Source organism: Sorex araneus, chromosome 5 (genome assembly GCF_027595985.1).
Source record: "Sorex araneus isolate mSorAra2 chromosome 5, mSorAra2.pri, whole genome shotgun sequence".
Taxonomy (NCBI): domain Eukaryota; kingdom Metazoa; phylum Chordata; class Mammalia; order Eulipotyphla; family Soricidae; genus Sorex; species Sorex araneus.
Genome location: NC_073306.1, coordinates 196,103,736 through 196,175,824, shown reverse-complemented (window position 1 = coordinate 196,175,824; position 72,089 = coordinate 196,103,736). Strand labels below are relative to the sequence as shown.

The window sequence follows — 72,089 nt, the reverse complement described above, 5'->3', positions numbered from 1 at the left end:
TTTTATTGAAAATATTCAGGGCCTTCATGATCCTGCTCAAGATTACTGAAGCTAATTACTGAAGAAAATGTTCTCTCAGTGGAGTGTCTCAATACAAAATAATCCATTAGATCCCTTTGTTTTACCAAGAGAACATGAGAAAATTAATACAACGAGCTCTGAATGGTAATCTTAAAATAATATCTGTATATAAACATCAAGAAACCAAGAAAGTAATCATTTCCCTTAAGTACTACTGTAGTACTGTAGCACTATCGTCCCGTTGTTCATGGATTTTTTCAAGCGAGCACCAATAACATCTCCATTGTGAAATTTGTTGCTACTGTTTTTGACATATCGAATACGCTACAGGTAGCTAAGTAAATGGTAAATTATAGCAATTCTAAGAACTGTTAGGTAGGGTAAAAAGAGTAACTGAACTATGAACTTTGAATTCCTGCTTTCCTTGAAAATTTCAATTCCCCATGCCATATCCATATATAACCTTAAAATAAGTTTAATTTCTCCAGGTCATTGTTTTTTTGGGGGGGAAAGGTGGGTCTGGGAGTGCCTGGCAGGATTTACTCAGGATTTACTCATGGCTCTGTGCCTAGGGGTCACTCCTAATGGTGCTCAGTAGTTGAACTGGGGTTGGCAGCATGTAACCTTGCTATCTCTCCAGCCCCCTTCCAGGTAATTTGAGTGAGTTCCATGCTCTGAAACAAAATAAACTTTTACTAAATATACACTGACACATAAATACCATACTAGCTAATTAATACCATTTTTAAAAAAAATGTTAATTTGGAAATAAAATTAAAACTTGAAATACTTTACTAAAACTTTGACTTCATAAAATACTGCTCTATCTTCTTAATAAGTTAAATAAAAAAAATAAGTTGAATAAATCCCTAACACCGCACGGTCTCCCAGCCTAGTAGTGAGCTGTGACTCCTGAACTTAGTTAATTAGAGTATTTCTGATCAGTCTCCATTTCAGAGGAGAGGAGAGGAGAGGAGAGGAGAGGTGAGAGGTGAGGGTTAATCCCGGGCTGGTGAAGGAAAAGCTGTAGAAAGTTTGAACTTTTTTTTTACTATGATAGGAATTATTGTAGAATTTTGAGCTGGAGAGAGCTGTGATCAGATTTGTTCCTTGATAAAGACATGAAGATATGAGCATTCTGCCTACATCCTGGTTGGGCAGGGCATGAATGAATGAATCAATTTCTAGTGTTTTGAGAAGTATCCATATTGTTTTTCAAAAAGGCTCAACAGACATTCCCACCAGGATTAACAAATTGTGAATGATGAATGAATGATGGCTGCTTCTGCACCAGAGGGCCAGGGACTCAAGGGATATTTGGGAAGTGACAGAAGTAGGACTTGGTGGATGAAAGATGATTTTCAGAAATGAAATAATGAAATCTGCATATAAGTGGATCAACATGGAGAGTATCATGCTAAGTGAAATGAGTCAGTGAGAGAGAGGGAGAGATATAAAATGACTGCACTCATTTGTGGAATATAAAGTAACAGAGGGACTGGCGTGACAGCACAGCGGGTAGGGCATTTGCCTTATACGAGGCCGACCTAGGTTCGATTCCTCCACCCCTCTCAGAGAGCCTGGCAAGCTACCAAGAGTATCCCTTCCGCACGGCAGAGCCTGGCAAGCTACCTGTGGTGTATATTCAAGATGCCAAGAACAGTTTCAAAAGTCTCACAATGGAGATGTTACTGGTGCCCACTCGAGCAAATAAATGAACAATGGGATAACAGTGACACAGTGATACTTTATGCATAAATTATGTCTATATACAAAAGTGAGATTGAAATCTGATTATAAATATACTATTTTAAATAATTCAAATGTTTTAAATTTTTGTTATTATTTTTATCATTTTTTTAATTGAATCATCATGAGATACAGTTACAAAGCTTTCGTGCTTGAGTTTCAACCATATAATGATCAAATATGCATCCATCCACCAGTGCACATTCCCTACCACTAATGTCCCCAGCATACCCCTCCTTTCTAGACCTCCCCCTGCCCCCATGGCATACAATTTCTCCACACTCTCTCTCTAATTTTGGGTATTATGGTTTGCACTACAGATACTGAGAGGTTATAATTCTCGGTCCATGGGATGGGAGATGTTTTGAAATTTTAGATCATTTGTATTGTATTTTCTGGCAAAGAATTTATGTCAGCCATAATAAAAGAATAATTTTCAAAAAAGATAAAATTCCCCAAGGTATATTCCTCTGAACATTTAATATTGCAGACATCTCTGATATATTACATAGTTTATTAAGAAAGACTTTTATTTTCTCTTGAAATTTTTATTTTAGTAAATAGCCAAGGAAAACTTACAGGACAATATTTTCCTCACAATGAGTTTTCAATATCTCTTTGTTGAAAGATCAAATTCAAAGTGATGATATTTGTAAGATAGCTCTTATTTTGACCCTAAAAATATTATATGTTCTGGAGCTTATTATTTTTTAAAATTTTAGATATAAGAGCTCTTGATGTGATGTTTGTAATAAACATAGACTGTAGCACTGTCTTCCCATTGTTCATCTATTTGCTCGAGGGGGCACCAATAATGTCTCCATTGTGAGATTTGTTGTTACTGTTTTTGGCATATCGAATACACCACAGGGAGCTTGCCAGGCTCTGCCGGGTGGGCGTGATACTGTCGGCAGCTTGCCGGGCTCTTTGCGAGGGATGGAGGGATCAAACCCAGATTGGCCGCGTACAAGGCAAACGCCCTACCTGCTGTGCTATCGCTCCTCTCCTACTTGGATAAACATAGACTAGACCTGATAAATTTTAGGTATTCATCAAAACAGTTTTATTCAGCTTTTTGGGGAGATGTGTGCTGAAGATAGATAATAGACAAACTTGATGGCCACTTAATGCCTGTACTGCACACCACAACATCCAAAAGGATAGAGAGTAAAAGGCAATGTGCCTCCCACAGAGGCTAGGGGAGGGGTTGGGGGGAAAGGACACTGGTGGAGGGATGGGTACTCCTTCATTGTATGACTGAAACATCAGCACAAATGTTTGTAAGTCTGTAACTGTACGTCATGGTATTTCGTTAAATAAATAAATAAATAATAAAAGAAAATTGAGAAAGGGGGTGGGGGGATCTAGGGAGATGGTAGCGTGGTTAAGGCACACCCGGTTCCATTCTAGGCACTAGGTACAGACCAGGATGTAGTACCCTATGAAGTAGCCTTGGGGGGCTGGAGGTCCCCAGGTGCTGCTGGAAGTTTCTGAGCAAAGCTGGGGAAGTCCTGAGAGTCCCCAGAATGTGTCTCCATGAACACACACTTCGGTCCTGGCATTCAGCTACAGTACAGTACTATTTTTAGTATTATATTCTTTGATGCCTAGTGATAATTCTAACAGATTATAAGAAAATGCATTTCTCCTCACCCAAAGTTAACTGCCATTTAAAAAAATTATAGTCAGGTAAAGAAAAACCATCATTGCTAAAATCTACATGTAGTATATTGAATATAGGTGTTTAAAATATATCCCATAATTAATTTATATAATGCATGTGAGTATGTGGAGTGATCTTTGACATATCACAAATTGTTTATGGTTGTATAAGACCTATTTATAATAATATACGTTAGTCAGAGTATTACATGATTTTTAAAACATAGAATATTACTCATCCACTTTTATTTCCTTTATGCGCTCACAATGTTATGTGAATGTTTAATTACTAAGTGAATTAAAGGGTGCTTTAACTTCTCTTTAAAACAATGTAATATACTTCATCTATTTACTCCATGACCTGTGTTTTATGCGGATAAAATCATAACAGTTTAAATGAAAAATTGCTTTAAATATGAAAGCAACGTAATAATTGGCAAGACAAGTATGTGAGTGTTGTTGGGGAGAATTAGCACTTCATCTTCCCAAGGTAGTGAGGAAACACTAAAAGATGACAGTTCCTAGAATACTTCACATTGAATAACTCCAAGTAATTTTTAAAAATTTCTTTCTGTCTACCTAGCTCAACGTTAACCCACTTGACCACTCAATGGCAAATTGGGAGTTGCATGGAGAAGGATGTTCTGATTGAGCCACACAGCATCATTTTCAGAACGCTAATAACATTTGCATTTATTAGAAATAATTTCCACCACATTTTTTAAAATATAAACTTTAAGTAAACGGTTTCTTAATTTAATGGTGTATTTGAAAAGATGAAAACTAATTATATATGCTTTATTTAATTTGTGAACAATTTCACATATTAAATTCACCTTCTTGCTTTTCTAAAGCCACTATAATGATTTTTAGCAATATAGCTGTAATTTGAGATATTCTCCAGGGTAAATGATTTCATAAAAATAATTCCGAAATTGCCCAAATTGATCCTGAAAATTTTTGACATAGTAAAAGTCATCTATTCTTTGAATAAGAAAAAGGGTTCAGTTTATCCAAAATATCTGCAATATAAGAGCTGGAGAGATAGTAAAGTGGGTAGGGTGCTTGTTTTGTGCATAGCTGACCAGGGATTGATCCCCAGCAACCCATGTGGTCTCCCAAGCCTGCTAGAAGTGATCCTTGAGCACAGATCTAGGAGTGAGCCCTAAGCACAACTGATTGTGGCCCCCAAATTAAATGAAAACATATAAATAAGTAGATATAAAATAACATTATAAAAAGAGTAAACACTATTTACAACTTAATATTTTTTCAGTTTTAAATGGTAACAAAGCAATACACAATCAATACAAATTATATTTAGAATGTATATGGGGTTTTTTTTGGTTTTTTTTTTGCTTTTTGGGTCACACCTGGCGATGCCCAGGGGTTACTCCTGGCTTTGCACTCAGGAATTACCCCTGGCCATGCTTGGGGGACCATATGGGATGCTGGCATTTGAACCCGGGTCGGCCGCGTGCAAGGCAAATGCCCTACCCGCTGTGCTATCTCTCCAGCCCCTAGAATGTATATGTTTTTATATTTCATATTAGCCAACTTATTGTGAAAAATTAATAATACACCAACCCATGTAAGCCAAATGCTTTTTATGCAACAGTATGGAAATTTTGCATGTATTAGAAAAATATATTCAAACTGTAATCCTTTGCCAGACCAGAAACCTCTCCAAATATACAGAAGAGAAAGCAAGCAAGCAATGCTGTTATTACATAAGCATTAAATCAGGAAACTATGTGAATTACAAATACTTAAATAAAGATATTACAGTTAAGAAGAAATCTCATTCCTATACAGAACTTAGCAGATGATGAATTCCATTGCAAATATATCCTCAAGATGAACCTAATTATTTATGTCATATAAGAGGACTAGACCACTGTTTGTTACAGATACATTTTCCTATTATCCACTTGGTAATTAAAGAAGTAACTGTGTTGACTTTATCCAAAGGAATAAATATGCATTCCATTTCTTTATGGTATGAATTTTTGCTTTTTTTGAGGGGGTCACACCCAGCAATGCTCAGGGGTTATTCCTGGCTCTGCACTCAGGAATTACTCCTGGTAGCACTTGGGGGACCATATAGGATGCTGGGGATTGAACCCTGTTCGGCAGCATGCAAGGCAAATGCCCTCCCCACTATACTATCATTCTGGCCCTATGGTATGAATTTTTGGATCTTGACCGGATCTTGACCTTTCCTATCCCACTGATAGGTCATGCGTGATACGTGGTGAAGGATCTTAGACAATTTGGTGGTGTTGAAAGTGCAGTAAATTCATATATCAAAGCCATAAACATTATTACTAATCTGGCTCTTCGCTTCTCTATCAAGTCCCGGTAATGCACTTTTAATTCTGCTACTCTATAGCTTAGTTATCTGATATATGATTGAGATTTTTCTTCAAATTCCCTTCTAGTCGATGACCACAATTCAGGGATCACCATTCTGACAATTCACTGAAGTCTTCTTTTGCTATTTTAATTATTTGTATTAGACATTTTCCTAGGGTTTCATGTTGTTCCACAAGTTAAGAATTCCTGTTTCTTCACTCTATTTTTTGTATTTTGCATTTATATCTAAGGAATATATGAGATAAATTTCCATCCCAGCTTAAATCAACAAGTCTTATATTAAAGCTAATGGTTGCTGTTTAAATGATGAGGTTATTAGTCTCGGGTGCTAAGCTTTTTTGTTTTGCACTTCCTGAATCCTCATTCCCATAGAGGATGGCTAGAACCTAAAACCAGCACAATAAAGCAAGAGCTTCCCCTAAAGGTCCAAAGAGCCCTGCCTAGCATAAAGGGCTGAGGCTCTGGGAAAGGAAGATGCTTGATAATCCGTGGAACAGAGCTTTCTTGAACTGGGGAGTGGATCTCTTTTGACTGTCTTCTCCAGGCAGAATCTATCCCTTTACTACTTATGTCTGACATTTTGTTAAACTCACAGTTTCAACCTATTTCTATATTCAGTATGTTTTGTAGGTATAATTGCTGACCTGTGGTTTAGGTAGCCCCTAAACACTCTGATTTATGCCAGTTGTGAAATTACTATTGGAAGCATTTCTTGAGCTAGCTAAAAATTTACCCTAGGTCAAAGTCCTTGTCTTTGCTCACTCTATTAATTTTTCTATTCCTGATGTTCTTCCATATTGTCCATTGGGGTAATCAGGAGGCCAGCAGCGATATGCAAGTATGGAAAGAGCTAGGTTTTCACAGACCCAGAAAGTATTCATTGTGGAGATCCACTTGGCTTTTACTGTGGAAATAGCAATCAGGGAGGCCAGTAATACCCAGCACCCACAAATTTGGCTCAGATGATACGTAGGCTGGTAAATTCAAGTTTTCCAGGGTGAGAAGGCAGGCTGGAGACTTGGGTACAGCCAATATTATATTCTGAAGGCAAAGTTTCCTGGTAGTAAAGGAGAGCATTGCTTGTGGAAGTCAGTATTTTTTTCAGTTGAGGCCTTCACTGGCTGAATGAGGTCCATCCATATTTTTGAGGGTAATCTACTCAAAGTCCAACAAGCATCTATTTGGGTAACTCTCATCTAGAATTCCCTCTCATAAATATTCAAAATAATGCTTGAGCACATGTCTAATCACTGTAATCAGTAAACACAGAAAAATAGTTATTAAACTTTTGTAGTGCCCCTGTTACAGTCTTATTTGGATAGTTTCATCTCTTCTTTAAATCTTATTTTGCGCCTTTCTTTATTTTTATAATTATCTAACATGCTAAGCAAATATTTTGAAACCAATTAGAGTTCTCTGAAATGATTTTCCTAAAGAGAGTAGTCACATTAGATTTTTGTGATTAGAATGCTTCCCCAAAACTTCTGAAATAGTACGCAGGGATAAAGTTCACCAGACAAAAGATGAGAAGAAGGGTCTGTTTTTGATGAATCATATTGAACTTTAGCTGCATAATCAGAGAAATGAGGGACGCTGATGTGCTGCAGCCATGGAACAGAATCCAGCCAAGCTCTACCTAATTAGCATTCATTGATAAGAAGATCAACAGCCCCTTTTCTGTTATGATAAGTTTAAGTCTTACATCTTTTTTTTAACCTATAATACATCATGAAATGATTTTGGTATTCTTCTTAATTCAGTTTTCTTAATGATTTATACAGGATAGTTGCTATGATGCATTCTTGAAAGGCAAAATATTCTCTAAACAGGCAACCTCGAGGTGATGAATCTTACAGAAGTTAGCCTTATAAGACATAAACTTTTTGTTATCCAGAACCGGAGGGATAAGACAGTGGGTAGTAGGGTGCTTGCCTTGCACATGACTGGCCCAGGTTTGATTTCTGGCATCCCATATGGTCCCCTGAGTAATTCCTGAGTGCAAAATTAGGAGTGACTCTAGAACATTGTCAGCTATGGTCCAAAAACAAACCCAAAGTTTTTCTTTTGTCATTCTTTATAGGTGGCTAGGAGCACATGCATTTACTTTCATAGTCTGTGATCTAAATATAAATGATGAAAACTATCTTACCCAAATCTTTAATTTTTGTAGTTAACTTTATTTTAACCTCTTTCTCCACAAGACTTGGTCATCAGTCAGATGAATCTTGGCAGCTTCATTTACTCTCAAGTTGCCAGCACACATTCCTTTGAGGCTTATCAGATTTCTGTTAAGTAGACATGCATGGATTTCACTATCTTAGTCATTAATCACAACATAATGGTCTTCCCTTGGGCTGCTGATTGAAATACACTTTCTCTTAGGATATTACTGTGATGTTTTCATACTTTTCATCAGTATTCAAGAGTATTATTACACTGTTTATTTAAAATGACATTTTCACTACTCTAGAAAGCTATCAATGTTTAATTATAGAAAAATTAGAAGAGAAGATTTAGGGATGGGATCCATGGATTTTATACACATTTAGAGATTGTAAACCAATGAAGCTTGGTGTTATATAGTTTAGTTGTAATGTTATAAAGTTTAAATTATTTTTTAAAAGAGAAATACTTATCCAGGTGATTCTAGCAAGTGGCAGGAACAGGATCATATTCCTCTGGTGTTTCATTGATTCTTAAATACTAAAATAAAATGAATGATTTATGCATTAAATATTGTATGTGTGGCAGGACCCGAGAAGTACTTCTACTAGATGATCCTGTTTTGTGGATCAAGCTGTGAAGAAAGGCTTCCAAAGGCCCTGATCCTCCGTGGTTTTTACCCTCAGATCGGAGATCTGTTCTAATCTGTTGCCTTTGGTAATGAATACTTATCAAGCACCAGTTTTGTTAGTCTGATTTCTCTATCCCTCTCCTACCTTCCATTAGTAAAATATTCCCTTGTCAGCAACAGCATTAAAATCTCTACAGATGTCATATTCCATATAAACCTGAGGTAGGATCTGTTCTGTTGGTTTTAGATGAGCTTCACACAGCTGTGATGCCTGGAGCACATACTTGGAAGATATGGAGGAAATTTGGGTCATATTGAAATCTGCCTCCATCTAATGGGAATATTTTACGTTGGCTGTTTATTTTATGCTTCAAAATGGTTTTTAAATTAATTTTTCAGTAAAAATAACAGGAAAATCACTTCATTTGCTGTTTCATAGATCAAAACATGAGGCAAAGTGGCATTTTATATACCAAAATTCAGTAGATGTTCAATAACAAATATATAAAGTTTCAGTGAATGAAAAACAATCACCAAGAACACTAAATTATAGCAAGCACTAATTTTATAGTGTTAAAATGTGAACAGATAGTCTCATTGAGAGTTTCTCTTTGACTGTTCATTAATATGCATGCCTCATTGGCATTTATGTACAGGCAGTCATCAAAGATATAATGAAAATGATTCATAATGATACTTGTATTGCTCCAAGTATATAACAGATCATGTAATAAACTAGGAAATGAAAAAATGAAATTATCTGCAGAAACCCAACAGCTAAGCAAATTAGAAAAAAAACAAAGTACATATTATTGTTGCTACCCTTTATTTGTTCCAGCCATTTTAAGAACTTTTATACTAGTTTGAAGTTACTATATGTGGCATTTCCCCCTATATTTATAATCATTCTTTATTCTCTCTTCTTTATTATAGGATTGGGAAAAAATTAGATAGAACCATACAATATGCCAAAAATGTATCCTTGTCTTGATGTAGTTAGTAACCGTAGAGGTTGAGAATATCATGCAGGATGCCTGTCTCCAAGAAATACATACTCAGGGAAATACCATAAACAGAGAAACCTTACCAAAAAATTAGTAAGAAAAGAGTTGTTATGTGAGTTTCTTTTTTTATGCCAAGGGTAGATGTTCATAATGTCCATCTTTGGAGAAAGGGGTAAAAAAGTGTAACTACTGACACCTAGAAAAATTGAAGTCATGGCTTCAGAAAGTGTATGAGACTTTCTAAGTAGTAGCAAGTTCAGGACAGAGTAGAAATAGTCTTTCATTTGTGGTCCAAGATGTGTCATCAGTGAGTTTGCTGTTAGGCCTCAGTCTCTCAATTTTATGTTTTTTTTTTAAATTCTAATTTAATGTTTAGAGTTATAGAGTATCTTATTTCAGCACTTCAAACTAGCATCTAAACTAGCATTTAAACTAAGACACCTATATGTCTATTTTAATACACAGAATATATAAGGGAAATATGTAGTTTATAGGCAAATGCCTCTGTATTGGATATAAAATAAGATACATAAAAAATGAGAGTGAATTGACAGGGCTAGTAAATCTGCTTTTAAGGAAAACATTTGTCAGATCTGCAAGCTTCTTCTATGTGTATTTAGTGTTCTTATGTGTCTTATCCATTAAGACGATCATATACATGTGCCATCATGCATAAATTTGCAAAAAGCAATATGATCATTACCCTCTTGTCTTCAATACTATTATGTCTGCATTGTGTTTGCATATTTTGACGTTATAATTGCAATGTGATTGTGAGAGATATGAGAGACCACCAGAATAGTGTTCCTAAACCTCTTTTGTTTCGTTTTTGGGTCAGGGCTTACTCCCAATTCTGTGCTCAGTGATCACAGTATATATGTATATGTATGCATAAATATGTGCATGTCTATATATATATGCATGCATTTATATGCATTTACAAATATATGTCCTATACAATTTTTACTTTAAAAACATGTAGCACAGAACTAGAGTTCATGGTACATATTATATCAACTATCCAAAAGTAATAGAAAAGTAATTACAAAATCACTTCTAGATTAATTTTATGTTGGAATTAAGGGAAATAACTGTAGACATAAGGGCATCAGTTCATAAAATCATAAGCCACTGGTGTTTCTTTGGTATAGTTCTTATGGTATTCAAGGTGAAAGTTGAAGTTCTTTAATTTTAATAGTAATAGTATAGAACTGGAGTGATAGCACAGCGGGTAGGGTGTTTGCCTTGCACATAGCTGACCCAGGTTCGATTCCTCTGTCCCTCTCTGGGGGCCAGCAAGCTATTGAGAATATCTCATCTGCATGGCAGAGCCTGGCAAGCTACCCGTGGTATATTCAATATGCCAAAAACAGTAATAATAAGTCTCACAATGGAGACATTACTGGTGCCCGCTCAAGCAAATCGATGAACAATGGGACGACAGTGCTACAGTGCTACAGATATAGTATAGTGATGAGCAGCTTACATATATTACTATCCTGTTCATTTTGAACTTCGGGGTGGATTTGTAAGCTTAAGTAACAACTTACTATTTTTCATTTATCTTTGTATATTTAATCTTCCTTAGCATAGAAATTTTAAAATTCTGGCCTTAATCACAGTTATGGCTGCATATTCTTTATTGTTCCATTATGCTTGTTTATGCCTCACACTAAATTTTATTTTTAAGCTTTGTCTTGGGACGCTCTGAGCGACCTTTAATTTTGCTACCTTGAGTTCTTAATTTGAAGTTTATTATATGAAATCAGAGTCCTTGTGAATTTCTGTTGTTATAAGATATTTAACATAACCTGGAAAAACTGAAAATTTCATTCCATAAAAATCTAATTGTCCTTTCCCCTCTTTCAGAAGAGTGGTTATTAAGAAGCTATGAAGAAAACATCTGGAAGATGATATGCACGGATAAGTTTGCAATTCTAAGATTTTACTCAATTTTGTTCTGAAGTCAGTTGCTATGTATAATTCATTTTAGCACTTGCCAATTCCCTGCTGTATACTCAGCACTAAGAGGAAGAACCATGGCTGTACAAGCTGTGTAAATCATAATCATTAAGTCAGCAAACCAACAATTTCCTCAAGAAAAGGCATCAGAGAAACAAACAAAGAAAGAAAAACCCATGTAATAGCTAGGAAACAATATTCGAAATATAGAACAATTAAATATAGCTGATATACATAACATAGTCTATAAGAATGCGTTAACCAGAAGGTTAATGTACTTCTCGTTTTTCAGATTAAACTAAAATTTGAGAGGAGGTGATTAGCCTGCTATGGAAAGAAGAAAAACCATGTGTCCCTTGTATATTCATTTCAACAGGAAGTGATTACTTTCCGTGTTCCGTGCTACTGCTTGCCTATTATCACTAGTTAGCTCAAAGTGTCAAGAAAAGTAAAGAGACTATGAGCAAGGACAGAAGTAGATCTAATGGGAATTCACTGTATAAAAGCAGCATGAAGGAAAGATAGTTCGACACCCACTGTCTCTGGAAATAGTGGAGACTGCTAAAATGCTATCATGTTTATCATCTAACTTGGACTTGGAGATCAAAATAGATGACAGAGTCAATATACTTTGTATATGCAGTAAAACAAACAAGTGTCAATCTGAGAAAACACCCAAATTTTCATACTAGCCTACTTCAACACTTATACACACAGTGCATTCTAGACTGAAGGTTACAGGTGTTGTTTTTTTTTTTTTTCTACAATGACCCTCAAGCTAATTTGTTTTCTTGGCCAAGGAAACAAATTAAGACAATAACACAATTAGCAAAATAACACACTATGTCAGAATAAGTTCTTTCAATATTCACTTCAGTGGTCTAATTTTTGGATGCAAGGTATTTTTTGTTGAATGAAACTTAAAAAAATGGGACAAGAGAGAAAGAGCAGTGCACTTCATAAGAGAACATGGGCTTCTCCAGATTGGAAAAAGCAAGCAACGTGACAGAGAGGAAGCCAGGTACGTGTTCAAGACAGAACACGGGCTTGAGAGGGCAATCCTTCACTTCAATTTTAAAAACTGGTGTAAGGTAGCGTAGAATTAATTTCCCACAGAAAATGTCTTTTCAAAATAGTATTTCAGGGTGCTTCGGATAGATGCCAAGAAGTGAATTCATTCAGTTATATTCTGAAAGTTCAATTCTTATCTTTTTGAGAAGTCTCTATACTGTTTTCCATTCTACAGGATGATACTGTCTCAATTCTCAAAATACTTAAGAAAACTTGTGTCAACATAGAAAAGAACAGCTACTGCCCAAGGCTCATTAAAGCTACATAGTGTGACAACACTGTGTAAGTTTTAGGCATGCATCATATTAAATCAACCTCTTATAAACTACATCAGACTCACCACTAACATTTTAATTCTCTTTCACAATAAAATTGATCTCTTTTACCTGATTGATTTATTCTTTCTCCTACTCTCTGGTAACCAGTCATCTTTATTTTGTTCATTCATTTTTTTTAGCTGCATAACTATAATGGGCAATTTCAGGTTGTTTTTGTCTTTCTTCTTCTAACTTCACTAAACATAGCACTAACTAGTTTCATCCATATTGCTGCAGATGGCAGAATTTCATCTTTTTTTTAATGGTTGTGTATTTAATGGTCTTCTACTATTTATCAATACCACACCTTTATTTTCTTGTCCTGAAGCTCTCTCAAGTGTTTGGGATGACTAACATAATATATTCACACAGTAGTGAATATAATTTTAACCTATGAAAATTTCAATTAAAACTATATTATTATATTAAATCATAACCTATTAAGTATGATTTATTATGATAATTATTATATCAATTGTATCACTCATATTTATTATTATAATCATAAAATGATAGAACAACAATACCAAGTATGAGTTTTAAAATTGAAAGAATTTTTTAAAGTATAAAAGGATGTTTTTATTTTTTCAGTACAATTTGTTAGTGGTGTCATCTATATTTGGAGGTGGGAACAGGTTCGCGTCATATCTGAAGGTGCTCAGTGGCTATTCCTAACTGTGCTCAGAAGTGACCCCTGACAGTGATTGGGGAAGCTTTTGAGGTGCTGACTTGGAACTGGAATTAGAAAATGGGTGGGAATTGCCACTCTTTTGCTATGTTTTTTATATGAGAGATCATTCTGTATCTTTCCTCTCCCTGAGATCAACATAATTGAGTATGACATACTTCTAGTTCAGTGTTGTTCAACCTTGCTATACCTTGTAGGGAGCCATTTTACCTTACTGATCTTATCCTGTCACTATTTGTTTATCACTAGCTAACCCCATGCCACACCTAGCAAAGGTTGCCACTCCTAATCTTACTGATTTTATCTTATCAGCATTTGTTTATCACTAGCTAACGCCAATGCCACACCCTGCACTTCTATTTGGGGTCCCGGCATGCATACTATACCATCTCCTCCCAGCAGGGAGGTATAAATACTGTATCTGCTATAGAATAAACACCTTTTCTCCCTCCTCCGGGCTCTGCGTCTGTCCATTTGGCTGCGTCCCCTTCTCAGCCCCATGAAGGGTTCTCTCTGCTGAACAGAACGAGACCTCCACATCGACTTTCACAATATCTGAAGATAGGCATCTTCCTGCATACCAGTCCATGAATTAGTAGCTGAAGACCGCCACCCTTCTCCCATTCATGTTGCAGCAAATTGCATGATTTCACCATTTTTTAATTAGTTGCATAGCATTTTCTTGTGTATCTTTATTCAGTCATCTGTCCCTGGGCAGTGGATTGTTTCCAGACCTTGGTTATTGTGAAAAGCACTGAATGAAAATATGCATGCAAGTAGTATCTTGGGGTACTTTGGATAGATGCCAAGAAGTGAACTTATTCAGAAAGATGAAAGTTCAATTCTTATTTTTTTGAGAAGTCTCTATACTGTTTTCCATTCCATAGGAATGATGCTATCTCATTTCTCAAAATACTTAAGAAAACTTGTGTCAACATAGAAAAATAAGATTAGATTGTATAAAAATTAAAAATTGTTCTATCTACAATGGTAGTTCAATTTTGCTTTTATACAGAAATTCAATCAAAGTCTACATTTCCAATATTCCCTTTGAAATAAAGGGTGGCTACTTGAGCACATTTAGCCTTTCAATGTAAGTGAGACTGTGTACTTTCCACAGGGTCTCTCATATGAAAATAAGTTGCCTGACTGGTCCTTCTGTTTTCTCCTCCCAATATTCAGTTTGGTTTACTACGAATCTACCTTGACAATGGCGATAAAGAGCATGTTCTAAGGCAAATACTATCAGATTTTCCAGAATTGCTCAGGTAGAAATGGCTTGTGGTCAGTACTTCTATTGTAGGACAAAAGTAGTCATTGTAATAAGTGCAAATTGAGTGGCAAGATGTTTCATATTTTAAATTTAATATAACAGATGGTGACAAGATTTGGTTGTGATTTGCTATCTCCTGCTTTACAGGATGGAGGAACAGTCAAGATAGAAACTTGGATTCCTAAATGAAGTTTTCATTAAACTGGATCTTTGACATCAGTACAAGTTCCAAGTTTATTAGATGAAATTAACAATTATATCCTTTAAGCAAAAGAAAAAAATTGACCCTGTCATGGTGGTTTCACCTCTTTTCTCTATTTGTGAACACACACACACACACACACACACACAGAGGCACGCGCACATGCATGCACAACTAAATGTTGTAATGTGGAAACCTGTCTAATAGTTAAGGATTAATAGCTTGAATTAGAAAGTGCTTTTACAAGTCAGAAAAAAAATCTAATGGAAAAGTGGGCAAAGGACATAAGAAAGAATTGACTAAGAAGGAAGTTCAAGAGAATACAATGAAGACAAGTGACTGCAAATGAGTCAAACTAAATAAAGATTCTTTTAATGTTCAGCCATATAACAATGAATTTGACTTAAATAGAAGAATACATATTTTCTCAACTGACAAGAAAAAGCATTTTATGGAATGTGTAATATTTGGAGTGTATGAATGAACAAAACCCTAATGCCACTAAGGGAACTTAGTATTTATTAAGTCTTCAACAATATGCACTAAAATAATAAGAATTGTGCATGCATTGGGTCAAGTAATTTAATTTCTTGCAGACTATTTTAAAATAATCATAAATATTCCCTTTGTATAATACAAAGTAGGATATAATTGCATAATTTTACATATTCAAGAAAAAGATTACATTTAATTACAAAGAACACCAATAAGTTACAAGGCAGCATTACCACAGAAACTGGATAAAAATTACAATGTGTTTATGCCAGAATCATAATTTTAGTAGAGAAATCACGTACATACATCCCAAGTAATAGACAGAATCATCAACACTAGATGACCAAACAAGAAATTATTTTACTTAATGTACTTTTTAATTATCATACAATGTTTTAACTCAATTGTAAAATTTCAGTATCTGAAAGTAAAATATTGATCAATAATAAATAGGATGAAAATTTAAATATAGAATATATTCATAAATAATTTGTTCAATAATTATTTACTGTTTCTTTGGTGCACTTCAAACATTCCTTTAGGTAGTGGATACAATATAATAAATAAGACAAAAGTCCCTATCCTTCTGGAATTTACTCTGTGGAAGGACGTATGGATATTAACCAAGTAAAAATATGTGCTTTGGACATGATTAAATTTTTATATGATAAAAATTTTTATGTTGAAAATAGCAGAAAAAACACTGAAAATGAGAAAGAGCCAGAATGTGAAGGCATTGAGAAGAACATTGGAAGAAAGAAGATGGACAGAGAAAAAATAGCACAAACCCCCAGAGCTTGTGTATTTGTAAGACGACAAGAATATTTTTCATATTTTGGTTGGTTCAAGATATTGGTTCAAGATGTTGTTTCAAGATGAAGGTGTGAGGCAGATAGAAAGCAAAAAAGTAAAAGTAGGTAAATCTGCAAAAAAAAATCACCCTCCCATAATTTGAAAAGGTTATGTTGGGAAGTGGTAGCTAATATGTTCCTTTAAAAAAAAAACATTTTGCCAATTACGGAGGGCCAGTGTGCTCATAATTTAAAAAGTGCATTATAGTAAATTTAAAATAGTATAAAATATATTTTTAAATGTCCAAAGAATAAGGAAACAAATACAAACTAGTAAGAAACATAGAATACTCCTCAATTACAGAAGCAGTCAGAGCAATAAATCACTTCATCACTTTCATCCCATTGATCAGTCATTTGCTCGAGCGGGCACCAGTAACATCTCCATTCGTCCTAGCCCTGAGATTTTAGCAGCCTCTCTTTACTCATCTTTTCCAACAGTGCCACATTGGAGGCTCTTCCAGAATCAGGGGAATGAGATCCATCATTGTTATTGTATTTGGGATATTGAGTACACCACGGAGAGCTTGCCAGGCTCTGCCATGTGGAAAGGATGTTCTCAGTACCTTGCCAGGTTCTCTGAGAGGGAGAACTAGGCTATAAGAAGTCGAGAAGCTGCGAATGCGGCCTCACACTTCTGGGAGCTTTGTTTTATAGTCTCTGGATCTTGGCCATTGATGGGATGAAACAAAATAAAGGTTAGTATCATCTGAATGGAAAATATATTAAATCTAGCAACAATTTAATAAAAGCATATTGGTTAACCATTCTTTTCCTAGCCATTTACCATCTGAGCAGAAAATAGCTTCATGCCAAAAACTAATAGCTAATATGCCAAAAACATTTACAAAGCAATAAATGTGAATGACTTTTCACAATTAAAGTACTGAAATTAAAAAAAATAAATTTAACTTCAAGAATACTGTGAGATAGGTGGTAATAAGATAGATACTATACACTAATGTATTAAAATAATCTAAAAATTGTGACACTTATTGAGACTTGAATCTCTAAAGTGCTAACTTCCACCATTAAGGGAACATATTTCAATTCATGACTTAGACCAATCGCATGTCGTCAAAATAGTATTCAACTGGGAAAGTCTCTACTTTTCAACAATGTTAGCATGCTATTAAATTATCAATTAACGGGGAGAAGGGAGTGGTTCAAATTACTAAACATAAAAATTCAGCATGCTTGATATCACATAAACAGCCACTAGAGGTCCAAAGAGTTCTTTTATAGGTCACCTTTTTAGGAAAGATGTGACACATTCAAGTGAGTGAGTGTGGGGACTTTGAAGGATGTTTTAGGAGTGTAGGATCCAGAAAGGATCTCAAATATGACATAAATTAACACTCAAATGTATACCACATTTCAGAAATATAAGGAACACCTATTAACTTAAATTTGCTAGCAGATAAAGGTCTTTACCTTTTCTTACCTTCGGCATGCCTGCTTTTCAGCATTTTCAGAGAGAAGTGGAGCTTTTGATTAATAACATGAGTCGCTCTATTGCCCTCATCTTTGCATTAGTGAGGGGGCCACTCTTGCTGGCACCAATATTTTTACCAGCAAGTATAATTGCAACATCAATGCGAGTAACACTTCAATCTCTCAGGATCAGTATAATATCAACACAAATAACAAGAGATAGAAACTTACTAGGGGTTACTTAGTAGTGTTATTTCAAATATATACTGATAAAGACATATATAGTGTTATTTCAAATAATTATTTTCAATGACTTTTTTCCTGTGGCTGAGCTCCAGTGATCTTCAGCTGCTGGGGCTCTGCTCGGGGCCAGAAGAAAAACTGAAGCCCACCCCCTCCGAGGGGCCCCGGTGAAGACAGCCAGTCTAGGGGGACAAGCCTCACTCATGAAGGAACCGTCAGAGGAACCCAGGTGTGTGGGAACCCAGGTGTGCCTGAGACATCCAAGTCTGCTCAGATCAGGACTGGGCCTCTTGCACCCAGATTCCCTATTCTCCAGTAGCTAGGCAGTCACACCCAGGGACTGCCCCCAACGCCATGTAAGCCCACCAACTGCCAACATCCAGAGACTAAGCTCCTGGAAACAACATCTTAGAACCTAGTTCTCCCTCTGGGAGAATAAATGCTGTCTTGACAGTGAGCTTTGGTTTAGAAGGGTAGACAACAGACCGGAATCTGCAGTTGAAGGCAAATATCAGTGAGCTACTGCCCATAACTTCTGATTAGGCTGTGAATTAAATTTTTTTATGTCTCATTCCCCTGACCTTGAAAGAGACTCCAATGTGACACCATTGGAAAGGACAAGTAAAGAGAGGCTTCTAAAATCCCAGGGCTAGGATGAACGGAGACGTTACTGAGACTGCTGGAGAAATTCGATGATCAACGGGATGATGATGATGATGATGATGATGATGATGATGATGATGAGCTTTTTTCTATAAAGTACTGATGTATTATTTTTGCATAATGGAAAAAAATCACTGTCACTGTCACTGTCATCCCGTTGTACATTGATTTGCTCAAGCAGGCACCAGTAACTTCTCCATTGTGAGACTGGGCTGGAGCCATAGCACAGTGGATAGGACATTTGCCTTGCACGTGGCTGACCTGGGTTTGATTCCACCGCCCCTCTTGGAGAGCTACTGAGAGTATCTCACCCGTATGGCAGAGCCTGGCAAGCTACCCCTGGCGTATTCAATATGCCAAAAACAGTAACAACAAGTCTACTGGAAAAATATGGAATATAATCCCACATTTTTCAAAAACTATAAAAATAGATGTTATTCTATAATACTATTTTTTGAATTTTCATATATATAATTTTGTAAGTTTTGTAACAATAAATGCTGACTAACAAAGTCCAAATAAGTTCATTATAAAAGTTAAATCTGATATAAATAAACTTTTGAGAGATGTAGTTTAATGGATCTTAGGCAAATGGTAGACAGACAAGGGAATAAAGCAGAAAATAAATCACAATTTAAAAGATACAATAATCTAGGCTGACCATCTATGTTTAAATGGAGTTTAAAAAATAGTGAGAGAAAATAGCTTGTGAGAGATATAACCAAAGAGACAGGATATGGTGTTATTTGACTGTGATTTTTTAAAGAGAGAAAGGTATTTTTACTAACAATTAAAATCTCTACTTCAGAAAGATGACTGCAAACTAGAAGAACTGAAAAATATATGACTTGGGGCTGAGCAATAGCACATTGGGTAGGGCATTTGCCTTACATGCGGCCTACCAGAGTTCAATTCCCAGCATCCCATATGGTCCCCCGAGCATGCCAGGAGTAATTCCTGAGTGCAAAACCAGGAGTAACCCCTGAGCATCACTGAGTGTGACCCCCCCCCCAAAAATAGATGACTCAAAGTGAAGGTGAATTCAGTAAGAAATATTCTTCAACAGTTAGGGAAAAGGTAATGAAGAATCAAAATTGATAAAAGATAGAACAGGCATAACGTTTAGTTGTGAAGAGTTTCAGGCTCTGTAGAATGTGGTGATGCCCGCTAGAGAGTAATCACCTGGAGCCAAATCATCTTCAATGTCTAATTAGTATATCAGCAAATTGGGGCAGAGGAATATATAACAAAATCTCAAAAAGTTGTCTCCCTGATTGCAAGAAATGGAACTTACATGTTCAACTTCCACATAATTCAGTTGTAAGCTCAACAATAATTTTTCAAGTCCTATTTTACTGAAAAAAATTTAACTTGAATATATAAATGACTGGAAAGGCAGAATGGTTTAATATCTAGATTTATTTTTATTTGCCAAACTATTATTTTGTAATTCCTAATTTTATGTAATTTCTAATCTTATAGTTAAAGCTAGCATTTGTAGCCATTTATTGTCATTACATGATTGTAATAGTGGTCCAATTTTTTGAACAGTAGAACTAATTTACTAATTTACATGCTGTCCTAGAAGAAAATCTAGAGAGCTAGTCTTCCTCTGCACCAACTTATAGAAGTTGTATAACTGTTCAACATCTGACTAAGCACTTCAAATGAGATCTTCCAACCTGCCAATAACTGCATCATAAGATTTGCTGGTTTTGGTGTCAGATACTCTATTTAAAAGGGGATCAAAGTAGAGTCTTACATCAATGCAGTAAACAAATGGCATAAACTTTATTTATAAAAGTACTTAGGATGCAACAACTCTTATGGAATAGTGTTATGATTTTACTAACTTTAATTGTTATTTCTAAACAAAATAAAATTTTAAATATAAAGAAATACCATGCCCTTTATTTGCTATTGCAGACGTATATGAAAGAAAATTGAGTACATTTTAAAAGCACAAATAAATAATTATATATTCTAAAATTCCAAATAATAAGGCAAAATTAATGAATTGTGCTCTCATACAAAGAACTGACCATTTGCCATCATTTGAAGAAAGTAGAGGATGCGAGTATATATATATATATAGATGCAAAATAAGCATTTGATTCATACACAAATGGCAAAGTTCAGGCTTTGGAAAAATTCCGGCTTTGAAACTGTGCCTTGAGATGTATTTATTCAGGTAAAATTGTATGAGTCACATATTTACTTATTTTATACAAAATTTACATATTTCATACAGCATAATTTTATTCATAAATGCAAGAACATTCTGCTTACTTTCAGAGAGGGTCTTTAGTATCCGGTTCCTTTAAAAAGAACTGAAGTACAAAGCCACAAGAAACAACCAATGGTTTTTACTTATGTTAACCTACAGTAGTGAAAATTATCACCCTTTCTTTAAATATTAGTATTAGTCGTATCACCTAATTCTTCCATCACTAATTCCTGTTTTGCTTTCTTGCCACATTTCCTATAAAAGAAACTTTCCTCGTGTAGGTTTTGAATTGTAGATTCCTGGGGTAACTGATGAAACGTATTTATAACCACATTGTTTGTAGCTCTTCGATTACAGGCTCTCTGGACATAAACTTCCTTGGACTTCCCTCTCTTTTGGCAGAGCTGAAGGCGAAATGCATCTTGGAAGCCACGGCGAAAATTCTCATTGAAGAAACCATAAATGATGGGGTTGACGCTGCTATTGCAAAAGGCAAGCCAGTGCGCAAAGGGGTAGATATAGATGTTGATGATCCGCAGCTTATTCGGAGACAGGTCCGCGTAGTCTGAGAGCATCATCAGGGTCCACAGAGGCAGCCACGAAAGAATAAAAAGCAAGGCCACCATCAGCAGCATTTTAATGACCTTCTGCTTTTTCTTGGACACCACGTGACACCGCTCCTGGCTCGGTTTGCCTTTGTTGGTCTCGGTCTTCTTGCAGAGTGAAACCCCAATCCTTCCATACATGACAACAATGAGGGAAAGTGGAGCAATGTAGATATTAGCAAACAGCACGGTGGTGTAGATCTTCCTCATTTCTTGATTTGGCCATTCTTCCCGGCACCAGTAGACGGGACTGGTTTTATTCTGGGAACTGAGTTTCACTCGGTAATATCTTTCTTCTTGTACATGTAACATTATTGCAGATGGAAACATAATAGTGATGGCCAGGAACCAGATGATCATAATAATGACAAATGCTGTCTTGACAGTGAGCTTTGGTTTAAAAGGGTAGACAACAGACCGGAATCTGCAGTGAAAGGCAAATATCAGTGAGATACTGCCCATAGCTTCTGATTAGGTTGTGAATTAAATTTATTTCTGTAACTCCCACATTTCCTTCAAAAATACAGACGTTAACATTAATATAGAAAGTGGTAATTTTATATAATTAATGTAGGAGAAAAATTTCAGTTCAAAGTAAGTGGAGTACATGAACACTATTAAAGAAATAGTGATAAGTGTATATTGAACACGAGTCTTTTCTATTGCTTTGCTTGGTTGTTCCTACATATCCTCATTTAAAAGATGAGAGGACAGACTTTAGAAAGGTGAAAAATCATTGCCCACAATTACGTGATCTTAACATAGCGCTTCTCATCCATCACTCACATTCTTAAAAATCTCCCTTTAAACTCCCAAACTACTTGTGTGCCTGACCAGGTCATTTGCTCTGACTAATGGAACATTACCAAGTATGACATAGAAACATTTTAAATTGGATGTATGAGTGACTTCAGCTACAAAACCCAGAGCAGGAGACTGCAGTCACCCAGTCAATTTATTGAGAAATAATAAACATTTATTATTTTAAGTCAGCATGATTGGTGGTTTGGGTCATAGCAGCTCGAAGATTTTTTATGAGGTTTTTTTTTATGTTTGTCCGTTTATGTCTGTGTCCTGTTATGTCTGTGTCCTTTGCTGTATATCATAGCTCAATGAAGAATAGACCTGATGCATTTTACTGCTAGCTTAGGAATTTTAGGAATTTTTTATGTTGTCATAATTGACCCAAATTATATTCATTAGAAGAAAATCATGCCATTATATACCTTAAAAAAACCCACACTTTTCTTTGTAAGCTATCCAAACTTTTAAATTTTCTAATTATTCTCTAATACAAAATGAAATTTTATGAGAATTACTACTTTCTTGATTTGCCCTAAGGAAACTTGAAATTTTTATGTGAAACTTACAATTTCTAAGTAGCTATCCCAAATTAATTTATCTGAGGTATCGCTACATGTTGACTAGTAAACTTGAGCTCAGTGCTCTAGTCTTCAAATTTATTGCATATGTAAAGTTTTCTGTCTTAATCTCCAAAATTTCCTCTGGTCTTATAATTAATGAATTCTACCATTTACTCACTGTTAAACTAAAGGTAACTTTACAGATATATAGTTTCTTGGAAATAGGCTAAAGCATTGAATTTTTGATAAAAGAAAAAAATAATTTAATAATAAAATGTATTTCCCTATGACAATGGAAGAAACCCTGTAAGTAATGCTGTAAATAATATACTGATGCATGAGTGACTTCAGCTACAAAACCCAGAGCAGGAGACGACACAGAGTCTGCTACTACTACTGAAATAATATAAAAAGTAGGATCTTCCAGTGTATTTTTTTCTGATATCAACAATTTCATATTATCTGGTATTTTATTTATCATTTTGTGAAGCAGGATTGTTTTTATTGAAACCTGTTTAGAAATATGTTAGGGAAGCATTGTAGTCTTCCACACGGTGATTTAATAAAATAAATTTTTTTTTTTTTTTTTTTTTTTGTTTTTGGGTCACACCCGGCGATGCACAGGGGTTACTCCTGGCTCTTCACTCAGGAATTACCCCTGGCGGTGCTCAGGGGACCATATGGGATGCTGGGATTAGAACCCAGGTCAGCCGCGTGCAAGGCAAATGCCCTACCCGCTGTGCTATTGCTCCAGTAATAAAATAAAATTTTTATTAAAAAAAAAAGAAATATGTTAGGGAAAGTGAGAAATGTGGGTTCAGAGGAAAATAAAGGCTTATCTGAGTGCAAATAGGCAAGAAAAAAATTTATTGAGACAAGCAAGTGAGATATGTGTTTAGGTAGAACATGAGCTTGAAGATCAAGCCAAATCTGGTACTTTAAATTATTTCCTTTCCATTTATCTCTCATATTTAAACATAAATCTACTTAATTATCCATGGAGAGTCTATTAGACACTATTAATAATAAAGGTAATGAAGTAACACTGTTAACTAGCAATGTAACCAGAATACATTGAAAATGACTTTTCTGTTTGGTGATATAATTTTATAACAAGAAATGACGATATCGATGTTGCTAGTTGATTGTTTCCTTTTGTGGATCCTTTTGTTCACTTTAGGAGATATCCCCCAGGTCACTGTTCAAGTTTCCTCTTTGGTTTTTCATTGTTGTGTTTAGTTTGGGGTCATACCTGGTGGTGCTTGGGGCCTAATCCTAATTTGGTGCTAAGGAGTCACTCAAAGTGGTGCTTGGGAGTATATGTCAGCCTAGGGCTCAAATCTGAGCCCCATACAGATAAAACATGTGTTTCAGCTCCTAGTGCTATTTCCCCAGCCCATGCCTCTCTTTATTCTTGTAGTCACCACCTTTATCGATACATGTACCATCTCCCATTTAAGTTATATAAAGTGATTTTTTTTTCCTGCCCTGCTTTTACTCTAGCGGAGCTCTAAACTATTTCCATAGTGTTTACTAAAAACAAAACTAATCATCATTCCTCTATTTAAAAGACTTCTATAGATTACTGTTGTTTAGATGATGAAGTTAAAACTTAGACAGTAAGTTTAGAACAAATCAATTTTTGCCTCTTTTTATGGCCACTCCATTGTCCTGTGCTCAAGTCTCTAAAATTTTGAGAAGTAAATTTTTGTTCTTGTTTAAGCCATATAATTCATAATGAATTTTTATCACAGGCTGAATTGACAAAGACATGTACAATTCAAGGGTATCTAATTTTAAATTATGAAAAGCTTGGTGGTTTATGTTTTTGAATCATTCAACCTTTGGTAAATGCATGTCTTGTTCTTAAAAGGATAGCTTTGATAAATACAATTTTAGGCAGATATATCAGAATTTATAAGATTGTACATTTTCTCCAGTTCTGTATATTGGTTGTAGTTAACCCCGCCCCACCCACCATTTTGTGTTGTTTTAGATTTTGTTACTGACTTACCTATCCACTGCTATTGCAACTAAGGTAAAAACTGAAGCTGCAACTGATATTCCCTGCACCAATCCACTCATCTTGCACATTGTGCTCCCAAATGGCCATCCTGAAAGAAAGATAAATGGGTTAATTTTTTTGCAGCAATTATAAATATATATATATATACTTTCACTGAAATATAAATAGAAAACCTTAAAATCAACTGTTTTCTAATGATAATGCTTTTCTATGAAAGCATATTCCTCAGTATTTTCACAATTAACTCCAGTGTTCTACCTTTTAGTACATTAAGAATAATGTCAAAACTTATAGTTACAAAATTATAAGCACTTTAGTTAGTCCTCTACATTTATTAAAATACATAATTCACACAACACAATTTGAAGGCTTTCTTATTCTTCCCATGATAGAGACAAGGTAAGAAAACATACAAATTAATATACCATGCCATAGTGCTCAGTAGGAGTTTTTTAAGAAGTTGAGTCCCGAGTTCAAACCATACTCTTTAAGCAAAATCACTCTTCAAATAAATAAAACAGAATTTTAGTCTTGCTAATTTTAAGACATATCCAATAAATTTTAAGTAATCAGGAGTTACATAGAATGAAAGCAAAGTTCATCTATAAATGATATATATACATATAATATTTTAAAAAGACATTTTGCCTCATATGCAGCTTTGTGTGCCTTCCAGCCCAAATTCACATATTAACAATTTAACCTTCAATGAGATGGTATTAGTACCAGAATGATAGTATTAATTCCTTAATTATTAAAAGTAAAAATCCTGGGAGAAGCTTGGAGGGCACGTCACTGACAGGCACATACTCTAAGAATGCAAAATACAATAATGTTCTTACTAAGTATTGAAAAATAGCATTTAATAAGATACAAGTTAATATACAATACACAGAATGGCTTGTAAGAGGTAACATACAATAATAATATAAATATATGCTATGAATAGTGATTAAAGTAAAAATGATGATATAGTTATATTGAGAAGATGAGGGCAGGTAAAGAGTGTGAGAGCATATTTGTGTTTATGTGATAGGAGATAATGAGAATGAAATTATATCTCTAGAGTTTGACTACAAGCATGAAAACATGTGTTTTTTAAGAATTAGTAGCAATTACCAAAAATACAGGCAAATAATGTCAAAATCAGCTGCCTCCTAGGAACAGAGTTGGGGTACAAAAGGTTAATATATATAGAAAATATGTATCACTGTATCACTGTCATCCCATTGCCCATTGATTTTGCTCTAGTAGGCACCAATAATAGTCTCCATTGTGAGACTTGTAGTTACTGTTCTTGGCATATTGAATACACCACGGGTAGCTTGCCAGGCTTTGTTGTGAAGGCGGGATACTCGGTAGCTTGCTTGGCTCTCTGAGACGGAAGGAGAGATCAAACCCGGGTTGGCCTCTGCAAGGCCCTACCCGCTGTGCTATCGTGCCAACCCAGAAAATATGTATATACATAGTTGTAAATATTTTGAGAGAAATGTTGAGGTATTTCTTGAAGTTGAAAGTGATAACAATTTTAATCAGCTTTTTACTTTTTTATCACAGTATCTTGAGTGCATATATAATTGACAGAAATAGTTATATTAATGATAGATATCATAAAATATAGAAACTATGCATATATGATAATAGAATATGCATTTTAAACTCACACTTGCTTCTACTCCTGAGAAAGGATGTAGAAAGAGATAAACTCTAAAGAGAGAGTTTTTCAGTCAATTGATAATTGAATGCTATAAAAATAATTTATAATATAATTATGCTGCTTTAAATATTTTGTGTGTGCTGTTGTTCGCTTCTAACATATGCTCACATGTATATAATGTAGTGCAAAAATTTACAACCTGAGCTCAGAAACACATAGAGTAGTAAGTCAACTATTATAATTGTGAAGTCACAAATGTAAATTGTCACTGATTAACTACCTCCTTTGAGAAATCACTAGGATACTTTTCTATATTTTTTCAAAATATCTCTAGCTAATCTCAAGAACTTAAATATTTATATTATATTGAATAAATCATAATGATTGCAAGTAATTTTACTGGTAAATATTTCAAGTTTATCTTTAAGTTCAGCATCCACAAAAACCTGTAATTTGGGGGATGCTTAATATCTAATCATGACATATGTTCACTGAAACCTCTTATGCAGATAGAAGAGGAATCAGTTCTTATTCTCTGATGAGCTGGATTTTAGAAAAGTAACAGCTTCCACTCCATCTTGTCTTACTTTCTACCGGGTTCTTATTATTACCTAAAAACTTGCATATAGATTTTTTTTATATTATATATTTCTATTCGTTTAGAAAGTAGATCCAATAAAGGGAGATAGCGGGAGCATTCTAGGACTACACTAAATAATCTGTGACCCAATACAATACCCTGTCATGAACGCAGTGATCCAGGACAAACATTTTTTCTATTAATTTTGTACTGCACATGTATCAACATACCTGCTATAATATTGTCCAGCAGCGTGATAGGCATACAAAATATGCCGACCAGCAAATCACTTATTGCCAGGTTCAAGATGAAGAGATTAGTGACTGTATGCATATGTTTATTCCTCATTACAATAAAGCAAACCACTGTATTTCCCACCATGCACAGGAAGAAGATCAGAGAGTAGGAAATAATGAAGATGGCTGCCACTTGAGGGTCATGAAGGTAATAGTTCACATACGTTGTGTTGCCATCTGAGTACAAATACTGCTCTGTGTCATTGATACTCCACATTTCATACCAGTTTTGTGAAGAGTTTGAGACCCACTTCTCATCCATGATGCACCTAAATGAAGGAGACAACAAAGAAGAAATACAATCAAAAATCAGAAAAATAAATTATGTTCCAGAAATGTTTTAATGGTTTTTGTTGCCTTTAAAAAAATGTGTTCCAGAAAATTCTGAAGTTTACTGCCATCTTTTTTTCATTTTGTTTTGTTTTGTTTTGAAACCACATCTCTCATTGCTCAGAACTCCTGACTCTAAACTCAGGAGTTACTCCAGGAGATGCTTGGAGGGCCATATGGAGTCCTGAGATCAAACCCGGGTTAGTGGCATGCAAAGCAAACACCCTTCCACTGTATTATCATTCTGGCCCCTCTGTACCAGACTTTTAATGGAACATCTTTAAATGTAATTTTTAAATGTAATTTTGATTGGTCATCTATAGTAACTGGTACATTTCCCATGGAACCAGTAATAAGTAAGGTATTAAAATTGTTAGAATTTTGAGATGAAGAGCCAGTGTAGTTATAAGGTATTTGCCTTGCTCATTGCTGACTTGGGTTCAATTCTTGGCACCATAATGGTCCCCTGAGCAATTGCCAGGAGTGATTCTGAGCACAGAGCCAGGAGTAAACCCTGATTACAAATGAAACAAAAGTGAAATTATTAGAATTTTAACTAATTATGGCAGTCTGTGCCATCAGTAACAATTACTATTGCTCCAAAAACTGTATTTTGCTTTCTAGGTCATATCCTTAATATATTTATCAAATGGATCAACACAACATCATTAATTAAAATATTGTAGTGGAGAAACTAAATACACTCCATGTCAACTGCTTGGGACAGAAGCGTCTTTTCCACCTCATTTTTTAATATTTATAATTAATATATATTTAAATATTGGATATTGAATGCATAAGAGTGAGTAAAGCAAATTTAGGACAATGAGCACTTTTGGTGACAGAAAAATCTATGACTGTAAAAGGTACACAGTAAATATCCTGAGTATTAGTAAAATATCATTTTTTAAAGTTTTATGTGCGATATCACTATGAATTTCATTGTTTTTCTGCTTCTTTTACATGCTTAGGTATTTAAACATATTAAAAAAATGAATTGTTCTGGAAAAAAATCAACTTTTTATATAATCATTATGTTTAGGCTATATCTCCTTACTGTATTTAAACATTGATTTTATTTTCACCTTCTTTGAATAAATTTAATAAAATAAACATATTTTTGGAACCAGCATAAATTTTACTGTTTCTATTATTAGCTTTATAATTACATTTGTCAAGATAACATGAAAAACACAAAATGGAGAGCTTAATCTAAGAATTAGTTGCTATTTCCTCTCCATACTCAATTATATATAAAGATTTTGTATGCGTGGGCATAGATATGGTTATTATATTGAACTATATTAATAGTTTTATGGTAACATTTTCAATAATGGCCTTTCCAAACTTCTTCCGTTCCTCCTTCCTTCCCTTCTTTCCTTCTTTCCTCCCTCCTTCCCTCCCTCCCTCCCTCCCTCCCTCCCTCCCTCCTTCCTTCTTTCCTTCCTTCCTTCCTTCCTTCCTTCCTTCCTTCCTTCCTTCCTTCCTTCCTTCCTTCCTTCCTTCCTCCCTCCCTTCCTCCCTCCCTCCCTTCCTCCTTCTCTCCATCTTTTCTCCTCCATTTCTTCCTTCCTTCCACTTCACTCTATTGTACTCAGGGATACTGTTACTTGAACATAAAGTATATGTTGGGTACTTACAATTTATTCTTAGTTTAGTCTTTTATTTTGTTATTTTCACATTTATTCAAAAGGTGTTAAAATGACTAGTTGTGGAAAAACTAGTTATTCAAAATGAGTTGAAAGGAAATTATGAATTTTTTTATATTTTGTTTTATTTTCAAGATTCTAAAGGGAATGAGAAGGAACTAGAATCCCATAAGCAGTGCCATCAGGAAAACAATTCTCTGTATTCTCTTGGAAATAAAGGCCACACTAATATTCACTCATTCTTTCATTTATTCATCTATTCATTGAACACATATGTATTGTGTTGACGGTATGGGAAGTGCTATTAAAAGTATCGGATATACACAATGAACTAAACTAAGATTCAGCACTCATTATAGTTGTGAGTATTGTAATGATATACTGAAGATAGCTCATGGGAGCTTGAGAGATCCAATTGTGCACAATATGTGTTGCAGTAAAGCACAGTTATTAAAATGAATGAAAACATAAAGAAGTGTAACACATTATCTATTTAAAAAGCAAAATCTGACTAATATTAGAAAATATAAACTATATTAATAGTAGTTAGTTTGGGGGATTTGAATGGCTTGTGGGGTAAAGTTATGGGGTAGCTTTTGTGCTATTTTAGCTTATTTACTGTTTGAATCATTTAACAGTACAAATATGTGCATGCTATCCTTGAATAATTAAAATATGCGAGCAAAAGCAGTACCATGTATTATTCACAGTCACAAAATCCCAAGAAACCATTTGAAAATTACATTCATAAAACTTCTTGATCTCCTACAACAAACAGAAAATCTTATGCACAGTTTATTAACATACACACTGTATATTCATATTGTCTATTATATGAGTTTCAATCACCACTTATAGAATAACTTATTTTCTATTCACATATTACATTATGGTGACTAGTTACTCTCAGATGGAGCTTATTTATAACTGGAAATAGGCATAAAGGGAGGCCTCTAGGGAGCTGGAAATAAGATGTCCCTTCATCTGGATATAGATTACATAGGTATGTGCAGTTTTGAAAGATTCAGTGAATTGCACATTCATACATTCATACACATCTTTTGGAAAGGAAGGAGTTAAACTTCCTGACAATATTTAATGATGCCCTTGGGGGAAGATAAGATGGTGATGGCCCATTCTGTTTTCCTTATTAATGGGATAACTGGACCTCTAGAACAACAAATTACTTATAGTTAAAAGAAAACACTTAATGAAAATTCCTTAACAATATATACTTATTTGAAGTAAGTATTTATAATACAGATCCCCTGGAAAATAGATAACAATGAAAAACTCCATAACTATTTGAACCAGAGGCTATATATCAAACGATGAAAACAGAGCTTGATTTCTCCTGATATTAATAGGTTAACACTTCTCAGCCAGGTGCAGTATAGCCACTGTGGACCTCCAGAGAGCCACAGGTAAAAGTAACATAAATATGGGGCACATAGCACAAGAGCAGGTGGCCAAATGGTAGGACAGGATTGCCAGAGGGAGGAAACAAAGTCAAAAGCGAACAGCAGTCAGAAAAAATATTTGAGAAACACTTGTCTAAATAACTCTTTCCTGGATTTTTAATTGCCCTTTGTCTTTTGGAAGAGCTAGCATTTTCTTTAAAAAATTGTGAGAAATACAGGATTCAAGGAATCTATAAGAGAATAAATAAGAAAATGGATAAAGTTTTATTATTTATTTTCATTAGTTCCCCCTTTTAAAAACTTGTCTAAGGGAACCTGGAGACACTGGTGCTGGGAAATGTCCACTGGTGGAGGGATGGGTGTTGGAATGCTGTATGACTAAAACCTAATCACAAACAGCTTTGGAAGGGTCTATTGCACAGTGATTCAATAAATAAATAAACAAGCAAATATACATATATATAAAACTTGTTTGACCAATGTATGAAAATTAAATGTGAATGATCAAACATTCAATGAGGAGGTACATTTGAACTGAGTATGATATAACAGAATTACAAGATGCACAACTGGGAAAACAAGCTGAGATGTCATTATAAATTGGACTAATTTTCTAGTGAAAACAGTCACAGTTCACATTTTCATAGAATGGAAATTCAATCCATTTACTGTATTGTAGCACTGTAGCACTGTTGTCCCGTTGTTCATCGATTTGCTTGAGCGGGCACCAGTAAACGTCTCCATTGTGACTTGTTACTGTTTTTGGCATAGTGAATATGCCATGGGTAGTGCCAGGCTCTGCTGGGCAGGCAGGATACTCTCAGTAGCTTGCCGGGCTCTCCGAGAGGGACAGAGGAATCAAACCAGGGTCGGCTGAGTGCCGACCTACCCGCTGTGCTATTGCTCCAGTCCATTTATCAGAATTTATTTGAATTTGATGGCATAATTGACATAATCTTATGAGAGAGTAGGCAAACTTAAGAAACAATAAAAGTTAAGTCAGCACTATAAGTGACTGTGGCAAGATAATTCCTCTTCTGAGTCAAAAAGACAAGAAGAATTAGACTATAGTGACTCACATGCTATATAGAGAGATAGTGACAAACCCAGCTAAAGTTCAAGACAAATTTGTAAAAATTCTGGGAATTCCATGAACTGGAACAACTACAAGTATTACTGAAAAGATAAAAAAATATAAAGTTTTAAAGCATTGAGTAATAGTACAGCAGGTAGAGCACTTGCCTTGAATGAGATAGAGTTGGGTTTGATTTCCAGCATCCTATGTGCCTGCCTCCCACCCACACAACCCTGTCCAAAGTGATTCCTGAGTGCAGAGCCAGGAGTAAGCCCTGAGCACTGTCAAGTGTGCAAGCCCCCAATAACTTTTACAGAGTCCATCAATCAGATGGACTTTGAGACGAACTGGGTCTTGGAGACAAACTGGGCTTATATTACGTTTGGATAACAGTTTTTTATTTTTTCAGTTAAGAATCTTGTTGACTTCTACTTACAAATTCACCAGAAATCTCACTAAATGGTGTAAGCAGACTTAAAGAATTGAGGAGACTAGTAGTGTAGGAAGTTCTACTAGAAAGTCATGAATAGAAGCTCAGCTAATGAATAGAAGCTCAGATAATAATGCATATATAAATATAATTCATATACCTCAATGTAGACAGGCTGGAGACATTAGCAGAAATGAAATTTTATAGGGCAGTGATCAGCTCTTGAGGTTTGAGCACAAAAGCGTCCAAGACAACTGTTCCTAATTCACATTATAAGGACAGTTGAGAGCTTGTTACTAATTATTGGTTCAACCTCCCCCAATACATAAGAGCACTAATTAATTCTGAGGTTAGGAATACAAATCGTGTTTTGAGTTGGTATCAGAGACACACATATACATCATGCAGCCCAGGAAAAATACACTCACAAGTTGAAAACCAAAGAGCACAAACCAAGAGACAGTGAAGATGTGAACGGAGGGGAATTTCTGGGAACAGTTGCTTCACTTCCTGTAAAGCTGATGATAAAATCTACAGACAAGATGAAATCTCTGAGCTGCTGTGATGGAGTGTGTGTTTCAGGCACTTTCCCCAACTACAGCAAAGGGAGATGAGTGCTCCCCAGTGAGAGCTTCTGGCTTGGGTCAGCTTCCTATTGAGCATGAGCAGCAATCCACAGTGCAGATAGGAAGCTGTTGAGAAGACAAGCATTAGTCTACATGGTGAACTGGGATGATGTTATGTAAATACTGTTCATTTGTAGCATTTGGCTTTACTGAGTAGTCCTGGATACAGATATCCACATTTGAAATTTTCCTGTGAGAATTTAGAGGAAGGTTTAAAAAGTGCCACATGCATAACTTCTAGAAATAACTCATTGTTGCTCAGAAAGCAGATGCCTTATCCAAATGTCTAGCGTTCATTTATCTTGTTCATAAAGTGGGCAGGTGTGAGGCACTTAGGCCACGCATGACATGCCAGTGAAACAGAACACTGCAGGCTAATGCTCCCAGGAATCACAAACAACCCTTCTCTTAGTCCCCTTGAGCTAGCATATTGGAATACCAGAGCACTGATGAGAGTATAGCAGGTAAGGCATATGGTTGGTATGTGGCTGACCTGGGTTCAATACTAGCAACTGATACAGTCCCCCGAGCACCACCAGCAGTGATCTCTGAGAACAGACCAGACAGAGGAGTAAGTAAGCTCTGAGCACAGCCACGTGTGGCTCCCAAACCACCTTCCTCACAAAAATAAAGAATACTTGTCACATCCACACCTCAAAGCTGCCTCCCAGTTGAAAAGCTACTCCAGCTTTACTATCCCGAAAAAAAAATTATCAAATGCTCTCAACAAATACCATGGCCTCTCAGCAGCTGTATCGCAAATCATAATGCATAAAAGAAAAAGGAGAGAGGGAGCAAGAAGGAAAGTGCCTCCCATAGAGGGAGGCTGGGAGTAGGGCATAGAGGGTTGGGGGACGGTGTGGGGAAATGGGGAGCACTGGTGGTAGACAAAGTACACTGGTGGAGGGGTGAGTGCTGGATTATTGTATGACTGAAACCCAATTATGAACAGCTTTGTAATGGTCTATCGCGGATATTCAGTTAAAAAATTGCAAAAAAAAAAATAATGTGGAGTTCATGCCAGTTCAATCAGCTTGATAAATGGCTGAATAGATAGCAGTACTCCTACATTTAAAAAATAAATAAATAAACAAACAAACAAACAAATAAAGAATACCGGAGACTAGTTATCTCATGAACCTCAGAGTTCTTTTTGTCTACTATATTTCTATCAATGCACCACTGGGTTTGGTCTGTCTGCTGAGAGCCTTCTTTGTGACATCTTCTCACTGCAATGTCAAATGATAAAAGAGATGAGGGGACATCCTGGACCTTGATTTTTTATAAGGAACAACTAATCTCATTTGTTATGGGCCTATCCTCATGATCTAAAATAGTCTAAATTTCCAACTTCTCAATGCCACACCTTTGGGAATTACTCTTTCCATGTATAAATTTGAGAAGAACAAAATATTGAGGAACGTGATTACACTAATTTATACCAGTATTAACCTGTATTAAACTAGTTTTCATATACATTGTTTAGTTTTTTTTTGGGGGGGGGCATACCCGGCAATGCTCATAGGGTTATTCCCGGCTCTACATACCACAATTACTCTTGGCAGTGCTCAGGGGACCATAGGGGATGATAGGGATTGAACCCAGGTAAGCCTTGTGTGAGGCAAGCACCCTACCTGCTGTACTAATCTCTCTGGCCCCACATTGTTTATCTTGTAATAAGTAACATAGAATAAAATCAAAATATAGGAGTAAAATTTACCCATTTTGTCTTTTGTTTTTCTATTACACACAGCTGTCCTGGTTCTCTGCTCAGGGATCACTTCCCGTGGTGCTGGATGGAGAAGGATATGTGGTCCAGGGAAGCAAACCAGGGTTGGCTGCATGTAAGGCAAGTGCCTTATCCTTTCACTATCTCCTATCTCTGGCCCGATTTATAGAACTTTTAATAAACCCTTCATCTGACTACAGAAGCCCTACCACAGTTGTCTACCAGTCCATGTAGTCTATGTAGCCAAAGTAACGTCTGAAGAATTGCTATCTCTTAATTTGCATTTTCTCTATCCAAAATGCATCCTTACCTTGAATTTTCTGAATTATTATTAGAATTTTGACCCCAAACTTCAAAATATATTTTTCTTGTGCAACCAGGATGTTGTAAATTACCAGCTAGCCATCAAAAAACACGTATCTCATATTACTTTAAATATAAATTTTCCTCCACTAAGAATAGCCCACCTGCCAAGATGTCCTAAAGATCAGAATTTGCAAGGAGAGAATGAGAAAGTAGCCCAGTAGAATTTAGTTATCTTCTTTCTCCTCGCAGCCCTATTTTATCTGAAAAATAAAGTTTTCTTTCTGTCCATGCTGTGGTGATACTTCATTTTTGTCAACTTTTCCTGGGACCTGAGAGATAGTGCCAGGAGATAAGGCACTAGACTTGCACGAGGCTGTGGTGACTGCAATCTGATTCCACGCCGGACCCTCCACAGGTTGCTCTGAGGTGCACAGAGCCAGGAAGAGTCCGTGAACACTGCCAGGTGTGGCCTTAACAAGCCCCATCACTCCCCAAACAACAATAACAAACCACTAACTTTGGATAATTGTTTTAAGAAATCATTGAAACGGATGTTTATTTCTTCCTTCTCCACTGCCCGCCCCAACTCCAAAACACAGTCCTTCAAAGCTAAAAGTCAACTGCATACATCCTAGTGGTGTTCCTGGTTTTTTGCAGATGTAAGATTTTCATCCTGTTCTTGGATATTATTTATATATGTGATTTTTATTTTGGAAATTACAGTGGTATTAAAAGTAACACATGAAGATATGTACTTCAAGAATCAAAAAAGGTTGAAAAGAGATCCGAATATCAAAAATACGACAGGAAGATTTTGCTTGTTTGTTTTGAGGCCAACTCTGCAGCGTGGTGCTCAGGGCCCCCTTTAGGCTCTGCAACCAGAAATTACTCTTAGTGGGCTACAGGGTGCTGGGGATTGAACTGGGTTGGCGAAATGCAAGCCAACTTCAGTACAGTACCTTAACTGCTGTATGATTTCCCAGGCCCCAAGGTTTTTGGGTTTTTTTTTTTAATAAAGTACATGGCACAAATATAACTACCATGGCTGATTTTTATCTACCAATGCAATGTCTCTCAGTATAACTTGGAAAAAAGATCTTTGGAAGCAGAATCAGCCAGATGAAGCAAATTACAGTATATTCTGAAATAATATACCTAGAGATTACCAGAAGCTATGTATCATTTTGGAGATTCTGGATTTATTTTCTTGTTAGTAAGTATTCGCAAATTAACTTCATGATTATTAAAGTTTCATCCATTTTGTACTATTTATCCATTAAAAGAGGGAAAACTTAAATGATAAAAAGATATAGAAATATTATCTATAACAATTGTATTTTCTTTACATTATACGACAAAATAAGAAGTATATGAATAAATAAATGATAAAATAAATATACCATCTCAGGAATGATCCCTGAGCACAGAGTCAGGAGTAAGCCCTGAGCACTGCAGGAATCACCCCAAACAAACAAACAGTACAAAAACAAAAACAGAAGAATATATGTCTATGTAAATTTTCTTAGAATTCATCATCCTTTAAATGTAAATCCCACAAATTTTCATTATGCTAATAATGAATGATATAAGTAAACAAAAATAGATTGCTGTAGAAATAGTTAAACAAGCAATTCAGGGGCTGCAGCAATAATACAGCAGATAGGGCATTTGCCTTGCACGTGGCCAACCCGGGTTCAATCCCCGGCATCCCATATGGTCCCCCAAGCACCGCCAGAAGTAATTCCTGAGTGCAGAGCCAGGAGTAATCCCTGAATATCGCCAGGTGTGACCCAAAAAGAAAAAAAATAAGCAATTCAATTTGCAAATTAAGTAGGTTGTTCAAAAAAATCACTCACTCATTACCTAATTGATTAATGGCCAACCCTTTTTAAAAAAGGTTGAAAAACTTGTGACATATGACTTTCAATGCAGGGCTGGAGCAATAGCACAGCGGGTAGGGCATTTACCTTCCACGAGGCTGACCTGGGTTCAATTCCCAGCATCCCATATGGTCACTTGAGCACCACCAGGAGTAATTCCTGAGTGCAGAGCCAGGAATAATCCCTGTGCATTGCCAGGTGTGACCCAAAAAGCAAAAACAAAAAACCAAAACTGTGTTATCTATCATCTAAAAAACAAAAAACAAAACACTACCCACTATGGGCCAGTGGAATTTCTTTTTGCATGTTAATTTGTTTTGATTCTTTTCCCAGTCCATTAGCAACAGTGGCAAACACCCAGGCTTTTAGTAAAGTAATTCACAGACTCTCTAGTGGGTATTAATCATCGAACAAATTGCTATGAACTGTAATTCAGGTTTTTCAGCATTCAGAGATGAGTGAATGTTAAAAACTGAACTCTCACAAAATGCCATGTAATTCAGGGCACACGCCATACCTCAAACCAAACATGTACATAACATTAAATAATGGTGGATGGAACTTCCTCTCAATTACGGTATTTCTGATGGACTCTAATTATTTTAGTACTAAAAAAAAGTTTGATTTCCTTCTTCTCATTATGTTTATGGGGAAATTTCAGACTTGTATAAATATTCAGCAATTTTGGGGTGAGTGAGATTGGAGTCACACCTGGCAGTGCTCAGAGATTACTCCTGGCTCTGTGACCAGGGATCACTCTCGGAAGGGCAGAGATCAGTAAGCACTATAGGGCATCAAATTGTGTCAGTCTCATGCAAGGGAAGCACCATACCCGCTGTACTATCTCTCCAGTCCTTAGCAATTTTCAAATTAAGTATCTGGGGCAAGATTAATGAATAGTTTTGTCATCTACAAGATATATTTTTGTGTTACCACAAACTCATTTTTAAGCACTATGTCTTTTTACACTTTTATATTCAACTCAATTTCTAAAAACAATCACTTTCCTATTTATTTTGCATTAGCAGTAAACTAGCTAGTATCATTCTTTAGGGGGAGCCATTATTGAAAAACAGCATATACTAAGAATGTATTTTTAAGTATTATGCCTACTAAACAGAAAACAATCCATTTATTTCAGAATTTTTCTCTATATGTATATTTCCAGGATGTCCTGAATGTAGACCTAATTTTTAATATTTAAATGTTAAGCTCAATTAAGGAATATTTAGCAATAATGTTTTCTAATTTGCATGATTAGAGTGTGAGGTAGACAGATGACAATAACAGCTGAGAATAATGCCACTTGCCTACATTTAGACTGAGTTGCTAATGACATCCGTATTCTGGACCACCAGAGCCCTACTTAGAGGCTTATAAAAATCCTAAAGTAAAAACCCTAATTAGTAAAAATCCTAAAGATTTTGCAGCAGAGAAGCAGCCCTGTGCCACATCTGCAAAAGAAAATGATTCGGCCGGCCCAGACTTCCTAGGTAGACTGGTTCAGGCTGGGGACTCTGAGACTTTCTCTGAATGGGGGAAGATTCCCCTTTCTGCCCAAAGGCACCGCCACCCACATGCACGCCTGACAGCCTTGCCCAGAGATGCAAGTGAGTTCCACGAAACTGCCAAGCCACCAAATTGTTCCAGATCTACAGCTCCTGGACTGTGCATCAGCGTCTGATATTTCAGAATTTCCTAGCACCATCAGCCCAGTAGGATCCCAGCAGACCTGGTTGGAAAGTTGCAAGGCAGACCACCGAGCTCAAGGAGCCGAAACAATAGCACAGAAGGTTCAACTAGCACTCAGCAGCAGAAACATCATTCTGAGTAGAACAACGATCACAAATGGACTAGTATTGACTCCTGGTTTGATATTCCACTTGCCTTTGTATTTTAACAAACAAAAGGAAGTAAATCTGTGCCTGAAAGGGGCAGGCCTGGTGTGGTGGGTGGGAAACCATGGACGTTGGTGCAGAGAAGGGCACACTGGTAGTGAAACTTGTGTTGGAACCTTTGAGGCCTGAAATAACTGGCATGAGCAACTTGGTAAATCACAATGTTAAAACAAACATTTTTTTACAGGAGAATCTCGCATGGCAGAGCCTGGCAAGTTGTCCATGGTATATTCAATATGCCAAAAACAGTAACAACAATGGGCCTCATTCCCCTGACCCTGAACAAGACAGGGACGAATGGAGACATTACTGGCACCTGCTCGAGCAAATCGATGAACAACGGGATGATAGTGATATAATGATAAAGTGATTTTTTTTCAAAAAAAAAGACTCAAAAACTGAAATCTACTCCATATTCCAATGCAAAAGAGGTAAAAATCTTTGTATCCTATGTATACTGCATTATGAACTATTTTATTTATTTACTTATTTATTTATGGGGGAGAGGGTGGCTGTAATTGGACTTACTCTTGGCAGTGCTCATGGGACAATATGGTGTACCTGGATCAAATTCACATTGACCCAGTGACCAGTGACCAGCGTAGAAGATCCCAGACATTTTTTTAAAAAAGATAACTTTTGATGTCTGACTACAACACACATACAACACACACACACACACACACACACACACACACACACACACACATGACACCCTCCTACCTCTATTCTGTGGCTGAATTCTGAAATGCAAACTAAAATTTTGAAGCAAATTTCTGTATAGTTCAAGTTCTTCAAAAAATATCTGAACTTCCAAGTTTTCAGTTCTTAATGCTTCATAAATTTTCCAAGTTTCTAAATCATTCTCAGTAGTTGATGCATCATATATTTTCAGTATCATCACCATCTAAATTCCCACATACTTTAACCTCAAACATGAAAAACCACTTGTAGTTTTTCACTTGCAAAAGCTGTTTCCTGCTCTTCTGTGGAACTGAGAGAAGAGAGCAAACAAAATGAACTAAATTATTATAGAACATAGTAAAAATCATCTTATTTCAATAGAAAGAGACTTGAACTTTGAAGAAGAAATAATCTGATTCACATTTTTAAGCAGAGTTTACTTTTTTCTTTGAATTGTGTGTGAAATGAATCAGGAAGTTGAAAGGTACAGGATTAGAAGCAGGAAATTCTGTTAAAAAGAAATTTCAGTTCACAGAGAAGTGGCTAATAACTTAGTATACATTACAACAGAGCATATGCAGAGGAGATGGTTGGTGATCATTGCTGATGACAAACTATTTGCCAGTGGACTGGAGAGAAAGAGAGCAGGCAAACACACTCTAGGTTTGAACATGGAGCTGGGTGGGAGGTAGTAACATTAATTTAAATTAGGAAGTCATGCTGCTTGAAACTGTTCTTTTAGAACAAAAAGGAAAATAACAAGTGTTTATTTAACTTTGTGAGTTGAGAGCCCAGAGGACAGCAAATATGATAACTGGGAAATTGTTAGCATAGTTATGGTATTTTAAGCTTTGGAAGCTAATGATATCATACCTGGAAGAGGATAGATAGGAAGGAGAGAGGGTCAAAGCCAGGCCCCCCAGTATGTCCAGTTCAGGCACAGATAGTCAAATCAGCATAGAAAACCAGGAAGGGGTACTTTACTTAATGAGGAAATAAAAAAAAAAAACCAAGGGGTGTTAATGTTCCTGAACCTGACATGGAAAAGAAACTACTTCCCAAAGGAGAATCTCAATTATTTTAATATTGAAATGCTGGTAAAAAAAAACCAAGAGTCGTCATTGTTTTTAGCAAAACTGGTGAACTAAACCTAGTTATCTTTGCTACAGTGAGTAAAAAGAAAGCCCCACTGAGATAATTAAGGAATGATTCAAAGGGAAGGTAATTCCCTTCCTTCTCAATTCTTCATTTGGATTGAAGCCTTTTAATCTTTTTGCTAAATTCTTATTCCTCGAAGACAACTGTTTTGGAAAAAGTGATTTTGAAAGTGATCCCATGCAAATGTCTCTATATCAATCTCTCTTCCCTGGGAAATTTGCACCCTTATTAAAGTTGCATCAGGAGTTCATTTACTTTCCAAATATGCGCATCTATTTATTACTGTATCAGATTAAACTCATCCACTAAGTCGGATTAGTTCCAAGTCTCTAGTCTCAAATTGTAGGTGACATTTTAAAATACACTCCTACTTCCAACCAAGTTTCTGACTTTGCTTAATGTTAATAGGAACACCCCTATGTGGGCAAAAGAAACATGTATATACATAGTAGTGGCATGGAGGAAAAGTGGGCAAAGAAAAATGTCACATTCACCCACTTTCCACAACAAAATTTCCTGTCTCTTTTTTTCTAAATTTTTTAGAGATGGAGAGTCAGATATCTCTAGAAAGAATTACTATGTCAGTTTTCAGTCACGTCTTTATGTTCTTGTTTGGAGGTATACTGTTGGGGTTTAGTCATTGAAAAAGAAACATGGGGTACAGGGCTTATTATAGGAATTATACCTGACAGCAACATTCAACAATTTTTTTTCTGTAGAGACAGAGTAAATAAATTTGGTATTGTGCGTCAAATGAAATATCATAGCTACTCAACTTTGCTGAAAACAGTCATTGACTAAACACTAAAATAAAATAGCAAGAGTTATGCTCTAATAGAACTTTATTGTAAACACACACACACAGAGAAATGGACTGTTGGTAATCTTTCCGTCTCTGCTTTGCATTAGAATGGGAGTTGCTAGTGAAGTAGGGGGTCACAGATTAGCCACCAGACACTTATCCTGAAAGTCCCATACAGAGGTACAGAGGTATTGCCCTGGAATTTTAAGGGACTGCTTGGGAGTCAGGCAGGTTGAACTGCTTTACAGGAATGCCACAAAGGGAGCTGAAAAATCACTGGCAAGGCATTATCTCACTAGGGCTACTACCTCCTTGTCTGCAGGGTCTGCAGGTAAAACCAATTTAAAGTAGGACAGAGAGATTAAAGAAAAGCTGAGTACTTCTTACTGTCTATCAGCCTTAGTCCTTCCAAGAGTAATAACTGCAGCTTCCTTTATGCTTTCTAATTTCTGAAGATTTCTTTTATCCAAGTCTAAGCTGGCAATAGAGAGGCTAAGGAGGTTCTAGTTCTCAGCTTTGCGTAACTGGAAGCAAAAAAATATTGGCACTCTCTCTGTTTGGACTGTAGAGAAAATTGAGACTGAAAGATTCTTACTTTAGCATAATGTGCAACAGAAAGGTAGCTTACCTGTATTCCATAAGAGCCTCAGACCCCAGAAACATAGAAATATTTATATAGTTTGCCTTTACTTACCCCAGAAACATTTAAATGTGATTTGTAGTCATTTACTTCTCTGAGAATGATGTTATTCACCTCTTACTGACACCCTCCAGTTAACTAATTAACTTTCTAGTATTTCCCCCAAGTACTGTCTACATCCTGGTACAGGCATTAAGATAATATGTTTGTGAACATCTAAGATTCTGGGAAAGACTTTTCAGTATAACTTCAAAAGGAATGAATATCAGACTCTTGGAAATATCTTTAGTTTGTGAACGTTAGATAGACTGGACTGACTTCTAAAGAGATTCACTTACATACCATAGATCTAGGGTACAGTTTCTATTCAAGTTTAGAAGACTTCTTTTACTCAGGAGGGAGATAAGTAAGTGAAATACGTATCAAGTATTTCATAGTTTCAGTCATCACAGTAATACACTATGTTTCCTCAAATCTAATGTATCATACAATTTAAGATGAAAACTTATTTTAAATAAATTATTTTTAAAAAGTTATTTTAAATAACTTATTTTAAATAAGCACAGCAGGTAGGCATTTGCCTTGCACATAGGTTCAATTCCTCTGCCCCTCTTGGAGAGCGCAGTAAGCTACTGAGAGTATCTTGCCCGCCCAGCAGAGTCTAGCTACCTATGGCGTATTCGATATGCCAAAATAGTAACAACAAGTCTCACAATTAAGATGTTACCGGTGCCTGCTCAAGCAAATCGATAAGTAACAGAATTACAGTGATACAGTGATACTGCCAAGAAAATAATATTTACAGGTGAACAGGTTTTTTCCTATAATTTTATTTTCAACCTACTAATAGTAAAAAATTAGAATTATTTAGGCAGAGAAATAACATTGTCTAAGTAGCTAAGACTATTTGTCCAGGTGCCAAAGTGCAGTAGGTACATTTGCTTTGCAACATGTCAACCCCGGGTTTGATCCCTGGCACCACTTATGGTCCTCAGATGTGGTACAAAAACAAAAAAATAAAAGACTGTTTGTCCAGGGTCTAGGGAGAGCTCATTGAAATGTGCCTGGCATGCATGAAGACCCAAATTTGATGCCTGATATTGTATGGTCCCCTTTATACCTTCACAGGTACCCCTGAGGACCCAATGTTGAACCAACTGACCTGTATAACCAGATGAATATCTGTGGGTGGGGTTTCCTTACGCCCCAGGAGCACTCTTGGTAGTTTCCCTTCAAAGGAATATTTTGACAGCTTTGCCAATGGCAACTATATTATGATTCTCATCTTATTGACAATAATTATTAGACATCACCAGATCACAGTCCTTTATAGATATTATTTATGAATATCACTGTATCACTGTCATCCCATTTTTCATTGATTTGCTCAAGCAGGTGCCAGTAATGTCTTCATTTGTCCCTGTCATGTGCTAGTGTAGCCCAATGGCATCTGCTCGTTCTAGGAATACGAAGAGCACATTGTTGTTACTGTTTTTGGAATATCAAATATGTCACAAGTAGCTTGCCAGGTTCTGCCATGCAGGAAAATAATAATAAAATTAAAAATAAAATTAAAAATAAAGAGGTTGTGCGGCCACAAATGTGGCCGTGTGCGCCAGGAAAATGCATCCGTCTCTTCTGGGAGCTTTGTTTTATAGTCTCTGGATTTTGGCCTCACCCATGAAGGAAACAACAGAGGAACCCAGGTATGTGGGACTCGTGGCTGAGATCTCCGAGCTTGCTCAGATCGAGATGGGGCCTCCTCCACCCAGATCCCCAGTTTTCCAGTAGCTTGGACCCACAAACTCCCTCTAGTGCCATGTAATCTGATCAATGGCCAAAATCCAGAGATTATAAAACAACTTATGAATAAGAATGGGAAAATATAGTGTATTAAAAAGTCATCCTTGAGAATAAAATAGGTGTAAATGTTTACTAGAAATTAAAGTATGAATGAAAAATTATTTACATTGTAAAATTGTAATCCAAAAAAAAGGAAAACTAATCTGATCAAGGTGAATCTACCTGTATATTCTGAATTAATTCAACTAAAATCTCAATCAGTTATGTAAGTGTGTGATTCTTCTCCAGCAAAATCAGGCTACTCTGTCTAGGCATAGATTAGAACTTTATTCAGAGTTTATAACAAGAGAATAAGACATGTTAGATGTATTTTTCCCTATTATTTTCCCTAAGCACAACTAAAATCCCCAGACACTGCATAGAATAACTATAAGAAGATCCTGAATTATGAAGGAAAAAAGAAAGACCATGTAGGAAGTATGTTCCCACAACCACCAAATACTTTACTTCCTGAGTGCATGAGCCAGGAGTAACCAAGATTACAAATATTTTCTTTCTTCCAGATATTTTATTGTATGAAGCTTTACATTTAGATCCATGATCTATTTTGAGTTAATTTCTACTACAAGTATAAAAGTATAGATTGCGGTTATTTGCAGCACTATTTGATGAAATATTATATTAGGCATTTTAATGCAATTGAAGAACTGCTTGAGTAATGTGCTAAAATAAACTAATTGGGTAGAAGAACATTTCCTGAAACAAAACTTTCATGATTCTGTGGTAACAATAAAACCAAAAATCAATGTACCATTTTCAACAATAAATTTTCAAGAAAGGGATCAAGAAACCTAAAAATCACAATTAGTTCCCTGCATTTTTCTGACAACACCAAGGAAAAAAATAAGAAGAAGAAAGTGAACCAGAAACCAAAGTTATTAATGAGTAAGTGAGATCACATAGAAGTGTAAAGAAGGTTAATAAAAGGTCTTGTCCTAGGGCATGATCCTTATTTCAATTAGCCTACATTCATTAAATACTGTGGGCATCGTAGAATAATGGAATAAAATAAAGAACTTAGAAATTGATGTATACACAATTATAGCCAACTGATCTTTGACAAAAGGGTAATTTAAATAGAGTTGTGATCAGTGAGTTATCTTCTTATACCACAGAGACTGGCACACATCAAAAAGAACAAGAGGGGCTGGAGAGATAGCACAGTGGATAGGGTGTTTGCCTTACACAAGGCCGACCGGGTTGATTTCCAGAATCCCATATGGTCCCCCAATCACAGTCAGGAGTAATTCCTGAGTGCATGAGCCAGGAGTAACCCTGTGCTATACCTAGTGGTGCTCAGGAATTACTCCTGACTCTGTGCTCTTGGATCCTTCTGACACACTCAGGGTACCACACGTGCCAGGGAATGGGCACAGGTTGGCTGCATAGAGGGCAATGGCTTACACACTGTACTATCGCTCTGGCCTTTCTCTATATTACTTCTTAAAATTGCATGTGAATCTATAGCTACTGAAAAATAAAGTTTTCTTTAAAAGATAGAGAGAAATTACTGAATCTTATTCATTCTTTTAGCTACAAAGGAAAAAATTGATTTCAAATGCTGTGTAATAATCTTAGAAAACTATAATGGTTTTACACATTCAGGTTTTCACTTTGAAATAAAATAAATGACCAGTTATTCAGCACAAATAATTATAAACAATCACAAATAAGCAACTGCAGCTAAGAAATAAGAACAAATTTTCAGATCATGTTTTAATGCTTAATAAAACAGTTGAATATTAAAGAAGTTCACAAAGTGAAAACATTTCTTATGGGATATATATTAACAAATACATTAATGATTGATTATAAGGGATTCTATTCTACTATTTCCTAACTTATGCACTTTTAAAATATAAGAGAGGCCATGTAGTTGCTGTAACATCTAAATAATATACACAAAATATAAATGATTCTTAAACTCCCTAGGTGGAGACCAAAAACCAAACCTTATCTCAGTAAAGTTTCTTCTGAGTCAAAACTACTTTTAACAAAATCATGTCAGTTAATATTGGCTACAAAGAACTAAAATATGCAACAACTGTTATAGCATAATAGACAAATGGGGTCAAGTGAAAATTAAAGCCTTATAGGAAGTTCTACTTAAAAATCAGGACACATCTGTGCGAGACTAGACGGTTCATGATGAAGCTTGCTCTGAGTAAGCCCCTTCAAGTGAGGGCTGGGAGTGGCTTCGTGTCAAAATCTATACGTTTACAGTTTCAGTTAAAAACTGGCCAAATGAATGACCTTTCAGGCATGCTGGCTAATAATCATAATCAACCTCATTTGATTTATTTTTTCAGTGAAACACAATAGTTTTTTGGTTTTTTTTTAAATTTATTTATTTTTAATTAGTGAATCACCGTGAGGGTACAGTTACAGATTTATACACTTTTGTGCTTATGCTTCCCTCATACAAAGTTCGAGAACTCATCCCTTCACCAGTGCCCATTCTCCACCACCAGTAAACCCAGCATCCCTCCCACCCTCCCCAATCCCATCTCCCCCCACCCCACCCTGCCACTGTGGCAGGGCATTCCCTTCTGTTCTCTCTCTCTATTTAGCTGTTGTGGTTTGCAATAAAGGTGTTGAGTGGCCACTGTGCTCAGTCTCTAGCCCTCATTCAGCCCAAAACTCCCTTCCCCCGCATGGCCTTCGACTACATTATAGTTGGTGATCCCTTCTCTGAGTTGCCCTTTACCCAGAATGTGAGGCCAGCCTCCAAGCCATGGAGTCAACCTCCTGGTACTTATTTCTACAATTCTTGGGTGTTAGTCTCCCACTCTGTTATTCTATATACCATAGATGAGTGCAATCTTTCTATGTCTGTCTCTCTCTTTCTGACTCATTTCACTCAGCATGAGACTTTTCATGCCGATCCACTTAAATACAAAATTCGTGACCTCCTTTTTTCTAACAGCTGCATAGTATTCCATTGTATAGATGTACCAAAGTTTCCTTGACCAGTCATCCGTTCTAGGGCATTCGGGTTTTTTCCAGATTCTGGCTATTGTAAACAGTGCTGCGATGAACATACATGTGCAGATGTCATTTCGATTATACTTTTTTGCCTCTCTGGGATATATTCTCAGCAGTGGTATTGCTGGGTCAAATGGGAGCTCAATATCTAATTTTTTGAGAATTGTCCATATTGTTTTCTAGAAGGGCTGAACCAGTAGGCATTCCCACCAGCAGTGTAAGAGGGTCCCTTTCTCCCCACATCCTCTCCAACAGCGATTGCTTTTGTTCTTTTGGATGTGTACTAGTCTCTGTGGTGTGAGGTGGTATCTCGTGGTTGTTTTGATCTGCATCTCTCTGATCATTAGTGATGTAGAGCACTTTTTCATGTGCCTTTTGGCCATTCATATTTCTTCCTTGGTAAAGTTTCTGTTCATTTCTTCGCCCCATTTTTTGATGGGGTTGGATGTTTTCTTCTTGTAGAGTTCAACCAGTGCTTTATATACCATTGATATCAACCCCTTATCCGATGGGTATTGTGTAAATATCCTTTCCCATTCTGTGGATAGTCTTTGTATTCTGGTCACTATATCTTTTGCGGTGCAGAAGCTTTTTAGTTTAATGTAGTCCCATTTGTTGATCTCTGTTTTTACTAGATTGCTTAGTTCTGTGTCACCTTTGAAGATACCTTTATCTTCAATATCGTGGAGGGTTTTGCCGACCTTGTCTTCAATGTACCTTATGGTTTGTGGTCTAATGTTGAGGTCTTTAATCCATTTTGATCTGACTTTTGTGCATGGTGTCAGGTCAAGGTCTAAACCCATTTTTTTGCATGTGGTTGTTCAGTTGTGCCAGCACCATTAGTTAAAGAGGCTTTCCTTGCTCCACTTCACATCTCTTGCTCCCTTATCAAAGATTAGATGATTATACATTTGAGGTTGTGTATAGGGATATTCCACCCTGTTCCATTGGTTTATGGCTCTGCCTTTGTTCCAGTACCATGTGTTTTAATTGTTACTGCTTTGTAGTAGATAAAAACCATATGATCATATCAATAGATGCAGAGAAAGCATTTGACAAGATCCAACATCCTTTCAAGATGAAAACCCTCGCCAAAATGGGGTTTGGAGGAACTTTCCTCAAGATAGTCGAAGCCATCTATCACAAGCCTATGGCAAGCATTATCCTCAACGGGGAAAAACTAAGGGCCTTTCCTCTGAGATCAGTCACAAGACAAGGATGCCCACTCTCACCACTCCTCTTCAATATAGTACTGGAAGTACTTGCGATAGCTATTAGACAAGAAAAAGAGATTAAGGGCATCCAGATAGGAAAGGAAGAAATCAAACTCTCACTATTTGCAGACGATGTGATACTATATCTAGAGAAGCCTAAAGCCTCTACTAAGAAACTCTTAGAAACAATACACTTATACAGTAAAGTTGCAGGCTACAAAATCAATACCCAAAAATCCATGGCCTTCATATATGCAAACAATGAGGAAGAGGAAAGGGACATAAAAAAAGCAATCCCATTCACAATCGTGCCCCAGAAAATCAAGTACCTCGGAATCAGCTTAACCAAGGAAGTAAAAGACCTCTACAAAGAAAACTACAAAACGCTACTCCATGAAATCAAAGAGGACATGAGGAAATGGAAACATATACCCTGCTCATGGATAGGGAGAATCAATGTTGTCAAAATGGCAATACTCCCCAAAGCATTATACAGATTCAATGCGATCCCTATAAGGATACCCATGACATTCTTCAAAGAAATGGATCAAGCAATCCTAAAATTCATATGGAACAACAAACATCCAAGGATAGCTAAAACAATTCTTGGGAAAAAGATGATGTGAGGCATCACCCTCCCCAACCTGAAACAAAATAGATTTTAATGAAAAAACTTTACTGACAGAAGTGTGTGGAAGAAAAAAAGAAATATTCAAGAAGAATGCGGGCTTCTCCAGAAGAGAAAATTCAGAGAGAAAGAGAGAGAGATGAGTTCAAGAAAGAACATGGACTTATCAGAGAGAAAAAATATTTTTAAAAAATTTAAGACATTGTGGTTTAAAAAATTGTTATTAATAGGAGGTCATACATGAAGGATTCCAGCACCATACCTCCTGCCAAACTGCCCGCCCCCCTCTCCCATTATCCCAGTGTCCCTCCCACAACACCTTCCTTAGCTTCCTACTGAAGCTAAGTACATATTTCAAAAGAACTTAATTTACCACAGGACTAACATTCTATATCAAATATAAGTTTTGTGTTATCCTCACTGAAAGTCATCTGTAAAGAGAAAAGCCAAAAGGCTTAGTGCATGTGTGCATGCATGTGTGTGTGCATGCGTGCGTGCTTGTGTGTGTGTGTGTGTGTGAGTGTGTGTGTGTCTGTGTGTGTTTGTGGCCGCTGTCCTACTAGTTGACCCCCTACTATTACATTGTGGCTTTTGAAATATCTCAAGGCCCTAGTCAGAAACATTCAGCTGAGTCACCACAGTCTTTGGGAAAGAAGGAATAGGTAGTTCTAAGTATTCCCACAATATTTAGTCACTGTCATCCCGTTGCTCATCATTTTGCTTGAGCAGGCACCAGTAAAGTCTCCATTGTGAAACTTATTGTTACTATTTTTGGCATATCGAATATGCCATGGATAGCTTGCCAGGCTCTGTTGAGCAGGCTAGATACTCTCTTGGAGAGCCTGGCAAAGTAGGCTCTCCAAGAAGAGCGGAGGAATAGAACCTAGGTAAGCCGCATGCAAGGTGAACACCCTACTCGCTGCACTATCGCTCCAGCCGAGAGACAAAATTTTCTTCTAAGTGAATATAAGCCAGCAATAAAGAAAACATTTATTATCATGTACAAAAGTTACTTTGGTGATAGCCTGGAAGAAGGGAATTTAAAAAGGCACATTGTTAGACTGGTTGAATATGAGAGAAATTCAACAGTAGAAATTGGAATCCTATGGAGATAAAAAGGTTTCTGGGGGTGGGGAAGTTGGGCCACACTCTGAAATGCTCAGGAGCTACTCCCAGCTCAGTGCTCAGAGTGACTCTGGCAGGACTTAGAGACCATATGCTGTGAGTGCTGGGATCAAACCAGGACTGACCATATTCTAGGCAAATAATTTACCTCCTGAATTCTTGCTCCAATTCCACCAAGTTGGTGGTTTGTTTTTGTTTTGGCACCACACCCAGCAGAGCTCAGGGCTTACTCCCCTCTCTGTGCTCAGGGTTCACTCACGGTGGGGCTCTGGGACCACATCCAGGCCTGGACCCAATGTGGGTGTGCCCTGCGTGAGGCAAGCACCATACTCGCTGTATTATCTCCCCAGAACACCAAAAGTTATTTTTAAAAAATGATTTTATTGTCAAGTAATCATTATATAATTGATGAGAGGAGCATAATTTTTTTTCTTTTAAGAAAAATGTAAGAATATATTTCGATGGTTTATTACTGTGAAATTAGAAGGCCAATAATTTGTCCTTTCATATACAGTTTATTTTTTTAATTTAGGCAACCACACTTTGCAATATTATTTAAGTTGAGGAGTAAAGCTTCACATCATGATAAATGCCTACCACACCGATTTCTTCCACGCTCTTCTTATCATCCAGGAACCACAATTTGGTTATCACAATCTAAAAATGTGCTTTTTTTCACTTATTTTGTCTGTTACAGGCAACCCATTAAACATTATAAATATTAATATTATGTTGTGCCAAAAGCACATGCAGTTTATTAAATTATCTTTTATGATTAAATTATTGATCTTCTACTGTCTCTATGACAGGTACTCTCTCTCTTCTCTCTCTCTCTCTCTCTCTCTCTCTCTCTCTCCCCTTGCACACACACACACAAACACACACACATTTTAGATCATTTTTCTGCTCAAAGTGACCTGGTCAGCCTCAGCCCACTCCCTTATCTAACATTCATTCATTATGTTTGCTGGAGAGTAACATTCTCATTGACTCTTCAATGCACGGCAACTAGCCTTCTGCCTCTACTTCCTATTGTATCTGTTCCATCAAAAACACTTCTTAATGGTCCAAGCACTGACTTTTTCTCAACCTACATCTTGATCTCGTCTACTCTATAACACTTGTCACTCTTGGTGCTCATAGTTGAGGGTACATGATAATTAGACAAATAGTTCACAGACAGCTTTTAAATTTTTTTTAAGGATACAACTTTTGCTTTGTATTGAGACAAACTACTTTGCTTCAGCCAAACCAGTAGAGAATAGTGCCCGCCCCCTCCACTTGTGTTCATCTTTTGTTTTTGAGCTCAGGGATCACTGTGGGCTCTGGAGACCATCTGGGATGCCAGAGATTGCACCCAGTTGGCCGTGTGCAAGGCAAAGTGCTCTACCTGCTGCACTATCACTCCAGCCCCCAGCCCCTGTGTTCATCCTTAACCTTACTGGCTTTCCCCTACTTCAGTTCTTCATCCTTTAGAAGTCTTCCCAGTTGGCTTCAGGTACTGTGTTGCATATTAATTAGTTTACTTATAAAGTATTTGAAAAGTAGGGCTGGGGATGTGGTTCAATATGGGAGTCAGTATCTTGCATGTAAGAACACTGAAAACCTGGGACTCTTCATGCAAAAGATGTACACTCTTTTATTTCTTTGGGACACCTCCCCAGACTGTTACTGTTTGTGCTACAAAGTGTCAGACAGCTTTTTAAAAATGAGATACTACATTTTATATAGTAAAATATCAAATATTACTGTGTAAGGCACTTGCTTTGTGCCCAACAGGAAAGGTTTGATCCCCAGCAGCCCCATGGTCTACAGAACCCCTCCAGGCTTTATCTCTGAGCACAAAGCAAGGAGTTAGCACTGAGCACTGCCTCGTGTGGCTCAAAAGCAAAATAAATATAATAAGATAAATGGACAAAATAAAAGTTTCAGACTAACAATTTATTATAAATAGATAAAATAATGAAGCTTTCCAAACATCAAAATATAAGACATATTATTGGTCTGTCTTTCTTCCTGCGATCCAGTTTTTACAGAATACTTTTTCCAATCCAAACACACAACTAGGTCATTTCATTCTTTAATACAAATCGAAAGAGCTATGCTTGGAATATCATGTTTCACTCAAGTGAGAGAAGGAATCCAGAGTTTCTACCTCTGTTGACGATCAAAAATCAGGGACGCTGTCTTGTTTGTCAAGGCATCGAAAATCAGACGGGCCAGCCAGATACATAATGCAATTTAGAGACGACTGCTGGACTAGAGCTGTTACCAACTGGATTCCATGGGATGTCAAAAGAACGCCTGGCTGCCCACCTACCAGACAGTCAGACTTCTTTGTTAAAACCCTGAATGAATGGTTTGAGGCTCTTCGTGTTCCTGGAGTGAGCAGATGTGATTGGGTTACACTAGCACGTGACAGGGACAAATGGAGACGTTACTGGAGCCCACTCGAGCAAATTGATGAGCAACGGGATGACAAGTAATACAATACAAAAATATAACAGTCCTGCACTCTAACCAAAACTCCACAGTGAAGGTGGCAGAAAGAGTACAATAGGTGGCACTTGCCTTGCACATGGCTGACCCAGGTTCAGCCCCTGGCACCTCATAGGGTCCCCCAAACACTGCCAGAAGTGATCCCTGATTGCAGACCAGGAATAAACCCTGACCACTTCTGAGTGACCCCCCAAACAAGCAAACAGCCACAAGCACAACAAACAAAGAGCTCCACAGTATATTAGTCTGGTAAAAAGATTTAAAAAGATTTAGCCTTTTTTCCAGAAAACAGGGGTGTGTGTGTGTGTGTGTATGTGTGTGTGTGTGGTTACTTCCTAGTCTCTAGCCTTTTTACTATTTTCTAAATATAAAACATACTTCATTCACTTCTCCTTACTTTGCTATTTGCTCTTTGTAGGCCACTTCTTTTCTTCACAGCAACAAAAAATAAGACATTTTTTAAAATCATTGAAAAAATCAATCTTTAAAAATCATTGAAAAGTTGATTCTTGCTTGTTCCTCTGGCTTTTACAATTAAACTCCATAAATCCATAGTAGACATATTGACACTCATTGCACTCAAGTTAACTTGTGAAACATCTTTTCATATGCGATATATCTAGAGAGTTTGCTAAAAATGCATACCCTTAGTAATGTAACACCAGATGTATTTGATCAGTTTCTGGGTGCACTGCCCAAAACCAGGTCTGTCTTTCACTGGGTTTTAAGATTACTGTTTTTGATATTTTATTATATAAAATTAGCAATATGCCACTACAACAATATATCGTGGTATGTTACTGCTATGTAACATCACTACAGTAGTATATTACTACAGCAATATGTAGTGATATGTTCCTATATGAAAATGACAAATATAAGAAACAAACATCACTTAGTTATTCTAAGATTTCATCAGTGTTGATATTCTAAAGATTTCATAAATGGTGAAAAGAAAAATCCCACTGCTTATTTACTTGTGGACAAAACAAAGAATGGCAACAGAAAAAGTCAAACAAAAATCTGGTGACTCTGATCTCAATTCTGAAGTTGCCAAAAGGGAAAATGAAGTGGGTTCAAAGTGTATCAGGGTGTCAAACCACCTATGACGGAGGGATAGTGGTAGTTGGGAGGTAGGCATGGTGTGGCAATGTTAAAGATTTGGGAACTTTGTGCTCTCAGGATAGACATGAAATCACAGAGACGAAGGAGAGCAACAACAAGGGTTTTTATTAAAAAGGATGTCTACTGGAGCAGCAGGGAGGGGGCTTGGTGAGTTTTTTAGTGTCCATCTGAATTCTGAGCTAGAGTTAGACACAGGACATCAAATATCAACTTTAATTACTGGTAAGTTGAAATTTGAGAATGTGCTTGGTAGTTTTGGTAAAGGGCTTGCAATGAACTATAACTAAATTATAAAGTTCTCAACTTAGTCACAGGTAAACAAGCCCACTCGTATTTTCTTCACCCAGACTCCCTTATTCTTATCAGAGGAGCAATGAATGAAGCCCTCTCCTGAGAAGGTACACAGGAGAGTGGCTCTGTCTTTCTGCCAATATCCAGAGTAGGGAGTAAGTTTTCCTTAGTAGTAGTAATTTAGGGTTTTAGCTTTTTGTTTATATTTTCTGTATTTTCCAAAACAATAGGGTTTTGTTTTTTGGGTTTTTTTTTTTTTTTTTTTTTTGCTTTTTGGATCATACCTGGCTATGTGCAGGGGTTACTCCTGGTCCTGCACTCAGGAATTACTCCTGGCAGTGCTCAGGGGATCATATGAGATGCTGGGAATCACACCCGGGTCAGCTGCATGCAAGGCAAACACCCTACCCACTGTACTATCGCTCTGGCCCCCAACAGTACGCTTTTTATCTGAAAAACAATCTTAAAATATAAATTGCAACTGTCATCTTACTTGTGTTGGTATTTTTTCACAAATGTTAGCTGAGTTGGTCTGCAATGTATCTATACCTGTGTAGGGCCATAGAGCTTATATGAGGTAATAAAAGGAGTACCTGTTTTAGGAACGAAGTTTCTTAGGAATCTATAACAGAAAAATATTCATGATAACTACTAACTACTTTCAACTATACGAGGACAATTTCTTGTGTGAGAAAATTATGTTTTAAATGAAATGTTTGGTGCAAAGAAATAAGGACTGAATTTTCTTTTACAATACTTTGGTATTTTGGCAAAAAGTGAGAAAAATTAATTTTTTTCTTTCCTATATTTTTCCTGTAGTTATCAGCAATATGAATTTATTGAAATTATTGTGAACTTTTAAAGCTATAAAAATACATTATAAAAATTAGAAAAAGAACAGTAGTCAACTTTAAAATTGAAAAATTGAAAATAAATTAAAAATTTTGTGAGGCATCAAGCACAGCGGTTGGGCTTTCGCCTTTCACGCAACTGACCCGAGTTTGATTCCTCCGCCCCTCTCGGAGAGCCCGGCAAGCTACCGAGAGTATCCAGCCCGAGCGGCAAAGCCTGGCAAGCTACCCGTGCATATTGGACATGCCAAAAACAGGAACAATAAGTCTCTCAATGAGAGACGTTACTGGTGCCCGCTCGAACAAATCGATGAGCAAGGGATGACAGTGATTGACAGTGATTACATAAGACTAAGGTCGTGGGATAACAACTAGAATTGCTCAGAAACTATTCTGGCTCTATTCAGGAGTGACCCTTGGCACTACTCAGGGGATCAGATGAAAAACAAGTATTTGAAAACAAAATGTTAATAATTTAAAGATCTACCCTATCCAAATTAATATGTAAATTAAATTTGATTGCAATACAACATTGATAAAGAGATAATTTATGTAAAATATAAAAAAACTTAGGAAGAAGAGGAAATGTCCAGAAAGAGTTAAAATTATGGGAAATATATATCAAAGAAAACATTGTTTATAGATATAAAAATAAGTACTCTATGACAAATTAGTCAAAATAATTTGCTAGAAATGAAAGGAGAGCAGTGAAAGAAAATCAACAGTATAGAATTATATTCTATTATATGTAGAATTTCAATATGTTATATAGGTGTTATTCAATTTAGTAGGGAAGAATAAAATATTTAATAATTATTTTGAAGTAGGTGGAAATTGGGCCACTTTTACAGTGTACTGGGGTGCTGAATTGAGTTTTAAAAATTGATCTGAAGTAAGCATAAATATTAACTTTTGTCAGGAAGACAATCCAAGGAATGAAAGCATATGCTTGCCATGTAGGGTGAGGCCCAGATTCACTCCCTGACACTATGTAATCATTCCACATCAACTTCCACATCAAAGGTAGGTATAACCCCTGAGCACTACAGAGAGTGGCGCCCAAACCAAAATAAAATAAAACTTTTCAATAAAATCAGAAAACAACACATCTAATTTAGAAGTATAGCACTAAAATTTCAATTTTTACATAATAAAAACTAAATATGCTGATTTTAAAATATTTTGAATGTGCATATCAAAAGTTGTTATAAGTGATGTCAGCAAACAATACGGAAAAAAAGCACACACATATGAACATTGATAATATTAAGAATAACTTAAAATTTATCAAAACAAACTGCTTAAAATTTTACACAGATAAGAAAATTTGCATAAAATAATCAAACATATGAAAATATATTCAACTTCTCAAGTGATTCAAATTAATATGGCAAATAAAATTAGAGTTGTAGCATCTATGCCATGAGACCACTAGTAAAGAGCAGTTTCATAATTTTCTATAAAAATTGTGAGCATTTTGGGGCTGGAGCAATAGCACAGCGAGTAGGGTGTTTGCCTTGCACGCGGCCCACCCGGGTTCGAATCCCAGCATCCCATATGGTCCCCTGAGCACCGCCAGGAGTAATTCCTGAGTGTATAACCAGGAGTAACCCCTGTGCATTGCCAGGTGTGACCCAAAAAGCCAAAAAAAAAATTGTCAACATTTGGGACTAGAGCAATAGTACAGCAATAATTTGCCTTGTATGAGACCAACCTGGGTTCGATTCCCAGCATCCCATATTGTCCCCCAAGCACCATCAGGAGTAATTCCTGAGTGCATGAGCCAGGAGTAACCCCTGTGCATCTTCAGGTGTGACCCAAAAACAAAAAAAAAAGAAAGAAAGAAAAATAAATTGTTAACATTTATAACACTTTAGGAACAATATGACAACATACAATAAACAGGCTAAATTAAAATTAAAAAGTTATGAAGTATTTGGGCTAGAGTGATAGTACAGTCAGCAGGGCATTTGCCTTGCACAGAGGCAACCTGGGTTCGACCCTGGGCACCCTGTTTGGTCCCAACAAGCCCCCAGGAATGATCCCTGCTGGGTGTGGCCCTGAAATAAGAAGTTATGAGCTATTTGTATTATCGCCTACTTTGTGATTAAATTGAAAAAACTAAAATGCTCAGGAAAGGAGCTGAATGTCTATTGAGGATTGATTGATTCATCTTTTTGTGTTTGTTTTTGTTTACTGAGACCACAAACAGTGGTGCTCAGGGCTTACTCCTGGCCCTGTGCTCAGGGATCATGGTGATGCTTGGGCCACCAAACACGGTACTGGAGATCACAAATCCCTTATTTGCTGTGATAACTCTCTAGAGCTGAACTTATCTTTTTTAGTATCCATATTATAGACTCTGATAAGGACACTTAATAGTCTAACTTGATAATAGTTAACATGAAGGATTTTTCCCTAGGTCTTAGAGTTTAAAAAAAATGCATAGTTTTATTTTGTGGGGGTTTGTTGTTGTTGTTGTTTGGTTGGTTGGTTTGGGGATCATACCTGACAATGCTCAGGTGTTTCTCCAGGCTCTGCACCCAAAATTACTCCTGATGGTGTTTAGGGAACCATATGGGATGCCAAGGATCAAACCCAGGTTGGCGAGGTGCAAGGCAAGAACCCTACCCACTGTACTACTGCCCCATCCCTCAAAGGCATAGTTTTAAGAGAAGGAGGGGAAAAAAGAGATCAGAAGCAACAGGGGCCAGGTCAGGGGAGTCCAGTACAAAGGTGGTGTTAATATCCAAACCCCAGAGTCACAACACTGAAATCAAGAGACTCTTGATTTCAACTGAACTTAGAACGTTGCCTGTCAAGAGGGCAGGCTGGGAGGAAACCTGGGAACACCGGTGGAGGGAGACTGACACTGCTGGTAGGATCTGTGCTGCAATATTGTATGTCTAAAATTTAACTATAATAATTTTGTAAAACATAGTACTTTAAGAGATTTTTTTAGAGATCACACCGCTGCTTCTCTCAGAAGGGAGCATAAAATGAGGCCCCCACAGGCATGCCACTGGACTCCGTGCCATGCTGTTTTCACCTGGGGCACCCCAGATGGGGTGGGTGAGACCTAGCCCCGGAAGCCGACCTCCACAACCCAACTTCCGCCATGCTCCAGGCCACTTTCCACACACTTGGACTGAAACTCACATATGAGTGAACATATTCCTGGGCACATCATATGACACTCCCTACCCATACTCCTTAATTACCGCACCATATTTTATGGGGCTCAGACAGTAGACAACCAATCACAGAAGGAAATATGTATACATATATACATATTTTCAGACATATATACCAAAGCTCACATCACCCAAACTTTAATAACATGTTAGTGATATCCTGTAGAATGTCTTAATGGCTCCTGCCAAAATAGAACAATCATCACACTGTTTCCTATATGAACACTTTTTGTAAGCATGTTCAGCTGTTCTTCATAACAGACAATACAAAATATATTTTTTCATTTGTGTTTTGGGACAGAGATTGGGGCATGGGGTAGAAACATCGGAATTTGGTGGTGGGAAGGTGTTTGAATATTAAATGTAATCAAATATTGTGAACTAACTTATAAAATAAAAAAAATTAAATTAAAAACAAAGTAGGAGGCAACCATTCTTAAAAAGAAATATATTTTTACAGACTGGAGCCATTTGCCTTGCACACGGCTGACCTGGGTTCAATTCCTCTGTTCCTCTTAGAGAACCCAACAAGCTACCGAGAGTATCCTGCCCACATGGCAGATCCTGGCAAGCTTCCCATGGCATATTCAATATGCCAAAAACAGTAATAAAAAATCTCACAATGGAGACGTTACTGGTGCCCGCTCAAGCAAATTGATGAGCACACTTAACAACATATTAGTAATCTCTTATAGAAGGGCTTAATGGCCCCTAGGTGAAATACAACAATCTTCACACACTCTCCTCTAAGGAAAGTTTTTTAGAGCATTTTCAGCGAGTTATTCATAATAAACAATACAATATAAATTATTTTGGTTCTGTTTTGGGGCAGGGGTTGGGATTAGGGATGGAAACATCCAATATATGGTGATGGGAAGGTGTAATGGTGGTGGGATTGGTGTTTGAATATTAAATGCTATCAAATATTGTGAACTACTTTATAAAAATAAAATTTAATTAGAAAAATAAAATTTTTAAATGGTGACAGATTAATGTGCAAACATATACAAAAAAGCATGTTTGTATCCATCTATATATGTATACTATGTGTGTGTGAGTTTTTATAAAATATTAGGAACATCTAGAAAATTAAAACGCAATAGCTATGTTATAGAAATAGGAGAATAAGAGAAATAGGCACAGACAATTAAATTTAATTCAAAAGTACCACTTATTATGATATTACATGTATTCTATATCATATATACTTTTCTGCTTATTTTGGGGTCACACCTGGCAGTGCTCAGGGCTTACTTTTTGGCTCTGCACTCGGGTATCACTCCTGGAGGGGCTCAGAGGACCATATGGGGTACTGGGTCAGCTATGCGTAAGGTAAGCACTCTATTGCTATACTATCGCTCTAGGTCCCCTCTATATTTTAAATATAAATGTATTTTAAGATGGAAAATAAAATAATACAGTGAATGAATTTAACTTTATCAAAAAGCAAATTGGGCTGGAGCGATAGCTGGAGTAGGTAGGGCATTCACCTTGCACGAGGTGGATCCGGGTTTGATTCCTCCACCCCTCTCGGAGAGTCCTGCAAGCTACTGAGAGTATCTCGCCCCACAGCAGAGCCTGGCAAGCTACCCGTGGCATATTCGATATGCCAAAAACATTAGCAACAAGTCTCACAATGGAGACGTTACAAATCGATGAGCAACGGGATGACAGTGACAATGACAAAAAACAAATTATTATGTCATTTAAAATTTTAGTCTATTAATGTTCAGACCTAGAGTATTCTTATAAATCAGTACACACATACATTAAGAAATATTTGACAATTATTGTGCAGTCAATGGTAGATAAATTTTTTCTCCATATTTTCTTCTAGATGTAGTTTTATTTTCAATTAGTGTATGATTGCTAGAAGGGAAGAAAAAGTAGCACAAAGGACAAATGGGACTTACTTGAAGAAAGAAGTTTTATTCATTGAACTGATTCTGCAAAATGATGGAGAAAATAATTTCATTGGTTCCATAAAAATTTATTATATCCCCAGTGAATGATATAATCCTAAGTGCTGGGAGTATAGCTATTACCACCAAAGAATTTGATAGAGAAATGAAGATAAAATCATCACCAAGCATTAGTTAGCTGACTGTCTATTAGGTGCCAGATTATAAGTATTTGAGATACTGAAAGTGGGGGAGATCTAATCGGGTCTCCTTTTATAAAATTCAGGGAAACAATCAAGGAAGCACAGAGATGGAGGTTATTTTCTGCATCAGAGGAATTCTGACTCAAAACAAATGACATCGTGATGATCCCTAGGATAGGCTGTCAAAATATCAAGGAAAGAAAGCTCAGGGTAAGTTGGTCTTCAGTGGTCTACAGGTTTTGTGTTTCTGGAATAGGCATCAACTGCACTGGAGGTCAGCAAGCATTTGAGCAGCTTTTCCAGTTGAAATAAGTGGAGACAAAAGCAACTTCCCTAAAGATGAAGGGTTGTAATCAACTACAGTCGGCTGAAAGTGGCATTGTGATAGGGATTATATAAATGAGCACCTCCCACCCCCGACTCCAAACAACAACAAGTTATTGAGCATGGTAGAAATCTGGAGACAAAAGCTGGAATAAAGACTGTAAGGGCCCAGGGTAATGCAAGACCACATGCTCTGCCTTCTATAAATCTGATGAATTCTGCTTAAAAGACTAAAAGCTGTATTTCCGGAGGGATTACACATTCATGTGTGTGCCAATTTACCAAGAATATAGGGACCGGAAGTAAAATGAAAATAAAACTTTAGAAACTTTAAATAGGCACTTGAAAATGAATGACTCAGTGAGCACTAGCAACATTTAAAGAGAACCTAGGTGCTGCAAGTCCTTAATAAATCATGAATTATAGAGATTAAAAACCAAAAGTCTACATTTTGTGAAGACATGCAAGGCTTGAGATATCTGAAAGAGGAAGAAGTCTGTATAAATGACAAACCCCTCACTGATGCAAGGATACTGACACTGGTTTGGAGTTGGAACAACGCCAATCAAAAACTCTACTGATTTCATACTTATAAATCACAGTTCCTAAACTAAAACAACAACAACAAAATTAAAGTGATGGATCCCTGACTCACACTCTAAGAAGGAATTACAAGGTTATTATGATTAGTCGCTTGAACTGAACTTTTTCGTTATTCAATCTTATGTTCACAGGGGGTTAAACTCTAATACAGACAAAGATTTCATGTAACTAGAGTTCCTGTAAGTCTGAATTCAGATTTATCTTCTTGGGGTTTTTGGTAGTTTAGATTTGGTTTGGGGGTCACACACATATGTACTTAGGGCTTACTTCTGACTTTACTCAGGGATCACCAGGATTTTCTTTCCAGCCCCCTAACTTTTTGTTAGATTTTCTCTAAATATCGTATTTTGAAATAAAAAATAAATACTTTTAAATTGAGGCACTGTGGTTTATAGTTATTCATGATTGGGCTTTAGGCATGCAATTTCCCAACACCAAACCCTTCACCAGTGTCCACTTCCCTTCACCAGTTTTTCTCCCATCCCCATTTTTCATTCTTTCAGGTTCTGAGGTTTACAGTATTGTTACTGATATGTTTCATGCATAACACTTGACTGCCTTCCAACATGACCCCCTTCTCTCCAGAGTGACCATTTCACCATTGTCATAGAGTTTTCTTCCCCATCTCCAAACATCTTAATCAGACAATTAACTGCTGACAATGGGAAACAACCATGCTTCGTCTGTTTCCTTTGTAGCTACAAGTAACAAATGAGCTGAAACCAATATATTTTTACTCTGAGAATGGAGATTTCACCCAGAATCATGAAAATATGTATATCCAGACCTGTTTCTAAACACTTCACATCTCCTTCACAAGTGTCGGGTGGCTTCTACTTCTAACATTTATAACAATTCTTTCTTTTAAAAAAGTACGCATCTCTTGTTTAATAGAGTTTTCTATATAAGGACCGTGTTAATTTCTATCACTATATGCCTGGGGCCCTCCAATATAGAATTTAAGGATGTGGACTTGAAATTCAATTTCCTGATTGCTCAGTCTAGTTAACATATTTAAATAGGACAGGAGATTCTCATCAACAGTTTCTTCAACAACAAAAAAGGGACTGAGGCTTACTGAATTTCTAAACTCACGAGGATTAAACCTGATAATAGATATGAAGCTACACTGCCCAAAGGCTAACTATTATTGTCTCAAACTTCACTTTGAGAACTTGCTTTCTAAGTGTTTGGGACAGCAACCAGAGATATAATATTCTTGATGCATTTGCTAGATCCTTCAAGGTCAGCTGAGATTTCTGGAGAGGCTAGAATAGGTCCATAGATTCTGGTAGGGTGTTCTCATCAACACTTGCCAAGATGGAAACCAGACGTCCTATATGCACCTCAGTGAAATCCTTTCAACAGTTCAAGCAAAAAAAAAAAAACTACAGTTTGGTAATATTTGGACTTATCATTTTTCCCAGCATCAATACAGATCAGAGATACCTTGACATTTTGAGAAATAATCATTTGTGGGTTTTTCTTTCAGTTACTGACAAGTTGGGATATACTGTTCTTCTGATGCACTTTCTGTAATGTAACTGATATGACAGCTGTAACAGAGTTAAAGAATGCTCCATGAGAGAGTGGGAATAGGGCAGACCACCAGTGCCGTCTGGACTCACTCAGGCTTCGTTTTAGGTGCGAATCAACATGGGAATGTGTGCTATCAGAGGCGTTTATAATGTGCGGAGGCATGAGAGCTCCCAGCTCCTGGTTCCCAGTGCAGATCATAAGTACTGTATTTGCTAATAGCCATAGCTTAGCATTGGGAAGGAAATTTATTCATTTCCTCTGTCAGAGCCCCAAAAAAGATACTTTTCAGAGATGGGTAATTTTAAAAAGCACACTGTGCATCTTCTGTGTGCCGGACACTGCCTCTAGTGCATCTCTTTCATTTTTTTCTAATCATTGCTCTTCCAGAAGTTGCCAATATCCTCTTCAGGGCTTTGCCTAAGGGATGCTGCGCTTAAGTGCTAAGAGGAATATCTGAGCGTATTCACCTGGGGTGCTCTGCCCACTTAGCATCTAGAAGAGTGAGAAGACTTTAGAAGCACGCTCTGACTCATCCTTTTACACTGGAAAAATCTTAAATTCAAAGAAGTTCAGTGATTTCTCTTACTCAAGAGACAAAAGCTTGACTGGGAAGAAAACCTGCTGAATTCTTCACATTTAGAAAGCTTATATCTCAAAATTCCACAAAGCCCGCTACGGACAGGGGGCCCAGTCGAAGCCCCCATTTGCTGCGGTGACCACCGAGGAAGCATGTTTATATCTGCCTTTGGTTCAGCAGCATGAAGGATTCACTAGATGACGCTGGTTCTAAAGCAAGTGGAAAATTCCTTTAAGAGCTAGTTTATATGACAATGAAAACTAAAAACTGAGGTGTGAATGAAAAGGGAAAGAAAAATCTGCAGAAAATATTTGGATAATGACAAACATAAAAATGAATATGTTTTAAAATGCTCTGTAGATACATTCTATAAATCTGGCTATTATAGTTTTAATGTTATAACTTTTTGATGTTATAACTTTTTTATAATCAGAGCATATCTTTAAAAATTGAATAAATATATATAACTTTAAATATATATAACTTTTTAAAAGTTCTTATTTCATGTCCAAAGACAAGTAGAAAAAAACATTTTAGTACAACACAGTGACAAAATTCATGAATATTATATTTGGCATTTGTAAAAATACATTTGGTGAGTTCAGAAGAATCACATAAGTAAAACAAATTTTTAAAATATGAATATCTTATACTTTAGAAATATGCATTTGAAATATTTTCACAAGATTCTCAGGAATTAAAATGTTACTTATATAGGGAAGGAGGAAGAGAAAGAGAGAAGAGATAATAGATCAGTGAAGAAAACATGTTTGAGATTCAAACTGCTTAAAGTTGCTTTTAGACATAATGAAAAATGTGGGGTTGGTAGAAAGATTTCCTGGATCCTATGGATTTTAGAAAAAACTAAAATATGTTGATAAAATGCATAGGATATAATGGTATGAGTAACTCATGTGTCACTATCAAGCAATAACAGAAGCTTATTTCACATTACTACAATATCTACTATTTAATAATATTAACATACTTTTGAAGATAGCACATAGTAAAGTTTCCTTATACAATTTATAGCATAATTTAATAGTTAAACCTCTATCAGAACTCAGCATAAAATTGTTCATACAACATCACATTCATGATAGTGAATCTGAACTTTTCATAGCAATTCTGCAAATTCATTTTAAACAAAAATAGTTATTAAAATAATTGTACACAAGCATTTTTGGGTTCAGTTCCAGTTGAAATGAAAATATGACCACAGTTTATAAACCACAATCCATAATATCTCTTATTAGTTATTATTTAAAATGATACGGATGTATAATGGATTAAAATAACTGAATACTTAGATTAAGAAAAACAAATAGCATCTTAGAGTTTATGTCTTCAGATTTCATTCTTTAACATAAATGAATCTTTCAAATATCTACAGTGCAGCTGAGGGCTACGAGGATATAAACAACTGTATGTTTTTTGGTTCAAAGTCATTCTTTTTTTTTAATTGAATCACCATGAGATACAGTTACAAGGCTTTCACGTTTGAGTTTCAACCATACAATGATCAAACACTCATCTCTCCACCAGTGCACATTCCCCACCACCAATATCCCCAGCATATCCCCCCTTTCCAACTCTCCCCCTGCCTCCATGGCAGACACTTTCCCCCATACTCTCTCTCTCCTTTTGGGCATTATGGTCTGCAATAAGATATTGAGAGGCTACCACATTTGGTTCTTTATCTACTTTCAGCACACATCTCCCTTCCCAAACGATTCCTCCAACCATCATTGACTTAGTGATCCCTTCTTTATTCCAGCTGCCTTCTCCCCCAGCTCATGAGACAGGTTTCCAACTATGGAGCAATATTCCTGGCCCTTGTCTCTACTGTCCTTGGGTGTCCGTCTCCTATTATGTTATTTTATATTCCACACATGAGTGCAGTCCTTCTATGTCTGTCCCTCTATGACTCATTTCACTTAACATGGTACTCTCCATCACCATCCACTTAAAAGCAAATTTCATGACCATCACCATCCACTTAAAAGCAAATTATCATATCTCATAACAGTGCAGTCATTCTTAACAATCACCCCAGCACAAGGGAGATAATTGACAGACCCTAACTTTGACTAAGGGAAGAAGGTCTGCTAAAAGAGATCCTAACACTGGCATTGCCAGGAAACACTATCTCACCACCAAAGAGAACTAAAAATTCTCTTCAAAGGGTCTTCACTGCAGTTCTCTGAACCAAGTAAGAAAAATAATTTGAATTTTCTGACAAGTCCAAAACACCACCCGAGACATATAAAGATCATTTTTCACAGTCCTCACGGAGAAAGGGAGGGATTTAAAAAAAAAACAAAAAACTTAGTACCAAGCAAGCTCTACATAGGAGATTCAACAAAGTTCTGTCTGGCCTGGGAGAGATTTTGCTGGAGAACTTTCGGGTCCAGAAAGTGCCCCCTGGTCCTGCATCCCTGACCCCTCGCCTGCGCCCCAGCCCTGTGAGGTCACGACGAGCATCCCTAGTCCTCAGAGCCCCTGCACGGAAAACTCGCCCCAAGTCTAGTGCTGACCAAAGCGACGCCCTTCAACGGACTTGGGTTGTAGCGCTCGGGTGTGCGTGCATAGGAAGGGCTTCGAGAAAGACCGAAAGGGCAAAACCGCGACATCTCAGCTAGCAGAGCCCCAGTGGGTAAGCGGCATCATCCGAGCGAGCGGCAACAGGAGGAACCTGAGCGCCACCCGAGCTTCTCTTACCTGCTCGCTGCACCAGGGCTGAAGTCGGACCCCAAAGGCGCTCCGGCCCGTCCCAGCGCGCACCGACAGTGCCCGCCGCTCCCCGGCCACCGCCCCGCGGCTCCGCTTCCGCCGCTCCCCGCCGCGCGCTGCGCTCCCTGCCTTCCCGGCCTCTCCCCGCGCAAAGTCGCTCTCCAGGGGGCACCAGCCGGCTGCTGGGATTCCACAGAAGCGCCCAGCGGTATTCGGATACCTGGTGAAAAATTCAGAATCCATGTGCAGCCAAGAAGCCACTCTGTTAGGAATGCGCCGTTAGTTGCCTGCTTTCAATATTTTGGAAGAGTGGTTTGTTCTCAGTTGACTCAGTTTCTTCATTTGTAAAATACAGATGATGATGATGATGATGGTGATGATGATGATGAATGATGATGGTCACGATTGGGAGGAGAGCAGGGACTGGAAAATCTGAGCGTTCAATGCATTTGTATATGCAAAAAAGTCTGGAACGGTGTCTGGCGTTGATTAAGCATTCAATAAACGTTTTAAGATCCCCTTATGAGATCACATCAGGCTGCAGACTGGGACAGTCCTTCTCTTAAATCAATCCTGATCTCTGAATCTTTACAAAGGCCTTTAAGCTTGCAAGAAAACAGAATCTCTCTGGAACTCTCGAAGTGGGAATTGACATCAAAATTTCAGTGAAGTCAACCAAAAAGCCAAACAAACACACAAACCAGAAAGCTGCTTTGTTGGAAGTTTAAACAGAGAAATCATGCATTAAATGGAATGTATTAAGTTACAGTTTTACAAAACTAATGAAAAAGGCTTAATTCTAGTAGCAGGATTAGATAAACACTGAAGAATTAGCATACTTACCCAGTCTGATCCACAAACAGGAGGAAGTCATAACTTTAGGAGGCTGCTAAGCAGTGACATAGGATTATGTCCAGTGCACAAGTCACTTGAGTTCCTGGGGCTATTCAAAACACAAAGGGTTTCTTCTTTTAAAAAATGAAGAAGCAGACCCCCAATACCAAATTTAGCGATCTTACTTTGCCTAAATCACTGATAATTGTGGAATTGGGGAATGGAGGGCAGGGAAACTTCTCAAGTGGGGTTCATTAGTCTTGATTTAAGGTTACAGATATAATTTATGAGATTTCCTCTTACCCCCTTTTCCTGATCACACCTTCCCACTAGTCACTTAATTCATCTGTGCTCTTTTTTTGGGGTAAGGTTCTCTTTCTTTTTCCTGCCATGTCTTCTTAGACCTGTTCTTATAAATCTATCACACAGTAGCAATGTTTGGTACTTTCTCCTACACACATTATTTCAGTTTATTTTCATATTATGTAAGATAGTGTTGGTGGAGGTGGAACCCAGGTGGGTCACACTTGGTGGAATACATGATCAACTTAAATGCATATGGAAATTAGCTATGTTAAAATACATTATCTTTAAAGTTAAAAAAAAAAGGCTGGAGAGATAGTATAGAAGGTAGGGTGCTAACCTTGCACAATACTGACTGGGTTTGGGGCTGGAGCGATAGCACAGCGGGTAGGGCGTTTGCCTTGCACGAGGCCAACCTGGGTTCAAATCCCAGCATCCCATATGGTCCCCTGAGCACCACCAAGAGTAATTTCTGAGTGCAGAGCCAGGAGTAACCCTGAGCATGGCCGGGTGTGACCCAAAAAGCAAAAACAAAAACAAAAACAAACCAAGACTGACTGGGTTTGATTCTTGGCACCCCATTTGGTCCCCTGAGCCTGAGCCCCACCAAGAGTGACCCCTGAGCGCAGAGTCAGAAATAAGCCCTCAGCATCACTGGGTGTGGGCCAAAATTTTAAAAATTAAATAAATCATACATATAATTTATATATACATTCAATACATACATATGTACACAAATATATATTAAATTGACAATAGGATATAATATGCTTTTTATCTCCAAACTTTCCATTCGCATCTGCCTTTGATCTTTATGCTTAGTTGTTACCCTTTATTCTTACTCTATGCTACACACAAAACAAATTCAGTTCTATAACACTGCTTATATCCTGCTCTATCATCACAGGCTTCTAAAGATGATGCTTCCTCTGTTTTATTTTGTTGTTTTAATACTTCATGGATATGTGTATTGCCACATCTCATTGCTAATGTGCATTTACTTGCCTGTCTCTTTAAGTAAATACAAGCTCCATGTAAGTAGGTAGTGATTCAGGCACTCTTGAATGCCTACAATTCAGAATTGCTATTGAAATATAATCTGAGGGCTGGAGCGATAGCACAGCGGTTGGGCTTTTGCCTTTCACGCGGCCAACCCGTGTTCGATTCCCCCCCCCCTTGGAGAGCCCGGCAAGTTACTGAGAGTATTGAGCCCTCGAGGCAGAGCCTGGCAAGCTCCCCATGTGTATTGGATATGCCAAAAACAGTAACAATAATTCTCTCAATGAAAGACGTTACTGGTGCCCGCTCGAACAAATCGATGAGCAATGGGATGACAGTGACAGTAACAGTAACAATGCGTTGGGAAGTCAAGAATGGGAATACAGGAGGAGTCAAGATTATGTAATTAATTTGATACAAGTAATATTTGTTATGAAGACAACTGAACTTCAGAATGAAGACCACAACTCTAAAGTAAAAGTATCCAGATTTGAATCTTGGTTTCATAACCATTTGTTTTGTGGGTATTGGGCATGTTATTTAAGCTATTGGGTATGTTATTTTGTTTCCTTATTGGTAACATAGGTAACATAGGTAACAATAGGTAACAATAATAGTATTGTTTTACTCATTTGGTGTTTGTGACTACTTAATAAGTTAGTATATATATATATGTATATATATAAAATGCATAACAACATCATTGACACTAGAGAAGTACAACATTAGTTGTTAATTTCCTAATTGATCATGATGAATTTTAATCATATAAGAGATACTGCTCTTTCTTTCCTTTTTTCCTTTTATTCTTTCAGTATCCCATGATTTTATTTCTCTGGTTTTTTTTGATCAAAGGGAGAAATAAAATTGTTAGACACTTAACAATGAATAATGTTCTTTACCTAGCAGTGAGGAAAGGAGAATTTTGGCTACTTAGATTAAATGGTTGTCATTATAGTGTAAATAATGTTCCATTAGTCTTCATAATAATCAACCAGATAGCTGGATGATAAATACATCCCTATTCTCCTCTTTTAAAATGTATCAGAGCAGGAGATTTTTTTGAAGCAAACATACAATAAAAATATTTAAGATCGATAATAGCTCTGAATTTATTTCAAAGTATTTCATTTCTGAAATAATGCTTCATAAAAGTGGTCTCCATTTTTCTCAGCAGATGGAAAATATGTGTATTTTTTATTTTTTATTTCTGAGCTGGAGCTGGAGTGATAGCACAGTGGGTAGGGCACTTGCCTTGCACGCGGCTGACCTGGGTTCGATTCCTCCATCCCTCTCAGAGACCCCAGCAAGCTACTGAGAGTATCCCGCCCACACAGCAGAGTTTGGCAAGCTACCCATGGCATATTTGATATGCCGAAAACAGTAACAAGTCTCCCAATGGAGACGTTACTGGTGCCCATTCGAGCAAATCAGTGAACAACAGGACGACAGTGCTACAGTGCTTATTTCTGAGCCACAACTGGTGGTATTCGGAGGTTAGTCCTGGCAGTGCTTGGGGGACCATATTGTAGTGTCCAGGATTGAACCAGGATTGGAGGCAGAGAAAGCAAGCACTGAAATCCCTGTATAATCTCTCTAGCCCAAATTTACATAATCTTTAAAGATATTTATTACCGGGGCTGGAGCAATAGCACAGCGGGTAGGGCGTTTGCCTTGCACTCGGCTGACCCGGGTTCAAATCCCAGCATCCCATATGGTCCCCTGAGCACCGCCAGGAGTAATTCCTGAGTGTAGAACCAGGAGTAACCCCAGTGCATTGCCGGGTGTGACCCAAAAAGAAAGAAAAAAAAAACAAATAAAGATATTTATTACCTGTGCTATGCTATAATTATGTTCTAACTAAAGAAGATATCAGAATTCATGTGTAGCATACTTGTCATATCCATATAGAATTCACAAAAATAAGGACATGAGGAGAGCTAGACAAATAAGTGTAAGGCTTGGGGCTAGAGCCATAGCACACTGAATAGGGCGTTTGCCTTGCATGACACTGATCTGGGTTCGATTCCCAGCATCGTAGATGCCTGAGCCCCCCTGCCCAGCACTGCCAGAAGTAATTTCTGAGTGCAAAGCCCAAGAGTAACCCCTGTGCATAGCCGGGTGTAACCCAAAAAGCAAAAGCCAAAAAACAACAACAACAAACAGTGTAGGCCAGAGAGATACAAGGGTTAAGACTCTTGCCTTGCAGGCAGCAGATCTGGTTCTTTCTGGCACCATATTTTGGATCCTGAGCACCATCAGGAATTATCCCTGTGCACCAAGCCAGGAAAAAGCCCTGAGCATGCCTTCCTTACATGCTCTCCTGCCCTGCCTCCCCGCCCTCCCACCAACCAAGAAAAATCAGATATATGTGTATGTTGATGCAATCTAAATGTGCAGTCCCATTCTCTTTTCACAATGAAATAACTGAAAACTTGGATCTTATTGCTAATTGCTTGATCAATGGACCTGACACAGCAATTTCATCAGAGCTTCTTATGCAGATTTCTTTTATCACCTATGTAATTGGGAACAAGGGAATAATTCTACTGCATGAATATCTAATTGTTCCTTTAGTTGCCTTCCAGGGAAGGGAAATCTTTGATGTTTAAACATTACATGGTTCTGACCTATTTAAGCAGTGGAGTAAACAATTATTTCTTGTTTGCAGGCAGAGGATGAGTTATTTGTCTGGTTGAGGATCTTTGATTGGAATTAGAGAAAGCAGGGAGTCCTCATAGTGCAAAATATTTTCGTATAAGCTACAGAAAAACTGAAATCAAGTAACATTAACTGATAAGTGCTCACCAGAAATATGGGAGCAAAGTGTTTTCTGGAGTAGATTGAGGTTAACCAGCTTGTTGTACAATTACCTGTGATCCTGTAGGCTTAAAAATCAGTAGGGCACCCACATTCATTCACATGTGCAAGTTTGAATTATATGCGCGATAAGACAATGGTATGAAAACAGTAAGGAAGAGCATATTGATAGTTTATGCCTTTATTATAAGCTGATGAAATAGGCATTTTGCCTTGCCAATCTTCTCCAGACTCAATATCGTGAGAAGGAAAACATCAGATAATTCCAACTAAGAAATATTTAACAAAGTAGCTTGAAAACTAAGTCACTCTTAACAGTTCCAAGTAGAAAGTCAGTTAACAGAGAAAGCCCTAAATGCCATTAATACTACTTAACATAAGTTTTCTTCTAGGATTCACTATCCAAAACCTTATTTCCACACATTGCACAGACACACATTTTGTAGGCATAGCTGTGACAGTAATGAGAGTCAGGTTTATAAATCCTCCAAGTAGAAAATATACTCTTCCCACGTGGAACAAACCTTGGCTTTTGCTAGTTTGTTTGGGGGCCACTTCCAGTAGAGCTCAGGGCTTACTTCTATCTCTATGCTCAGTTATCACTCCTGACAGTGCTCAGTGGGCCAGATGAAATATCAAGACCAAATCAGGGATATTCACCTCAGGCAAGCACCTTGTCCCATGCACTTATCTCTTGAAATCTATGACTTTTTTTTTAAGTCAAAGCTTTATTTTCATTCAACTTTCTTCCACCACGGTTGAGATTAAGAAGATCACTTTATGTTCGATAACAATGGGTTGTCCTTGCTCCTTCCAAAGGGAGTATAAGGTTCTTTGAGTTCCTCCCATAATAGTGCCCTTGAGGCACACCCAATTCCATTGGGCACTAATAATCCTATATTACTTTTCTCTTTCCTTTATATCATTTGCATGGTTTATTTAGCAATATCCTTTTTGTATAGACATAGGAAGACAGTTCATGCTATATTTTGTAACGTGGTAGTTAATTGACTCTGAAATAATATTTACTCCTGGGCATCCATATTCACTTGTCTTAAGCCTCAGTTGCACTTATTTCCTAACACCCCCAAAAGGAGAGTCCCAAGAAAGAGACTGGATGGACCCAGTGGAAGCTGTAAGCTACTCTGGCAATGAAAAAGAATAAGCCCGGGACCCACACATCTGGGTTCCTCTGCTGGTTCCTTCATGCCTGAGGTTCATCCGAACGTGTGGAAAGGGGACTTGAGCATGGCTGTGACTGGGTTCCAGAGGTCTTCAACTGCCAAAATC

General features: G+C 37.0%; 1 protein-coding gene across 1 annotated transcript; it reads right to left on the bottom strand.

The window, feature by feature from the left end:
• Positions 1 to 21,002: 21,002 nt before the first annotated feature.
• Positions 21,003 to 65,930, bottom strand: NPFFR2 (neuropeptide FF receptor 2). Its single transcript, XM_004617909.2, has 4 exons — positions 65,832 to 65,930; positions 27,495 to 27,829; positions 25,016 to 25,115; positions 21,003 to 22,061 (listed from the first exon to the last, which is right to left on the bottom strand). The coding sequence occupies exons 2-4, from the start codon at positions 27,820 to 27,822 to the stop codon at positions 21,215 to 21,217; spliced, it is 1,275 nt and encodes a 424-aa protein (XP_004617966.2). The 5' UTR covers positions 27,823 to 27,829; positions 65,832 to 65,930; the 3' UTR covers positions 21,003 to 21,214.
• Between the last annotated feature and the right edge of the window lie 6,159 nt (positions 65,931 to 72,089).

Bases quoted from the DNA above. Each gene is read 5' to 3' on its own strand.
- NPFFR2 (XM_004617909.2), bottom strand. From the start codon at position 27,822: ATGGATGAGAAGTGGGTCTCAAACTCTTCACAAAACTGGTATGAAATG. The intron at 25,116-27,494 runs GTATGTTGATAC...TCTTTCTTTCAG, and splicing joins GCTGGACAATATTATAGCAG to GATGGCCATTTGGGAGCACA. The intron at 22,062-25,015 runs GTAAGTCAGTAA...CTTTCACTGCAG, and splicing joins GTTGCAATAGCAGTGGATAG to ATTCCGGTCTGTTGTCTACC.